Here is a 72,089-nt window from a genome sequence, read left to right on the forward strand (position 1 = left end):
AGTGTTGCATCCTCATGGTCACTGGCCAACGGCACCTCCCTAGCAGACATATGCAGAGCAGCGGGCTGCGCAACACCCAATAACTTTATGAGATTTTACAATCTCAGGGTTGAGTCGGTCTCGTAGCGTGTTTTCTCAGGTCCGAGCCGGTAGAACTCGGTAACGCGGAACAACTGCTCACACCGCTTACACCTAGGGCCTTTCCTCTACACTGAGGGGATCACATGCGCTCTTATCCCAGGAGATCCCACTAACTTGGCTCCCTGGATGACTCCTTCCTAGCCCTCTGGTCCACGAATTCAGCAGAGGAATTCCTCAACCAGACCCACTACGGGTACTAAAACTACTCAGTACTGGAATAGGTGCTCCACAGGACAGGCTCTTGTGTGGATTAATCTCCCTGTGTGCATTTTCCATGGTACAGTCCCCCTACGGGCGGACCCGCGTCTCCCTTGGGCAGTCCCCGCTGCCCTCCAGTCACCATGTTTGTAGCAACTCCTCCCTTGCAGCAGGTAGGATCTTCCACCACGCCATCCCACATGGCTTGAAAGGTATGGCACTCTTTTCCCTCGCCCCAGCCTGGGCAGGTGGTGGTCTCCGCAGGGTCTTTTCCCCCTGAAAGTATAGGAGTTGGAAAAGAATGCCTTCCCCGATGCATGTGATAGCATTAAGATGGCACCAGCCATTATCGACTGCAAAGGTACAGTCCTTTTAAGACTCAAACTTGACAACCAACAAGCAACATAAAGAAGAATTTTGGGGAAGTGGTCAGTTACTGCATGTTTTTTTCTTTTCTAGAATGTAATGGGATAACTTTAATAATTAGTATGCCTACATAGAAACTGTGTGGGTGGAACTCTGCAGAAAGCTTAGCATATTTCTGCAGAATTGCAACGTATGTCATTCGCAACCCATTGCATGTTTGTTTATGAAATATTTTGGCTAATTTGGGGATGTTTTCATCTTAAAGCATCCCCAAATTAGCCTAAGTATTTAGTAAAAAAATATTACTATTATCTCTAATGCTGCGTTCACACCGGACGCGAATAGCGCGTCAGGCGCGAGTGATTTCAATGTTAAGTCAATACAAAGGCGCTACGCGTCAAGAATTCCGCGGCGAATGAAGTGGCGCGTAAGCTGAGTCGCCTCATTCGCGTCAAGTTGCGAATGTCGAGTGTCTGCGCGTTACGCGTCGCGAATGGTGCATTTTGTGCATTCACGCCGTTTGACGCGAATTCGCGTCTGCCGCCCGAGTTGAAAAATCTGAACTTTGGCGTCAATTCGCGCCGCGTTAACCAATCAGGAGCCTAGCTGCCTGCTGTCACTCAGGAGGTAAAGTGACGTAAACTCCCACTCGGAATCTTTCATTATTATTGTAATGTAAAGACAACCAACATGAGTGTCTGGACAGTGTTGAATAAGGAAAAAAACACAGGACAGGTTAATTACTTTTGGAGGCTGGCTCCATTTATCATCAAAACAAAAATAAATAAATAATTTAACCTGATATACTACCATGGAAAACCTGACATTTTTAAAAAGTCTCAACTCAATAAATGTGCATGTTGTGGACCTGACATCCTGGAACTGGGGCTGACAACCTGGGAAAAAAAATACAAAATATAATAATAATGGACTATTTTTAGATAGTTTAGCTCTTTATAGGTTTGTGGGTGGCTCTTAAAAGAGCCGTTGTGGGGAAGTCATGAGGAGGACTTCAAACGCTACTCCGTCGGCTGCCATGGTACTGCTCCCTCCGCCGAGAAGTGTGCCATGAAGACATCCCTCACCCGGAGTGCCTCTCTGGAGGAGTTGTTGGCCGCAACCCGACCCAGACCTGGCAGTGGCTCCTCTCCAGCATGTCCCGCGCCCCTCGCTGGTGGACACAAGTATGGCGACGACGACCCATACGCCGGTGTTCTGCTCTCCAAAGCAAATACAGAGCGGTGACTCTCTCCACGAATGCTCGATCAACATCAGCCATCTTGTAAAAAATGGCCGTCAACGGGTTTCCGCCTCCGGAGTTTCATCGGATTTCGCCTCCGACGCGCGGTCACGCCGCGTCAATTTCGCTCTTGACGCGAATGGATTCAAAGTGGTCAAGCGTATAACTAGACGCGGTAGGCGCGAATTTGATGTGCTATTCGCGTCCGGTGTGAACGCAGCATAAGACATTTTACTATGTTTAAATCAATTCTGTAGAATTCTGCAGATTTCCCTCAAAATTCCATCTGGGCCTGCTAATTAGACAGTAATCACATTCCTTATAACTTTATGTTCTCTATGATCAAATACACTGTTAATTAGTTGGACATTAAATTTAGGCTAATTTAAATACTATATACAAGTAAGAACATTTTTATGTTATTTTAGAACAGTAACTATAATAAGTCTTGTTTTTACAGTATACTTAGAGTGTTCTTATGACCGGAGGGCCACAGAGGTTACAAAGTGTCCAGTTGGAAGCCCCTGTTTCTGTGACCAGGAGACTGGCCAGTGTCCATGTCACACAAGTGTCGAGGGAGCTCTTTGTAATGAGTGTGAGGATGGATACTGGAACCTGGATGGCGATTCTGGGTGCCAGCCCTGCAATTGTGACCCAGAGCATGCACTCAGCTATATCTGCGACAAGGTTAATTAATTATTCACATTTATGGAAGACTTGTTACAATAAGGTCAGTAGTGAGTAAAGGGGCATTTACACTTATAGCGATTCATAACAATAACGTGACCAGAAGTGATTTAATGATATCAATTGGTGATTTGAGGCAACATGAGCAACAAGTTGTATCTGTTGGTCATGCAACAAAGTTGAGCAGTGTTTAACTATGTCTTTGTCCTAGCTCACAGGGTCCACCTAATGATAAAGTTGGATATTGCATTAAACAACAATTTAACCACTATCAGTGTAAACAGTTTATCAGAATCAGAAAAAGCTTTATTGCCAAGTACGTATTTTAGGCATACAAGGAATTTGTTTTGGTGTTGTAGGCGCGTGTCACACAATCTCTAAATATATGAAAAAGAATTAAAACTGGGGACCCAGTGCTAATGGTCTGTGAGTCGGAGACGTGTTTCCCCAGCCTCACATGCTGCTTCCTGTCAGACAGAAAGTCAGTGATCCACCTGCAGGTGGAGTCAGACACACTTAGCTGGGAGAGCTTCTCCTGGAGCAGAGCCGGGATGATGGTGTTAAAGGCAGAGCTGAAATCCACAAACAGGATACTGGCGTAGGTTCCTGTGGAGTCCAGGTGCTTTAGGATGTAGTGGAGGGCCAAGTTGACCGCATCGTCAACAGACCTGTTGGCTCTGTATGCAAACTGCAGGGGATCCAGGAGGGGGTTGGTGATGTCTTTGAGGTGAGAAAGCACAAGGTCAGGGCGACGGGTCTGAAGTCGTTAAGTCCTGTGGTCCTTGACTTCTTGGGAACAGGGATTATAGTTGAAGACTTGAAGCAGACTGGCACGTGACATGTCTCCAGTGAGGTGTTGAAAATGTCTGTGAACACTGGAGACAGCTGATCAGCGCAGTGCTTCAAGCTGGATGGGGAGACAGCATCCGGTCCAGCAGCTTTCTGGGGGTTCTGTCTCCTGAAGAGTTTGTTGACGTCCCTCTCATGGATGGAAAGAGTCATCACTGAGGTGGGTGAGGGGGTGGAGGGGGTACCTTTAAGGTGGGGGTGCCCAGGCCCCTGCTGAGGTGGGGGAGGTGGAAGTGATGCACTGTGGCTGGAGCTGTTGGGAGGTGTTGTGGGGGATGGTTTCAGGACTCTCCCTTTGTCTTTCAAAGTGGCAGTAGAACTCGTTCAGGTCATTGGCTAGGCGTCGGTCGTTGATGGCCTGGGGGGCTTTAGGCTTGTAGTTGGTGATCTGCCTAAGCCTTTTCCAGACAGAGGCAGAGTCGTTGGCTGAGAGCTGGTGTTGGAGCTTCTCAGAGTACCGTCGTTTAGCCTCTTTCACCGCCTTGCTAAACTTGTACTTCGCCTCTTTAAATCTGTCTTTGTCCCTACTCCCTACTAAGGCCTCTTCCTTATCAAAGTTTTGGTTGTAAACCAGGGTTTGTCATTGTTGTAACTCACCCTGGTGCATGATGGAATACAGCAGTCCTTGCAGAAGCTGATATATGATGTCACAGCCTCTGTGTACTCATCCAGACTGTTTGTAGTAGTCCTGAACACATCCCAGTCAGTAGTGTCAAAACATGTCTGGAGATCCTCCACAGCCTCACTGGTCCACTTCCTTGATGTCCTCACTACAGGTTTGCAGATCTTTAGTTTCTGCCTGTACACAGGAATCAGGTGGACCATGACGTGGTCAGAGTTTCCCAGTGCAGCACGGGGGACGGCACGATAAGCATTACTGACTGTGGTGTAACAGTGATCCAGAATGTTCTCCTCTCTGTTCGGGCATTTAATAAACTGTCTGAATTTAGGGAGTTCATGAGTGAGGTTTCATTTGTTAAAGTCACCAAGGACAATAACTAAAGAGTCCGGGTTGGTCCGCTCCACACACAGTATTTGGTCGGCGAGCATGCGCTGTGCAACCTGCACATTGGCCAGCGGCGGAATGAGGCTTTGCTTTCAGTTGCAAATGGGTCTTCCAAATGGACAATGACACCAAGCATACCTCCAAAGTTGTGGCAAAATGGCTTAAGGACAATGTGGAGGGGAGGGGGGCGGTGCCGGGTTGGAATATCGTGCCCGGTCCCCAATTGGCCTGATGAGGCACGCAAGGGATAAAGGCGGCTAGTGACGATGGTTCGAGAGAGAGAGAGAATTACGGGCATGTCCATCGTGTGTGTGTTTGTTTATGTTTGTGCTTTTGGTTTAAGTTTGCATTAAATTATGATTTATGTTGACAAGCCATATCTCGCCTCCTCCTTGCCCATCCATAACAGTGTTACATTGGTGCAGAAAGCCCGGGAAGGAGGAGGGATGCCTGTTGCAGAGTCCTCGACACTGCCGTCCACCCAGGGGAGCGGCACTGCCATCTGCCGGGGTACTGAGTAGCCCGACCACCCGGATGCGGGGAACGGCCGCCGTCCGCGGGGGCAAGTGGGGACTGGATACCCCGACCGCCTGGAGCGAGGGAGCCACTGACGGGGGCGGAGGAGTGCCCTGCCGTCCCCAGAGACGCTGAGGGGTCGAGGGAGACCGCTGTCCGCGAGGGGAGGAGGGAAGAAACTCCCTGACCACCCAGAGTGGTAGGGCCACTGCCAGGGGTGGAGGAGTGTCCCCATTTGCTGCCAGAAAAGCAGAGGGGCGTTCTGCCCGCTGGGGGTCGAAGGTTTGACTCCGGTTCACCCGGGGTTGGAGCGGCTGTCATCCGTCTGAGTGTGGAGGAGTGTTCGAGGACCATGCGACGGTACATCAGAGAACCAGTGAGTTCTGATTCTCTCTCTCCTCTCTCTCTCTCTTTCGCACCGTATTGGCCTTTTCCCTTGCCTATTTAGTTTTTGTTGTTGTTGTTGTCTTCCCCTCCTGTCTCCTCCCAGGGCGAGGAAGGCGGGGATGACCACACGGGACGCAAGATACACATCAAGTGGTAATATATGTGCAAGGTAGGTGTATCTACAGTTATTGGATGAAATATGATGAAAGAGTGAATTTATATATGTACATGAGATGTTTATTTATATTATTGCACTATGGGGAGTCCTGGAGGCAGTTTAATTGTTCATGTAGACTTTCTCCTGAAGTCAACTATCATCCCCACAGTTTTGAGCATGTTCAGCTCAAGGTCAATGTGACCACACCAGACAGCCAGCTATTCAACCTCCCTTCTGTAAGCAGACTCATCACTGTCTTGGATGTGGCCAATGATCGTGGTGTCATCTGCAAACTTCAGGAACTTGACAGAGGGGTCCTATGCAGTGCAGTCATTTGTGTACAGGGAGAAGAGCAGTGGAGAGAAAACGCATCCCTGAGAAGCACCAGTGCTAATAGCTAATAGTCTCACTAGCAGCTGCCTGAAAGCTGATGATTCACTGACAGATTGGGGTGGGCATGGAGAGCTGGGTTAGTTTGGTTGAGAGAATATCAGGCATGATGGTACTGAAGGCTGAACTGAAGTCCACAAATAGGATCCTTGCATAAGTCCCAGGTCTGTCGAAGTGTTGCAGAATATAATGCAGTCCCATGTTGACAGCATCATCCACAGACCTGTTTGCTCAGTAAGCAAACTGAAAGGGGTCTAGCATGGGTCCAGTGATGTCCTTCAGGTAGGCCAAAACCAGTCTCTCGAAAGACTTCATGACCACAGACGTGAGAGTCTTCCCTACCTCAAAATTAGAGGAAGCACAAGTTTTTGCCATAGGAGAATGCTAAAGGCAATGCTGGACAAAACTGCCTCTGACTGGGAATATGGGATCAACTCATCTTTTTATCCTGATTCCTTTACTAGTTTATTTTCTGAATTGTGTTTACTATCTAGTGCTACAAACTGGTTATCATCACGCAACAGAGATCCCTTGTGGTAAAATTCTGGTTCTGTCCAGATTTTAAAATGAATAGAGACATGTTTAATATTCAACATTAATATTTAATATGCATATATCATCTCACAATAATGGTGTAATCAGATGCTTTTCATTATTAATTTAATTATATTATGCTTTATGCCAATAATCCCAAACTATACAGCAGACCTGCTGCAGCAACATCTCCTCATCACTGAAGTCCTGCAGGGCTGTGTTCACAGCCCACTCCTGTATTCCCTGTACACACATGACTGTGTGGCAACACATAGCTCCAATGCCATCATTAAGTTTGCTGACGACACGACGGTGGTAGGTCTGATCACTGACAATGATGAAACAGCCTACAGAGAGGAGGTGCACACTCTGACACGCTGGTGTCACTAGCACAACCTCTCCCTCAACGTAAGTAAAACCAAGGAGCTTGTAGTGGACTTCAGGAAGAAAGACAGAGAACACAGCCCCATCACCATTAATGGAGCACCGGTGGAGAGAGTCAGCAGCTTCAAGTTCCTCTGTGTCCACATTACTGAGGAACTCACATGGTCCGTCCACACTGAGGCCATCGTGAAGAAGGCTCACCAGCCCCTCTTCTTCCTGAGATGGCTGAGGAAGTTTGGAATGAACCACCACATCCTCACGCGGTTCTACACCAGTACTGTAGAAAGCATCCTGACTGGTTGGATCACCGCCTGGTACGTCAATAGCACCACCCACAACCGCAAAGACCTGCAAAGGGTGGTGCGAACTGCCAGAAACATCATCAGAGGTGAGCTTCCCTCCCTCCAGGACATCTATAAAAGGTGGTGTGTGAAAAAATCTTGGAGGATCATCAGAGACTCCAGCCACCCGAGTCATGGGCTGCTCTCACTGCTACCATCAGGCAGGCAGTATCGCAGCATCAGGACCCACACCAGCCGACTTCATGACAGTTTCTTCCCCAAACAATCAGACTTTTGAACACTTGATCTCTCACGATCAATAATCAGCACTGCACTTTATTAATCTTATATCTCACACTGGACTGTCAAATATATTCTCCACAATATAACTACTGCATATATATTTTTAGATACTCATATTTTTTATTTTTATTGTATGTGTATTCTATATTGTGTGTATTGTTTACTGTACATTGTATATTAGTATTTTGTTGTGTAAGTATATGTACATTTGATATGTAAATTGTGTTGTGTAAATATGTTGTTTATTGTAAATTGGTATATGTCTCATCACTGTCATGACTGCTATGTTGCTCGGAACTGCACACAAGACTTTCACCTACTGTTGTACTTGTGTACATAGTAGTGTGACAATAAAGTGATTTGATTTGAGTCCTACATTGAAAACTTACAAAGTGAATGTGTAACCTAGACTGTCCACGAGGGGTCTCAAAAGTACAAACTAAAAAGCCTAACACATAAGCCATGCATACTGATTTTTTGGGGAAACTGGGTGTATTACAAACCATAATACAGCCAATGTTTTGGCTGTTTTAGAAGGTATCTGCTCCTTGGTGGAGAATTCAAGCAGAACAGAGGGTGCAGAGCAGATGCGTTTTAAGTCTTGATTAAAGCAAATCTGTTTTAAATAATTCAAAAACAAGGTTATATCTGAAGTAATATATTCCTATAAGCTCCCTTAATTAAAAAGTAAAGCAGTTACTTTTTTTTGCTACATGGATATGTTATTAAAACCTTCATCTACTTTAGCATTACTTTCCAGCATACAACCTTACAGCTGCACCATGTGCAGGAAGATAAGTCAGTCAAGTTTAGATAGAAAGCCTACTGATTTTGGTATGTGTTAATTTGTCTCTTGCAGGAGGTGGATGGTCAGTCTCTTTTGTGTTGTGGTGTTAACAGCCACTCCATTTACTATTGACTTGCAAAACCAACAGATCGTTATTTCATTGATCTATCTGTGGATTTTCTCCCCTACCACACCCTTTTTTTTAAGCAACTTCAGTTCTTGAGACACGTTTTATCTGATTTCATCTTCATTTTATGCCACTGAGGTGTTGGAAAGAGAATTTTTCTAACACAGTACTTCTTTATATAACTCCTTTGTGATGATAGTTTAGGCTATATTAAGTCAGTCTTGCTGAAAGATTTAATTGTATCTCTTGGGTTTAAGGAGGGACCTACGATTAAATTAAACCCAATATCTCCAAGCAAATAGAGCTGTTCAGCGTGATATGGTTCCCACTGGATTTTCCTATTGGTTTTTATAATGGCAGTTTTGGATTAATGAGTAAAATAAGGTCTGTGGTCAACATTATTTGAAGGTACAAGGATGTATTATTGTACAACAAACAGTAGAATAAGTATTTTTGTAAAAGGCATGTTGCTTTAATTCTGCTTCAAAATTCACATTTGGAGTATGATCGTGTGTAATTTATTTTGCAAAACAAAGCATTTTATCTTCCAAGTGTTTTTTTTTACCACAGACCTTATGTTACTAAAAAACCTCTGCAATTAATCCAGAATGCAGCAGCGAGAGGGGTCTTTAACGAGCCAAAGACAGAGCACATCACACTAGGGCTGGGATAAACGATTATTTTTTAAACGATTAATCTAGCGATTTATTTTTTCGATGCATCGATTAATCTAACGATTCATTTTTTCAGTCCGATTCGATTTCGATTAATCGACTTGTGACAACACCGGTAATACCGGTTTCATCGGGGGTGGGGGTGTATAAAATGTAAAAAAAAAAACATTTGCCGGGAGTTTGATTGACTGGCGATCTGATCAATCAATCATAATATGTCATTTTTGTCCGACAAAGTAGTCAGGAGAGAGAAGATTAACGTTGGTGGATTTGAATTTGAATAATGGATTGTAGGCTACTGTACTCACATCTTTCCGCGGTTAAAACAACAGTCCTTCTGATGTAGGCTACATGCATGTTTAGCCTATTTGATGCTATAAATTAACCAAGGAAAAGATGATCGGTTCACGAGCAGCTTTAACTGAGGCAATCTAACACGACACATTAAAGAGCCACAAAATAGTAGGCCTATTTATGGTTTAATTTTCTTTGAATGACCAAATTTTAAAGTTGAGACTTTATTAAATGTTACCTGCTTGGTCCTGTCTGTCAGCGCGTTGTCAGTGTCCTCTATGTATTTTTCACGACATTCATAGCTATAAGCGCATTATTAATAGCTATAAGTGATAAACTTTAGGTGTCGACAATGCATTATAGCCTACTCCAACATCGAGTGCAAAGTGGGGAGTTGAAAAAAAACTTACGGTGCTCTGTCATCTGCAGCTGCTGGTGCATTGCCGTGGTGCTAGAATGGAAGGCCACCTCCATTTTGCAAAGAGGACATATCACGGAATTGTTTCCTTTTAAATTAAAGAATTCCCATACTTTAGAGGAACGAGTGCATGCCGCCTTGCACTTCTGATAGTCTGAGGAGCCACTCGTGTTACTACTACTCGACGTCGCCGCGTTGTCCCAGCCCTACATCACACCTCTCTTCATCAAATTGCACAGGCTGCCAATGGTTGCTCACGCTAAGTTCAAAGCAGTGATGCTTGCTTATTGAACAACCACTAGCTCCGCAACCCAAAATCTAAACTCACTACTTCAGTCTTATGCGTCCTTCAGAAGCCTACGTTCTGCGGGTGAACGGCGCCTCGTGGTGCCATCTCATAGAGGCACAAAATTACTGTCCCAGATATTTATCTTGACTGCTCCCCATTGGTGGAATGACTTGCATAATTCCACCCGAGTGACTGTCTTTAGCCTCTTCAAAAAACAGCTAAAGACACATCTTTTTAGTGAACACATAACCCATTCATACTAACGGACTACCTTCAAGTTCTTAAAAAACCCAAAAAATGTTCCTATATGTGTACTGCTCTAAGCTATGTGAGACTTGTATTACAGCACTTATTAAATGTAAATGTATTAGAGATCATTGGAGCTTGGTGAAAAACAATATATTTGAGCATGGTTAAAGGCAAAGATGTAGAATAAATTATGTTTTATTTTGTAGCATCAAAATAGATTCACTTATTATTACTTGCTTGTTGTTGACTTATCATAAAAAGGCTGACCACTGCAACTGTGAACCATTATTTTCCCATTTTGGATCAAATCAAAAGCTACAGAAAATTATATAAGTACTGTAAGTCTGCATACCTACTTCTAAACTATTAAATTTGTATGGTATTGTCTTTTCTCTGTCCAACCCTGCAGCACATTTAGTCATTACAGTTTGTCTTTTACTAAGGACACATTTTGGTTATGTTGTTTATTAAGTTGTTTACTTATTTCAATGTTATTTATATCTTAGGTTTGCACTCTCAATACCTCAATGAAAGTCAGCTCAAGCCATGGGGGATCCTCAGTTCCAGTGGCCAAGTGGAGTGTGCACACAGCACATGCATGGCTGGCATAGCAGAATCTTGCACATACTGTATGTTGTGGCTCTCCTGTTTAAAATTGAAGCAGCAGACCGGATACGGGTGACCAAGACAGTCACTGACGTTCCAGCCTACTGATGATGCCCACTAGTGTGGACAAGGTCCAAACAGAGGTTGGCAACAAGATTGACAGCTAAGAAGACGGAGCTCGACAAGTGCATCAGTGGAGAGAGATGAATGTCAGGGATACAGACTTGTGTTGGCTGAATGAGTCCCAAAGCCCACACTTTCGTACATGTCACCCCTACGTCAGATTTTGCACACTAACAGCAAGGCTGTTTGTCTTTCTGGAATGAGGACTACTCACCATGATTATGCAGACCCTGTTAAGCCACGTGTAGTGCCAAAGTCCCTTGTGCACCTTTGTGACCCAGGAAAGGATGGATGCAAACTATCTGTCCTGCACCAGCACTGTGAGGGCCTCACAAACGTGGTAGCGGTAACACCTCAAGAGCAGGAAGAATAACAGCTTAGAATATCCATGCCATTGTGTCAACCAGTGTTGCCAGACCAGCTATGTCAACTGTGAGGAGGGTGTGCTACCTCAAAAAAACAGCAACCTCAGCTGCCATTACATGGGGGATAGACAAGGCAGACCTATTTCAAACTGACAGCATCCCAGCACGGGAACCTGAAATTGGAGCAATGTGGGTTTATAATAAATCCATCATTTCCTGAGGTTGGTGCATCAGTTGATGGGCTCAATCACTGGACATGTTGTGGGAAAGTCTGTCTGGAAATCGAATGCACATTTAAGTGCTGCAACAACTCCATCCTGTAGGCCTGTGCAGATGACAGCAACTTTTGTCTCCAGCTAACTGATGGGATGTAAAACTTGAATGGGGCACACAAGTTCTACAGCCAAGCACAAACACAGATCTTTGTGACTGGGTCAGAGTTTTGTGACTTTGTGGTGTGGATGCAGAAAGACTGTGTTGTGGTTTGGATTTTACCAGATGTGGACTTCTGGACGACATTTCTTTCAAAGGCACAGGAGTTTTTCCTCAAAGTTTCTCTACCCAAGCTAAACAAGCTTGTGGCTTGTTACTACACCAGATCAGCCTCCACAACACCACATGCTAAGCCTCTAACCGAGTTACAGCCATCTTGCACAAGAAAACCATGAAAACAGGCACTAGAGAACATAAACAAACTGTGGCGCCTTTGCAGAGGGCCTGAAGACCAGGATGACATGGTGACTTGTGACAACAAAAACTATGCAATCCAGTGGTTCCACCTCAGCTGTGTGGGATTCAGTCAGGCACTTTCAGCAAGTGATGCACTTACTGCCTTTTTTACCTCAATTGTCAGTACTTGAAAGTTACACTGCCACTTTACTTCTTTTACATGTTGTATATGCACTACAATGTTACTGTGAACTGTATTTACTTCAGCATATGTTACATAAATAAAAAGATTCAGAATGCAAATACTTTTCCATCATTTATTATGGTAACACGTGGTATGCAACATAAAAATAAGCTGTTGAATATTAAGTTCACATGGTTTGTTATGGTTTACAGTTTCATAACAACACTGGGGCACATATTAGTCAAGGCACAGCACACAGTCACAATCTTGTCAAAATATATTATGTCCTCACCTTCACATGGGAGAACCATGCACACTTTTAAGGTCTCACTTAGTATGGTGAACTTGGTGCGTACACATCCAATCACCCTCTCCATATGAACCCTGAGGTGAGCTATCTGCTGTGTCTCCTCCGCATCTTTTGGATCCAGTTGGCAGCATCCTCTTGTGAATGCAGGGATTTTCACTTCTGCATACATTAGTCTGACACTGTCCCTAATGCCAAATCCGCCAACACTAAGTCTCCAAGCAATAGTTTATGAAGAAGGCCACTGTTCTCAGTCACATCCTTGTCACTGACATGACCTCCCCACCCTTTGGAAATGAAAGAGTTAGCTCCCTGTAGTGTAATTCCAATGAGATACTTTAGAGTGTGCTTGTGTTTGTAGTGGGAAAATATTTGTGCACTAGCTTTCAGACTTGATGCTCTCACAATGTTATATCCCAAGCAGTCCACAATATCCGCAACACGATTGCCAAAAGCGTCCTCAAACTGATGTGGCATGCTGCCTTGAAAGCAATGTCTCTCTGGCCAGTGCACCAAAGGGCTGAGGTATGTAAACCAGCACATTGCACTTATAGTGTCTCTGAACATGGTGGACACAGTCTTTTGATCTATGCAGAAGAGGTGTGCAATGTGCTGGATTTGCAGATTCAGCCTCAGGCGCATCAGAGTTAAGAGGATCATCTGAAAAGGCAAAAGTTTTCGACCTGTCTGTGGTAGACAGGGAAGAAGCTGCGTCAGCACACCCATCACAACAGCAAATATGGAAGCCTAGTGTAGTTCTTGACCTTCACGTCATCATCTTTCAAGAAATGCTCATCCATCTTTTTTTTGGGAGAGCTCATTCTTCAGTATCCTGTTCTCCTCCAACCAGAGGTTAATTTTGGCACGACTGAAGCTACAAAAACTGCATTCCTACTGTTCTACTGCTATATAATAAATAATAATAAAATAAATAAAAAATTGTTTTATTATTCTTTACTGTGACTAGATGGCCCAGACACAAAGACTACAAGAAGCAAATTGAATTTAATCTATATCATATATGCACTCCCATATATATATATATATATATATATATATATATATATATACATACAGTATACTGTATATATGTGTGATGTGAGAACCAGCTTTTGATACTTTGATACTGAGGGACTTGTACTATTACACAAGGTGCAAACATTCACTGATGCTCAAGAAGGCAACACAAAGATGCATATTATACAGTACATTACGTAAATTACTGTTATGTAGATTTTGAAGGGCAGTACTAAATAAAAAAATAATAAAATATTAAAAATATTTGTATAAATTCTTAAAGGGGTGGGAAAAATTACTAGACAAAAGGGGAATGCATTTTGTGCACTCAACTATACAGTATATTTATATTAAAAACCTGATAAATGAGCTATTAGCTGTCTTTCTTTGACTTTCTATCTTGTTTTTGGAAGAACAATATAAATAAAGCAATTCTGTGAACAGCAATTTGGCTCCAAAATGTTTCAGTTAGTATTTTTTGGAACCCTGTCAACCAAGACAACCGATCCACTTCAGTTCCACGCGAACCTCCTGCCCCCTGACTCACCTTTAAACAGTCTAATTACTGAGGAATTCCTCCATTATTTAAGGCTGTTTCACTGACCATATAGGTAAGTTCATTTCAGGTTATAATCTTTGGAAGTAAGAATAACTGTTAACAAAATTGTTACAATTGTGAAATGTAATTTTTATCTTTGAAAAAAAAAAAGGGGAAACATTTCTTTAACAATCGTATGGGTCATTATCAAAATATGGTGACAAAAATGTTCCTTAACTTAAGTAATGAAAAATATTTCAAATAATAAAGAAACCCAATTTAAAAGGCATCATTCTGAAACCAAACCTTTTATTAAATAATATTAAATGGTTTGACTCTATATTGTTTTACACATTTTGTTTAAAAAGTGCATTTAGTGATTTTCTCACCATGTTGAAAAAGTTTGAGAATGGCCAACAGATACTTTATAGGTCATTTTCTGTTTTGTTTTTTTAACATAAACAAAAAGTACCACAGTACTACCTTTTTTTTTTTTTTTTGTGGACATAAACCATGGTAATTTTGTATTTTTTTTTTAAAACATCATGCAAATAACACAGCACGTGAATAAACAGTATGGTAATCATTCAAACCACGGCATTGCCATCGGATACATCACTTTACCATGGTAAAATGTTTTATATTTTTTATAAGGGAAACTGGAGAAAACAAAACACCTACCTGACATTGTATTTGTCTTGCCTGTAACATACAGGTCAAAAGACGAATAAGTTACCACTTTACAGCCAACATTATTTCACATTTCAGGCTTTTTCAAAGATTTTTCGGTTACAAACACAATCCCGCCCATTTGAAGGAGGGAAGATAAAACTACCTTTCATGAGGGATCGTTTCATATCCCATCAAACGGCATAACTTCCTCACTGTGTGCAAATCTTTGCTGTCATTGTTATTCATTTGTCGTGTGGGTACAGTCGAGTTTGTTTGTACTTGCATTTAATCGCTCTTTTAATCTTTTCGTTCTTACCGACCTGTGGTGCTAAAGTTTCTTACCTCACGACCACCTTGGTGGGGGACGTTAGAGGCGTGGTGCACATGCGCAGAGTAGTAGTGCTGGGAGAAAAGGGTTCGCGCTGCTCTATTACATAGGCGCAGTCTAAAGGGAGCAGACAGTTTCCACACAGAATCAAGACTACTGCAAGAAAAAAAGATTCGGAAAACATGCTGTTACATCTTGCAGCAGCCCTTATAAGTAAGTTTTAACGGCATAATAGCAGATTTGGTTTTGTGCAGAGTTGTGCATTTTCTTTCGTTTTGACTTAACTTTAAAATTCTTGTTTATTAATTACTTTTTCATGCTTAAAAAATGAAAAAGCCTATATTAGACTATAAAGTTTATATAATCAGTTTTGACCTATTTTGACCTTTGCCTGCTTGGGGTGGGGGGGGGGGGGGCATCTTATATTAGCCTAAAATATTTTTAGCTGGTTTAATCTGGTCTCCTATGCATGGACAAGCTTGTGCTCAGTTGGTTTAGCTGGTAAGTAAGCTGGTTTCTCAGTCTGACCATCTGAAAAGTTCCCCAAACCCCTCTAAAACAGCCAATAGACCATGGAGGTAGACCAGCAGAAACCATCATGAGCTCCTTTAAATCTCTCTCCCCCAGCAAGGATAAAGCAGGGGTCCCAACCACTTTGTCAGATGAACCCATGAATTATTAATTATTTACTTCAAGTAGCATATCCACTGATGTTTTAAATAATGATAATCTTTCCAAATACAATACATTTGACAGCATCTTTGCATGTCAAATCTCTCTCGCTCTCTCTCTCTCTGTTTTTATTGTTTTTTGTATATCAATTCATTATTATTTTTTTTTAAATTATTATACATTTTAGTTAAATATTTTTCAGCACTGGTATTTCTATCACAATCTCACAAACCCTGTTTGGAAAACCTAATTACAGAACATTGCATCTTATTTAGATAACTTACTCATGTGACACATTGAGGCATATCAGACATAACATACTGTATGCATTTATTGAGTTATGCATATTGTTTTGCATTGTTTATTATATAAAATTGGGTACTGGTATAAAGGCACTTTTTCCACTCATCATGGCCTACATTTTTAGCTTTTCTAAAACCCAAGATTCAAGGACCATGAAAACACAAGAATAAACAAAGGTGAACACCAAGTGTTATGAATTCACATGTATATTAATCTTCCACAAAGGTCTAGGGGCATGGGTTCTTGCACAGGTGCCCGAGCTAAGAGATGTTTGCACAGAGGGGAGCTGTTACCCTGCGACAGGAGATCTGCTCATTGGCAGAGCTCACCAAATTTCGGCCACCTCAACATGTGGACTTCAAAGACCTGAGCCCTTTTGTATCGTCAGTCATTTGCAGGTAAAATATGGGATACATCTCAAAAACCTAGCCTTCACTGTCAAATAAATGCTGATGGTTCACCATTATAAGACTTGCTAAGAAATAGTTACTTACCTGCAATGTGATATCAAATAATTAGAGAGGAATAAGTATTTATTTTTTGTATTTTAAAAAGTTGCACGTGTAAACATTAATAATATGATAATGTCATGACATTGCTTGATAAATGTCCCTCTGAAATGAAAACTGCACCCCTGAGGGCTCTATATTTGGCCTGATAATTACATTGTAATACCACACTTGAGGATTTATGTGTTAAAGTTTTTTTGTTTTTTTCCCAATTGTGGGATAACTTTAAACATCCCCAGGGCTTTTATCTGCCTTTATTGTGGTCTTGTTATTTCATGTGGGTTTTTTCTGAAATATGCGAACTATGTTTGCCTTTAGAGATTTGATTCTGGTCCTACGACCTTCAGATGTCTAGACTATGTCCTTGTAAATGGTCCAATCTGTTTTATGTGTGGCTATTGGAAATGGGTTATGAGGGTCTTCTGAATCTTCAGAAATGCAACCAGGAGGTTTATAGGGGCACTTTGATTCTAATTGATTATCACTCATCAGATAGACTTGACTTGAGAAAGCAAGACATTTGCTTTACAATCTTGTATCAGTTCTTTGATCACTCACACATCTTCATGTCTTTGTCTTTTTCAACCTTTAATCATCTGAAAAAGTCAACCCTTTGCAGTGAAACATTTTGACTTAGAGCTTATGGTATGCAGACAGTCATTAAACATTGTGGCAATGTCATCATCCTTCTTGGTTAGGTCAAATGGTGGTTATAAGGTTGAGAAACATGCTATTTTTAAGATAAGAGCTTAATTTATGAAGCTAGATACATTTTAAAACTACCAACACCATACAAGTCCTAATGTTTAGTCAGATCACTTTCAAAACAGCTACTGCTCCAATAGGTTTTTAATTAAAAGAAAAATGTCACAGAGGAACACACACCAGACACTATACATCTGGAGAGCAAATTAAATCAATGCTCTCTGTAGTCCAGCAAACTTTGAAACCACTGCTTTATGTAAATCAGACCTAGTGGGTGTAATTGCTTCGGTATCTCAGACACCTTTAGTGATTCATTGCATTTGGAGAAATATATAGCATCACAAGAATGCAATTGACATTTTCTGTTTTTCTCACCCCTTCTCTTCTCAGGAAGAGAAGAAATGCTTTATGTGCGATTCCAAGGAGTCCTACAATGAGCAGACGCACCAAATATCCAGCCACGGAATTGAAAATGTTATCACCACTTTTGCCCCAAATCGCCTGAAGACTTGGTGGCAGTCAGAAAATGGTACATTTAGTTTCAATACCAAAATAAAACCAGTAGTACTCATCTTCCTTCATTTCCAGTGCTATTCTCCACTGTACTGTTTTTGGTATTTGTCTATTGTTTAGTCTTGGTCGTAAAAGTTAGTAGTTACTTTACAGTTCTTTTGGAAAATAGGAAGGCTGTGAAACAAGGTCTTATTAGAGGGAACTCTCTCTCCTTAGTTTGTCCGTTAGTTCCCCTATAATCAGACCAATGGTAGGACTTACAACTTTACAAGTTCAAAGCAGTTTCCTTATTGCTGGCCAGTTAAGATGATGACCTGTCTTTAAAATGTGGCATGACAACTTTTTTCCCTTGGGAAAGAGGTTTCCACCTGCCTGCTAGTATAGTATTATGATGGGGTCAAACTTTAGAGTCAGGTACACAAAAAATCATCAATCTACAACAAAAATTATATTGTTTAACTCTAAAAGAGCATATTTTATTTTAGAAACTTGGTCATGTTGGGAATATGACCAACTTAAGCCACTCAAATTTGTGGTGAAACATCTTCAATAGTAGTTGAGCAATATAATTTTTTCAACGGCTGATATCGGTATCTAGACAGCACAGCGCCTGATGTCCTTAATAATACCAATATACATATATGCAATTTAATACAATTTATTTAATGAATGATATGTTCACAAAATTGCTGAAATTAATTGAAAAGACACTTATTTTACTTAACAATTATTAGAAATTAAATAAAATATTCAACAATATGTTTTCATTGGCAAACCTGCTTTTAGACATTAAAACTCCCACAAGGTTGAAGTCTCAACTCTGGTAACTGTATGGCTGTCAGCCAATGCAGATCCTCTCAAAATGACCTAATATAAGACAATTAATTGGCCTGGTCGCTATATTTGTATTTCAAGTAATTTTGTAGTCGAGTACAATAGCCCACCAAAAATTAGTAATTGACTACTCGTAAATTAAAATATAAGAAAAAGTAACTAGTAGGCCTATGACAAGTATGTGAAATTTGGATTTTGCTTTATTTGTTACCAAGAATGGTTTCAAAATAAGATAACTTTAACAACCTATGCTATTATTTTGGGAAAAAATTTAATGAACAATATATATTCATAAAAATGAAATAATAATAATAATTTGCACTCACCCAGAGCTTACACTAAAACCAATACTGATGGCATTAAGGCTGTCACATTTTATATAATTTCACATGTTATTTAGAAAAACAAGTGTTGAAATTTGGCTTTTTATAAAATGCATTCTGCTGGTGTTCAGATTTTGAATGTACATACTGGACTGAAAAGCTTCAAAAAGTTTCTCGTACCACTTCGTATTTTCTTTTCACCATAAAAGCAGATCCTCGTTCGTTGGTTTGCATGACTCCAACAAGAACCGAATACCAACAGTGTAGAATTCATTAATAATCAGAATGTTACAAGTAATGCCATATTTGGATTTGCTTGAAAGTACAGATGCCATGATATCTTCTCTCATCAAAAACCTCAACGATACACATCAACAGTGCCCCCAGTGGACTCAATTGTAGTTACATGATTTGGTAAGAGATTCCAAGGGAAAGTACAGAATAATTCAGCGTTGCCCACAGCAGGTAAATGCGCAAAGGAAAATCAATTTGCAATATTCAAGTGGTGTTTTAAATAGTTGACAAGCTGGTGGAGAATGAGAACATGATTTTTCCATTACTCGTGCACATCCCTACATTAAACCAGTCCAGCTGTAACAACTGAATTCTCCATGACATACTGTATGTTCTTCAATAAGAAGAACTTAGGAAAGGCAAATCCAGAGATTTAATATTTATTGCAGCAGGAGAGTGTGAAATCTAGAGGGACAGGAAACGGCCATGAATGCAACCAGAGAATCCTGTGAATGTATAGTTTGTAGAGCGAGAGTGGGGTGGGAGGACAGGGGAGCAGATACAGCAGCAGCCAACTGGACAGAAAGCCTGTGAATACAGGGGTGGTGACCATACCTAATGAAAGAAATGATAACTATTTATTCTTATAGTTTTATTATTTATGGCCACTGAAAGCACTTTTAAAATCTTATGTGTCTCCTGTCATTATGTTTACATGCAATTTAAAAGTTGAATGATAAAATTTACTCTTAATATCATGCAAAAACTCATCATAGCTCGATTATAATTGCGCATGTAAACGCACTGAACTTTTTTCTGAACTGTAAACGCAATCAAGTCAGAGTTTTCAGTATGAACCTAAACATCAAATTCTTCCAAGACCAAGTTGTCTACATGAATTGAATAGCTATATACTCTTACTCTATTGTACTGTACTGTCAACAATTGTCTCATTTTTGTCTATTGGTATTTCTAACAAGACATTTTTGGAGAAACATATGAGACACTGTTGATACTTATGTAAATTAAAAATATCCGATTGTTCAATTAAGTCTCCTGAGCTATGAAAGAGCAACCTCTATGCAATGCTGTTGTCCTCTGGGTTTCAGTGCATGGGTCAAAATAATGACAATCAAGTTTTTACAATTAAGTCCTGCGAAATGCAGTACTGTGCAAAAGTTTTAGGCACTTGTGAAAAATGTTGCATAGTGAAGATATCTTCAAAAATAATGCCACATTTTTTTTCATTTATCAATTTAACATCATACAAAGTCCAGTAAACATAAAAAAAACCTAGATCAATATATGGTGTGACCACCTTTGCCTTTAAAACAGCACCAATTCTCCTAGATACACCTGGACACAGTTTTCCTTAGTTGTTGGCAGATAGGATGTTCCAAGCTTCTTGGAGAATTTACCTCAGTTCTTCTATCTAATTTGGCTGTCTCAATTCTTTCTGTCTCTTATTGTTAGCCCAGACTGACTCTAGGTTCAGTTGGGGCTCTCTGTGGGGGCAATGCCATCTTTTGCAGGGCTCCCTGTTCTTATATTCTATTTGCAAAATAAATGTATGGGAGCCCCTTCCACCAGGCACCTTTACGCCCTAAAGTGGCGCCTGTTCGCAAATTGGTGTTCTTCCCGGGCTGAAGACCCATAGAGGTGCGCAATTAGGTCAGTGCTTTTATTTTTACAGGAGAGGTTGGAGGGAGGCTGTCCCCTTCCACCCTTCACAAAGGGTTAAAATTTCCTATTGACATACTAAAGCTGAAAATATTAAGACAAATATTTTTGTGAAGGATCTTATATGCCTTTTAAGACTTTTGCACTGTACTGTATAACATTTGCAAAATAAAATATACTTTATTAGATGTCAAAAGACTTTCACTTTGGAATTTGGTCTTGGACAAGAGGTCTGGATGTTTCAAGAAGAGAAATAAATAAAACATTGAAAAGAATTCCTGAACAGGTGAAGAAATACAATTTAAACTTTAATCTCTCTTTATCTCACTCACAGGCTTGGAGAATGTCACAATCCAGCTAAACCTCGAGGCAGAGTTCCACTTCACCCACCTCATCATGACTTTTAAGGTTAGTGGGTGAGGGACACTGTCAGTTTGTGATGTGTGTGGTTGTGTGGAAGGTGTCGCCACAGCCTGAGGTGAGATTTGAGGTCGTTTAGGGAGAATGTGGGAAGGGAAGAGGGGTTGATGTGTATGCCTGGGAGGGGAGGGGAAGTTTTGCTGAGTGTGTGGGAGCCATGGGAGGTCTGGGATAAACCCAGCTGTGTAGTCGACTGAGACGGCTGGAATGCTTCGGATAAGGCATGAATTTCAGCAGGATCTCACAGTAACACATGATCAGCAAGCGAATATTAAACAAAAAAATAGTGGTCATGTGACGCTTGCTACCTTGATTACTGAGAAATAGGAACAAGACTTTCGTCTTTCATCATCTATCTATTCATTGTTTCTTTTTATTCAACCATTAGCGTGTGATTATTAACTTTATAGCAATGTTCAGACCTTCTACATGGCCAAGTTTGGGGTTCTTCTCATACTCCATATTCACAATAGGAAGGAATAAAGGAATATTCTGGTTTCAATACAAGTTAAGCTCAATTGACAGCATTTGTGGCATAATGTTGATTACCACAATAATAATTTTGACCCGTAATTAAACAAAAAGTGCTGTTAAATTTCGACACTTACAATGTAAGTGAATGGGGCCAGTACACAAACTTTAAAATACGAACTATTTCAAAACAATATGTACAAGACATTAATACGTGATTTTAGAGTGATAAAATTACGGGCATTACAGTTTGTACCAGATTATAGGAATTAGCCGTCGGCATTACGTTGTCATGATGATGGAGTTATAATAAGGTTAAACAAATAAGGTTAGTCACCGATTTTATCACACTAGAATAATGGTAACTGGAATAATGTTTACATTGTGTGTCTACACATTTGAAACAGTGTGGAGTTTAATTTTTGTGGATTGGCCCCATTCATTTCCATTGTAAGTGCTTTAATGTAACCATGTAATGAGTAACTGTAATACAAATTTTATTAATTAATTAATTTATTTAAATAAACAAGGGATGAGTGGTAATTGTGTTTTGTGGTATGCAACATTATGATAAAAATGCAGTCCATAAAGCTCAACTTGTATTGAACCTGGAACATTCCTTTAAATGGATATTGTTGTGACTATGAAATGTATTTCTTGCATAAAATGGTTAATTATAACCATTTAACATTATATATAAAAGCCATTATCATTAGCAATACATAATAACAAATTATGACTCCTCAATTTCAACAAAAGCCAAAGTCAACTTTCCTTAGTTTAGTGAAAAATCTCATGATGATGTTAAAATGAGCTGAGGGATGAATCCTATTTGCTAGTACTCTTCCACTTTAAATCATCTGACACACTTATGTTTTCATACAAAAAAAAATGTAATACCAAGGATCAATCCTTGCGATACAGCATCAGTATTGTAAGTATGATTGTTTTAATATAGATCCACCCATCCCTATTCTTGTCTACTCTCTATCCAGACATTCCGTCCTGCTGCCATGGTTATCGAGCGTTCATCAGATTTTGGGAAGACGTGGCAGGTGTACCGTTACTTTGCCTATGACTGTGAGGCATCCTTCCCCTTTGTCTCTCAAGGACCCATGATGAAAGTGGACGATGTTATCTGTGATTCTCGCTACTCCGACATTGAACCCTCTACTGAAGGCGAGGTAAGCATCTGGAAATCTGATGCACTATATTTTAAAATGTATTGTACTGGACTTTCAATTGACTCTTGTTCCTCTTGTTCTGAAGGCCATATTTAGGGTTTTGGATCCAGCCTTCAGGATTGACGATCCGTACAGTGCCCGAATCCAGAGTAAGGACAAGTTGCGCAAAAAAGAAACAACAACTTTGATATTTTTGTCTAAAACGTTTTATAATACATATATGCTTATTTAAGATGTCAAATGGCCCCAATGGCCTAATACTCCAATAAAAAATGTGTGTTCCTAAATTGTAGCATCTTTTTCTATGCGTTCCCCTGCTATAGACATGATGAAGATTACCAATCTGAGGGTGAAGTTCACCAAGCTGCACACTCTGGGAGACAACCTTCTGGACTCCCGTATAGAGATCAAGGAGAAGTATTACTACGCAATCTATGACATGGTGGTGAGAGGAAACTGTTTCTGCTATGGTCACGCATCTGAGTGCGCCCCCATCGATGGAGCTGGAGAGGTGATGGAGGGCATGGTGAGTTTAAGAGCCTGAAATACATGACTAGCAAAACTAGCTTGTTAATAATGTGTTAGATACTGTATGTGCCATTGCTAAGGCTGCACAGTTTCTGCACTTGCAGAATTCCTCACAATTAAGGCCCCCATCACTTACAGCGAAGTGCTTCTTCTTTGTTAGAAGTTTGAAACAGCTGAGCAACGACATACTGTTAGCGAGCATTCAGACACTGGCCAGTGACAGTTTTATATGGAAACTATTATTCAAAGTTTACTTTATATATTGTTTGATATCTGACAGATCCCTTCCCTTAATTTGATATTTATGAATTTGTTGCGTTTTTAAATAATTTGTTTGGCAGTTTAACATTGTGACCTCTTGCTGAGGACAGGTTAAGTTACACGTGCTTCCAAGTATAGAGCATGCATTATTTTAAATTATAATGAAATTATGTAAAAATATAAGTAATAAATGAGTGTACACATTTAGATTTTTATTATTATTAATTTCTTGATTTTTAACATAATGAGGACTTTTTAATGTAGGACGTGTTTTGTCCCTTATCTCAAGAACCATTGAGGAATATTAATATATGAGAGACACTCAAGACTTCATATAGAACATCAACTAATATGACATTAAAATATGTTATCAATGACTTCATACCTTATTCAATGAGGAGAATTCATACAAAATCCGTAAATAAAAGCTGTTTTAACTACTCTAGCGATTTAAAGTAAAATATATGCATTAGTTAATGTGTAATTTGTAATGTTTACCTTTTGCATTTATGGTGCTGATGCACTAACCCACTATACGCTGCCATAATATGCTCCGATAACACTCTGTTATTGTCATTTATCATGCAACAGAAAATTCTGCAATGATGGGTGTATAAAAGAGTGTTAATGGGTAGAATACAGACAAAAGAGTTAATACAGATGATGATAAGAGAGACATTTCTTACTTTGGGTGTGAATGGCTTTCGGCTGCAGACAACACATGAGTGAAGCAACATATCAAACAACAGAGTGAATGGGCACTTTAGAGTAATTGAAAAGATTTGATTCATTTTGTAGACTAATACAAAATAAAAATAAAGACATGTTCTTGGAAAATGATGGTAAATTTGCACCAGCTCATTAATAACTCCGTTATCGTTAATAACACGATGATGTTCATGTTGACTGTTCTTAGCTGGCTGAACATTGTAACCGGAATTAGATGTCGACTTCAAAGTAGGTGGAGCTCAAGGTCACATCTACCGATGTCGTGGCCCAATGGCAATAAGGAGGTGTTTAGTTTTCAGTCAGCACAGAAAATGAGTAAAAACAAAAATACACTGATTTGTTTGGGCTTAGCAATCGCATATGACAAAACACATACTTTATTCAAGAAAGTTTCATGATTTATGTTGTCATTTTGTACTAAACAAAGGGAGAAGAGACAGTATATTTTTGTACAATTTGTTTAATTTATGCAGCTTTTGATGCAGCAGTTAAATGCAGCTGACTTTTTTGTGGCTTTTTAACCACTGATTTAAAGAAAACATTTCACACGCATTTGTCATGGAAAGAAATGGTTTGAACTCACATCACAGTCCACTGCAAACTCGGTCTGGATCTGTTTCACATTAGTATGAAAGAATGCAGACAGCTTCATGGTTTCATTATTTAATTATTTACAGTGTAAATGTTCATGGTGCACAGGAAATGCACGGGTCTTGTTCTCGCGCAACCATATTCAAATACTTTTTATGGTGTGTTTCTTTATGTTTATGAATGTTCTTTTTGTATGAGTGTGTTTTTAAAACAATGAATAAATACAGTAAAGCAACAAGGATCCTGTTTTGTCTGCCGTCTCCTCTGTTTACAATCCGTCTGAACCGAGATCAGTCTCAGTCCATTACAAGTGCACTTACAAAGAAATTACACCTACTGTTGATCTTAATCTCAAGGGCGTAGATTTTTCTTGAACATTGGGGGGTTGCAGCGTGAAGCATTTACATGTTTCCATTAAACATTGATCCCTGGCCCCCAGGTTTGTGGATCGTTCTGAGCAACTGGGTTTTGTCTGGGTTTCCGCTGTGCGATGAGGCTATCTTGTCTGGGTTTTTTTGCAAAACCTTTTCATACTGTGTATAAGTTGAACTAATGTGTGGTGTTTTAGAAAATGCAGCTTTAAAAAAAAAACAAACATATTTATGTACATATGGGGGCTTTAAAAATGTCCTATGTCCAGTTGGTTTTTGGTGCTTTTACACACTCTGTTCTAAATACTACATATTAGATTACAATTATTTTAAGTTGTCTTAAACACTATTATGTCTGCTTTTGCTGTAGGTCCATGGCCATTGTATGTGTAATCATAACACCATAGGTCTAAACTGTGAGCACTGTCAGGACTTTTACCATGACCTGCCATGGAGGCCCGCGGAGGGACGCAACACCAACGCCTGCAAAAGTATGACAAATTCTAACGTTAAATTATTGTAACTCATCAAATAATTGCAAATGATAATTTTATATATTGTTATATATTCTTTATATATTTCTTGTAATAGGGTTGCCACGATGACAAATTTTTGTTTTTGAAACGTTGCCATCTTTGGCACCTCAGTATTGATACTACAGTACATTAGTTCCATTAGGTTTCCAAGTTTACCTTTTTAGTGTGCTTAGAAAACAACATCTTTCATGTTATCTTTAATTACTTTACCCAAATAAAAGTATATTTGCTAGCTGCCAAATATGTTAGTTAGCTGTAAACACACATTAACTTTAACGCTTCACATCACAGTGCCTGAACTGCTGAATTGTGCTAAATATCAGCACATTGTTGGCAGGTATTATGCTAATACAGATAATGAAGCTGGTGAATAAGGCGATAACCGATTAATCGGCTGAAAGTTTTTAAAATCTATTTACTGAATGCTAAAAGAAGTAAAAGTTGTGATATAGTTTCTAAACAATTCTTTCAGAATGTTTTGTTGTATTATTGTTCCTGCACTATAGTTTCCAAACAAACTGGTCATAATTGCTTTTCCTGGTTTCTTTTACAGAATGTAACTGCAACCTTCACTCTGATTCCTGTCATTTCGACATGGCCATGTATCAGGCCTCAGGTAACGTGAGCGGCGGCGTTTGTGACAACTGTCAGCACAACACCATGGGCCACCAGTGCGAGCAGTGCAAGCCGTTCTTCTACCAGCATCCAGAAAGGGACATCCGCAACCCCAACATCTGCGATCGTATGTACCCCCTCTCATTTCCTCTGCCTTTCATTACCTCTACACATTTTCCCTTCCATTTCCTTCAGACGGCCGCTTCTCCTCTACCTGTTTAGTCCAGTTTGTGACGCAAGTCTGCTCCAGTTGTTCTTTTGTTCATCTCAGATTAGAGTGGTGGAAACACTTGGGCTTTGAAGTGGTCTGTCACCCCACAGCTAAGCCCACCCTCCCTCAAAACAAACGTGTATAAGGTTTCACACTTGCCTTTTGTTGTGGTGGCTGAGGTTTGTTCATTCCAGTCTTTTGACGCAGCAAAGCAGAAATGCAGTTTGTGAATTCCAATGCAAACTATGTAGTCAGTCCTAAACATTGTATTTACTTGTCTGTTTTGATACCTAAAGACAGCTTATGTACAAAGTATATTTAGACACTTAAAAACAACTTAAGCACTTAAAAATTAGTGATTTTCAGACATGCCCTTGATTTAATATTTTTTCTTTATGCAATGACATTCATACATTTTTAAATGTGACTCGAGTGTCAACATTTTTTGGGGCCTCTTTATCTTCTGATGTTTAGATCTTAATCTTCTGACATGCTTTTCTGTCAAGATCATATTATGTAATGCACAAGTTATTAGGTGGACAGTAAAATAGCGTAACAATTTGTACTGTTCTGTGTATTCGTTTTTCAGCTGTCTACTATTCCTCCTACTCGTTTTAAGTCTGCTGTGCCTGGATTTGTCTTTACAGCTTGTAACTGTGATCCATTGGGCTCTCTCAATGGAGGAATTTGTGATGCGCTGACAGATGTGTCTCTCGGGCTTATCGCGGGTCAGTGTCATTGTAAGCCCAATGTGGAGGGTGAGCGCTGCAACCAGTGCAAACAGGGTCACTATGGACTTAGCGACGATCCCCTGGGATGCCAGCGTAAGTCTAGATTCCTTTAACAACAAAGCAAGATTTTAAATGCTGTGGAGACTTAATCTGAATTTTTCAACAATTCATGTGAAAGTAGTTCTGAAGAATCTCTAATAAAATATTTTTATTTTTGTTTTATTCTTACTTAGCATGTACTTGCAACACTTTGGGGACTGTTCCGGGTGGCAGCCCATGTGATACAGATTCAGGAAACTGCTACTGTAAGCGTTTGGTCACTGGACGGAATTGTGACCAGTGCCTGGTGGGTGTTCTTCATTAATTAAATCATTTCTTCACACATTTATACTGTAAATTTGCAATTACTGCTTTTTACGGGATAACATTTTCATTTTATAGTGGTAACATGATGCTATAATGTCCTACAAAGGCTAAATGCAGTCACAACACGAACCCTAAAACTGACAACAATGGCTTAAAAAGGTTTTTGACTATCCTTCTAAATGTAGTGTACATATGTACATGGGTTGTAAATGACTTAGCATATCTGAGCCAAATCTGTCTGTCAAAGGACAGATCATAAGTCATGTTTCCATATGAGTTCATGATTTAATTTATCCATAAAATCTGAATATTGCAGAAACAGTTTGCAAATAAAGCACCGTTTCCATCCCATGTGATTAAGAGAACAAAATGTATATTCATTTATAGGGAAATTGCCACAAAATAGTGGCCGCAATGGCCACTGGCTCTTTTATTAAATGTAATGAATTACTTAGGGTTTAGAGCATGCAGACAAAACACGCTTATGAACTTCATGTTTGCTGGCGTTCAGGGGCAGATGCCTTATATCTGGGAGCAAAAGCATGTAGTAGTAAAGCTAATCACTTTGATGAAAAGATTTTTGTCCGGCATTGCAGAATAACCCGAGCAACATTTCAGATGCTATGCAATATATTCTCTGATTGAATTATATATTCACATGTCTTGATGAGGCAAAGTCACATGACTTTTCTGATGCACATCTATATTCCAATATAAATTCTATAGCAACATATTTGGAAAATGTATATTTGGTAAATTTCCATCATAGTTTATTTGCTTGCAAAATTATCCATCTCAAATGAGCTTCTATGTTTTTTATGCAACTTTTTGAGATTTTATTTGCATTTTAAGTATTTCCATCCAGCATTTCTTTAAGCAATATTCGAAAATTCACATAAAAATATGCTGATGGATACCAAATTATAGTTTAAGAGGCCGATTTCAGTCATAAATGAATTTAAATACAATGTAATTACTTAACTTAATAAACTGTTCTTTGAAGGACAGTATATATATTTAAAAATCATACAAATGTTTTTTATTCAATTGCTAAGTGTGATCTGGCACAAAAAATGTTGGGTTGATTTCTGGTCTTTTTTAGCTTTTTGCCAAAATATGATCTCATGACTTAAAGAACAGCTGTTTTTGCTTCTTGGGAGGTCTGTCATAAACATTGTGTTGTTCAAAGAGTGTTTTGACAAGTATCTCTCTCTCTCTCTCAGCCTCAGCACTGGGGTCTCAGTAATGACATGAATGGCTGCAGACCATGTGACTGTGATCATGGTGGTGCACTCAACAATAAGTGAGTAAAACGACTCATTTCTAAGTTCAGATTTCTGCCTGATTCACTCAATCAACTACAGTTTTCATCATCACTATTAACCTTACAATTACAAAAAACAAATTATTTGATCAAACCCTTAACCTATAGTACATTTTGGCAAGTAACTTGTTCTGTACATTTGTGAACATTTGTACTTTTCAATGCGATCTGACTTAAACTGGAATATTCTGGTTCAATACAAGTTAAGCTAAAATTTAAGCTACTTTACAACTCAAATAATAGTTTTAACAGAATAATTAATGTAAGTGCTTTAATAAAATTATAAGCTTCACATTTCTGCCTTTAAACCCTCTAAAAATTGGCCCCATTCAGTTACATTGTAAGTGCCTCACTGTAACCACTCATAACACTTTAGCAACCACCTTGCAATGCCCTAGCAACCCCATAGCGATGTAATAAAAAACCACTGAGCAGACTTAAGAAACCAAATAGCAATGCCCCTGCAACCACCCATAGCATCATGTTTGCAACTTTTTGCAGGGGCAAGCACCACCCACACTTTCTTCAGAAAATATCGAGATTTCCCTAATACTGCACTTTCCTCTAGGTGTCATTAATGTGGTAACAAGAAACATCTGTTTCATTATTTCAATGCTTCTTACCAGCATTATTTCAACAAGCTATGATACAACTTTTTCTCCACCTATTAAAAAACAGCTGGTAAGAAGCCTCAGAAAACAATGAAAGGATGTTTCTTAATCCTAGAATAAGTGTTTGCCTAGACAAGCTATATCGTCCAAAAAGAACCCTATTCACATGCTTTAAAAGGCAGCCTTTAACTACAGTCAAACAAACTTTTGGGTGCCATTTCTCACAAGATTTGGATGTGTCAGCTTTGAGTATTGCCTCATGAGCTATTTTCTCCCAGATCTTTCAGAAGAACACTCTAAATCTCATGATTGTTCTCCTCCCAGTTGTTCTCCTGAAACTGGCCAGTGTGAGTGTCGTGAGCACATGTTTGGCAGACGCTGCGACCAGGTAGAGTCTGGTTTTTACTTCATTGCTCTGGACCACTACACTTATGAAGCAGAAGATGCCAAGTTTGGGCCTGTAAGTCTCCTTAGAGTTTTTGTCAGTGTTTTCATTTGTTCTGAGTCCTCAAGCATTAGAATAGTTGATCCAAACACTTCTCTCTTTGTCTCTGTAGGGTGTGACGGTTGTCCCGAGAACCCACCCTCAGGACAGATCTCCTACTTGGACTGGTATTGGTTTTGTGAACGTTCCTGAAGGTGCTTACCTTGAATTCAGCATCGACAACATCCCCTACTCGATGGATTATGACATAATCATTCGCTACGAACCTCAGGTGACTTTTTCCACTTTTGTGTTATATTAACTCAATTTTATAGCCTTTATAAAGACTTTTGTAATGTCTACCTGAAACAGGAATGGGTCATGATGTTTTTTACGTTTTGTTATTTTTAGGGGTGGTGCAGAAATTAGTGTGCTGTGCTTTTACATGTTAAAACCCACTCTGAAAAGTCTCATCTTTAAATTCATCCCCTATAAAGCATTGCCGCTATAACCATACACGTTCCAGATGGAGGTCCTTGCCGTTGCGTCACATCGCTCAGTTTTTTTGATATTCTACCATGAGTGTTGCTCTTAAAAGACAGCTTGTCAAGTTCAATTTAGCCCAAGTCTTGAGACACTGTTTGTCTAGCTGTTTTTAAATGCAATAATGTGTATTTTGTAAATGTCCTCTTAAGAAACATGTCCAAATGGGGTCAAGTGAATCCAAAACCAGCCTAATTACACAGGGCTTTCTCTAGACTTTCAGACAACCCACCGAGTGGTTGATTTTGATCATATGTAGTTTTGCACTTCCCTAAACTAAAGGCAACTAACAAAAGCCAACTGTATTGAATTGTGCTAAGATTAACCATACCTTTACATGACATCATTATATTACATCATCTGTAGATCTTTTGTAATGTTTGTGTGTAGTTGCCAGAACAGTGGGAGGAAGTGTTGATGACTGTCATCAGACCTCATGTCATTACCGCTGACAGCCGCTGTGCCAACACAATGCCTGATGATGACAACCAGATGGTGTCTTTGCATCCTGGATCCAGGTACAGACTTTCATTCTCAAAACTGACATTATAGCTCTGTTCCAAAACCTGGTGCGCTGACTGCCTAGGCAGCACTTAAGGCATAATAGGCACATTCCAGATGCAAAGGCTATTTCAAAAGATTGTACTAAGAACTATCTTAAAAGGATAGTTCACCAAAAAAATGAAAATTCCCTCATCATTTTCTCACCCCATGCCATTCCAGAAGTGTATGACTTTCTTTCTTCTGCAGAACACTAATTAGGATTTTTAGAAGAATATTTAAGCATTTTAGGTCCATATAATGCAAGTAAATAGGTGCAAGTGAACGACTCCAGTGTTTTAATCCGTAGAAGTGATATGATAGGTGTTTGAGAAACAGATCAATATTTAAGCCCTTTTCTGCTAGAAATTCTTCTCACTGCCCAAGAAGAAAAGAATGTGAAAGTTAAAGTGAAGATTGACTGTGCAGGGAGGAGAATTTATAGTAAAGAAATGACATAAATATTCATCTGTTTCTTTCCCACACCTATCATATCACTTCTGAAGACATTGAGTCGTATGGATTACTTTTATGCTGATTTGTGTGATTTTTGGAGCTTCGACATTTTGGCACCCATTGACTTTCATTATATGGACCAAAAGAGCTGAGAAATTATTCATTTAAAAATCTTCATTTAAGGTCAGCAGATGAAAGAAAGTCATGCACATCTGGGATGACATGAGGGAGAGAAAATGATGAGAGAATTAACATTTTTGGGTTAAATATTCCTTTAAAATACCACATTTTAACCAATTTCTAAGGAATCTCAAGTATCCTCAGAAAAGAGAATCCCAAAAAGAGTCAATAGAAATATATTTTATTTGATTAAAAAACAGAAAACATTGCTAAAATAGTAATGTTTTTTTATTTAAATAAAAATGGCTTATTTAACCCATAATTATGTAAGCTATTTTTTTATTATGATTAGAGTATTATGTTGTTAGCTTTGCAACATGCTAATGTCAGACTTTATTGTAATCAATTGAGAGTCGAGTTTCTAGCATGCTTTAAGTGAGTAGCACAAACTTGCTGCAAATTCACCACTCAATATTTTCACATGCAATTGAGCTTTGCGGAAAACTCTTGTGATGGTAGTGGTTTGGTGCACCACTACCAGTGAAGAGCTGAAAACTTCCATCAAACATTTGCGGTGACTAGCAAATTTGCATGCGAAAATAATGAGTGGTGAATTTGCGGCAAGTTTGACCGAACTCTACATTTTTTGAAAGGTTTATGAGGTTCCATTTCGGTTGGGATTCTGCCTTAGAAGGCAGCTGGGCAACTTACAAAGTTTTGATGATTTCAAGCAGGTCTAAATCATGCTATAGTTTAATCTAACTGGATTCTCTTGGTTTTGGCCATCAGGTATGTGGTGCTGCCCAGGCCTGTGTGCTTTGAGGAGGGGTTGAACTATACTGTGCGTTTGAGTATGTCTCTGTACTCACCACTGAGTGATGTCCAGTCACCATACACACTCATCGACTCGGTATGCTCTCTCTTTCAACCTATCAAATTAATGCATTCAACTGCATTTGAATCCTCAAGTTCTAAATGGTCGATTTTGATCTTTGCCCAGATTGTGCTAATGCCACACTGCAAAAACCTGGATATTTTCACTGGCTCCGGATCAGAGGGTGGAGACTTGGTGTCTAACAGTGCCTGGGAAAACTTCCAGCGGTACCGCTGTTTGGAGAACAGCCAAGCGGTGGTGAAAACCCCCATGACTGATATCTGCAGAGACTACATTTTTAGTGTATCAACTCTTCTGCACCAGGGAGTAAAAGGTACATTTCTTTATGCAAAAACACAAAACATTCTGGGTGTCCAAAATAGGGGTGTCCATAAATTAGAATAATGAATCATAAAAACATATAGAAATGTGTGAATAGAAATGAAGGGAATCTTAAAGTTTGATTTTGTTGAAATTTGCCTTTAAATATTTTTTTCTTTCAAAATGCGTTGCATCTGTTGTAATGCATTCAATTCTTATTTTAAGAAAGCAAAATGTGTCTGCCTTTGCATTATTTGTGTATTGTGCACATACATGATATTTCAGATTTATTTAACTTCAATGATAATGAAATGTTACCATATAACACCGTAAATGACTGTACAAAGTCACATTTGGATTTCATTTATAAATACATTTGTAGTTAAGAAGGTCTATCACTATTTGTCACATATTTAATGAATTAAATCAATTTAATTTAACACAAATTAAATGTACAGTATAAATAAAACATATTTAACTTATTGAATTAATGCATTAACTTTGGCAGCCCTGGTTCTAAAATATAATAATAATAATTAGAAGAATATCAATAATTTATTTGATTAATTAAATTGTTATTATTATTATTATTAATAATAAACAATCTAATTAATTTATCACTTAATTGTAATTAATTGATCAAATAAAACATATTAAATTAATTTCATTAATGCATCCGATATAACCCTGGTGCCAATTTTTCCATCAATTGTCAAGTCTCCTTTCTGATCTTTTCACTGTTGTCAGCCCACTTTGATTATAGAGCACACACATATATTCACCATGTCATCACTGTGTGACATTGGCTCCATTTTCTAACCACATAAACATTCCCCTTCCCCTTTATGACAGGCGTGCCAATCTTCATTCTGTCATCATTCATTCAGCTTTCATTCACCTCTGTCTGCAGAAGTGCTTTCCTGTCTCATGTTAGAGCTTGAAACGGGGCCTCAGGTCTAATTACACTGCCTTACATGCTTCCTGGCACATTTCATCGGCTGTCAAGTCAGGAAAAGCAAAACACATAGCTGGAGGCATAAAACAAGGCGCAAACTTTAATATTACTGTGGAAATGTTCATGATAAAATCAATAACAAGAAGATACAAAACACTTCTACAAAAAGTCATCTTCATTTAACGTTGTCCTTTTTAAGCACTGTTGAGGAAGTTACTTTAAACTGTAGTTTGCCAGACTACTAATATTTTAAAGTAGTTAAACTACAAGTCCAGCTACATTTAGTTAGCTACACTACAAGCATATACTACTAGCTATTTATGAGGACAATGTCTTTATATCACTATCAGATCATATAGGCTCATTTAATCAGTGCAGTTTATTATATTTGGCACAAAATCAAAAAAGGTACTTAATAAATCTTAATTAATGTGAAAGTTTAAACTTGAACAGGTAAATTTACACTAAACACAATTGTGGCAGGGCCGAGGGCGGGGCCGGGTCGTGATCCTACACACCGGTCCTGTCCTCCGCCCTGCCACAACAATGAATTAAACTAGAAACACCTTATATTATAACTTTTATAATGATCACACAGAATAGCAATATACAGTATAACGCAATATAGCAATCAATAGTAGCATTTAATTAAATATGTCGTCATGAAAAGAATACCTAAAATGCAAGAGAATCAGTGAATCATGTTTCTGAATGTTACTTGAGAGAGAGAGAGAGAGTACACTCTAGATAAATGTGTTTGATTATTGACTCACTAGGCTGTACAAATATTTGTGCAATACGTAGTGATTGATTGATTTGTTGTGCTACATTGCTAATTTTTGGATTGTTACTGGAAACGATACTTGAAAATAGCTAAACTAATGTCATGCTACTGAAATTTTTTTGTTCAATATATAGTGAATTTTGTAGTGTTGCTGCTTTCAATTTGTTACTCCCCAAAACTTTTATAGGAAATTATTCTTTCAGGCCATGAACCAGTGACTTTTCAAAATTTCACTTGGATTTTTTAGGTCTTTCAAAGTGATATGACTTGCCAAGTCACTAGGCAAGACAAAGCAGTTGTGCGTGATTATGGCTTCAATGTCAAGCCACTGAGGTGTTGAATTAAATTTCAGTGATTTAGCTCAATATGAATAATGAGGTGTGCACAACCACAAGAAGGGCCAGGGCTGCTCTGGGTTTGAGCCCTTGTTAAACTGCACTAGCTATGTGGCCGGGTCTAAGCATTATTAAGCCTAGATGAAATGCATGAAATGAAAATCATTATTTAAAAAAAAGAAAAACCCAGATTAAAAAAAGTAAAAGCTGTAGAGAATTTGTACCATTCCCTGAAGCTAGACATTGAAAATATGGTTGTTTGCTTTGTAGGTTATGCTGTTCAAATACTCCACTACCAACTATATATAAAAGAGAAATCTTGGCTGATATTTTTGCTAGGGTTCTTTTTTTATTTTTCTTATTTCTTTGGACAATTACTGATGCAATGATCCAAATAATGTATGCATGTATGTATGTATGTATATATATATATATATATATATATATATATATATATATATATATATACACTGGTGGCCAAAAGTTTGGAATAATGTACAGATTTCGCTGTTTCGGTAGGAAATTGATACTTTAATTCACGTGGCATTTAACTTATCACAAAGTATAGCCAGGACATTATTGATGTAAAAAACAGCACCACCACTATTTGAAAAATGTAATTTCCAGCAGCCTTCATCCTTGGGTAATCATGCTAAATTGCTAATTTGGTACTACAAAATCACTTGCCATTATATCAAACACAGTTGAAAGCTGTTTGATTCATTACATTAAGCTTAACATTGTCTTTGTGTTTGTTTTTGAGTTGTCACAGTATATAATAGACTGGCATGTCTTAAGGTCAATATTAGGTAACTAGAATGTCAAGGATCTGCAAAGCTGTAATTGCTGCATGTGGAGGATTTAAGTAGTTTAAAAAGTTCTGAAATTTTCTTTCAAATTGTAACAGTAATTTTTCACGTTATTAATGACCTGACTTCATTGTGTTCAGTTGAATGCTACCTTGGTGAATAAAAGTAACAATTTCTTTCCATAAGAGCAAATTCTGTACTTTATTCCAAACTTTTGGCCACCAGTGTATATCTATATATATGCAGGCCATTTCTTTTTTATTTATAGTTCTCTTTGTTTATCACAATAGCGTGTCAGTGTGACCCTCAGGGGTCTCTCAGCACTGTTTGTGACCCGAGCGGTGGCCAGTGCCAGTGTCGTCCCAATGTGGTTGGCAGGAACTGTGACAAATGCGCCCCAGCTACCTTCCTCTTTGGACCGCAAGGCTGCAGACGTGAGTTCATCTGACCAATTTCTACCATATGCATCATATTTGTAACTTGCTTTTTTAGGAATTTCTTTCAAATGGAGTCCTGCAGTATTCCCAGTCTATATTGGTTGAGTTCAGTAGTTAAAATGTCCTTTCACTAGTGTACAACTTCAAATCTGAAAAAGTTGGGATAGTATGAAAAATGCTAATTAACACAAAAAGGAGTAATTTGTAAATGATATTCACACTTTGCTATATTGAAAGCACCACAACTACACATAATATGATGTTTTACCCTGTGAATTTCATTGTTTTTTCAAATCAGATGATTGCAACAAGTGTTTACCACTGTGAAACATCACCATTTCTTTAATAACACTTATTAAGCATTTGGGCACTGAAGACACAAGTGGAATTTTCCCCCAATAATCCATTATGTAGGTTTTTAGCTGCACAGTTGTACGAGGTCTTCATTTCCATATGTTGTGCTTCATAATGTGCCACACATTTTCATTTGGAGACAGGTCAGGACTGCAGGCAGGCCAGTCTAACACCCGTACCGCCGCTTCCTACACGCATACTATGCAGTCTGCGTAGGGCACCAACTCCCTAGGGGGGCACCATCTTACCCTAGGATGGCACCAGAAAGTCCACCGGCTGCCCTTACTTACACGTTATAAGTTATTCAAGGACCCGAAAGCAGTTGCGGAACACAGACGACCCCCGGAAATGTGTGTAGGGCATTTGGCCAGCGGCAGACCTGCTAGCACCCACACTCTCTGCACTTGTAATCCAGGCAGTATGAGGTTGGAAGTTGTCCTGCTGGAAAATGCAGGGATGTCCCTAGAAAAGACAGTGCCGGATGGCAGAATATGTTGCTCCAAAAGTTTTACGTATCTGTCTGCATTCAGACACTGAAATATTCTGTGGGCACTGACATCCCCAAGGCCCATACAGACACTGGCTTTTGGACCTGATGCTAATAACAGCTTGGATGGCCCTTTTCCTCTTTGGCCCGGATAACACTACAGCTTTGTTTTTCAAAAACTTTTCAGACCAAAAAAGTTCCACTGTTCTACTTTCCATCTAAGATGAGGCTGATACCAGAGAAGTCAACAGTGCTTCTAGACAATGTTGATGTATGGCTTCTGCTATGCACAGTAAAGTCTTAACTTGCATCTGTGGATGCAGCGGCAAATGGTGTTGACTAATAAAGGTTTACTAAAGTTATCCCAAGCCCATGTTCATGATATCCATTACAGATGAATGACTTTTTTTTAAGTGACGTCTGAGGGAACAGAGATCATCACACACATTCAGAAATGGTTTTTGTCTTGCCCTTTACGCACCAAGAATTGACCAGATTCCTTGAATCTTTTAAATATCCTATTTGTCTTTGGGGATCATTGTTCTCAAAGTGCTGGAGCATCTGTTGGCAAATTGACAAGTCTCGAATGATCCTTGGGCTTGAAGGCCTAGGCTCCTTACATAGTATACGGTACTATGACACAGTTGCCTCACCTGTTGAACGTCTCCTGTTTCACATCACCTTGTTATTTCAACTCGTCAACTTATTATTAGTGTTATATTGCCCCGTCTCAACTTTTTAGGAGCGTGATTTGAAATTACTGTACATTTTCAAAAAAACTATGAAATTCACAAAGTAAAACATCATATAATGTTTAGGTGTAGTGCTTTCAATGTAGCAACTCCTTTTTTGAAATTGGGGTTGTAATTCTAGTCTGTCTGTTGTTGGTTAGACTGTGACTGCAGTCCTGAGGGCTCTATCCAATCTTTCTGTCATGAGTCCACTGGTCAATGTGAGTGTATTCCTGGATCGTACGGACGGCAGTGCGATCGCTGTCTGCCAGGACACTGGGGATTCCCGAACTGTCACCCCTGCACTTGCAATGGCCACGCTGAGCAGTGTGACCTGCGCACGGGTCAGTGCCTGTCCTGTAGGGACCACACCACTGGACACAACTGCGAGAGGTCAGTGACTAATGTGTTTGTTTAGAGTGTTTTGTTTCTCATGAACTGCTTGACATTAAATCATAAAATCACTTCCACAGGTGTTTGAGTGGTTACTATGGTGACCCAGTCCTGGGCTCTGGAGACCACTGCCGCCCCTGCATGTGTCCTGACGGTCCTGGCAGTGGCCGACAGTTCTCCAGTGCTTGCTATAAGAGTTTCGACTCTAATCAGTTGTTCTGCGTCTGTAACCAAGGATATAAAGGTAACCAACCGGCACTTTGATTGATTTATAAGGGCATCTGTCAACATAAAAGATGCTGTAAAATTGCTTTAATCATAACAATTACTAAAACTTGCTTTGGTCATATAGATTATATAGAAGAATATGGCAATATTTTGCTCTACGATATACAATTACATGTGGCTAGGGCTGCAATTTTAAAAGATGATGTTAGCTGTTTTGTCAAGAAATGTTTAGACATGCATCAGAGGTCAATTGTATTTAATACATGGCCCTCTTTGTGTTGCCGTAGGTGCCAGGTGTCAAGAGTGTGCCCCCGGTTACTATGGAAACCCGCACGAGGTGGGCGGAGAATGCAGGCCCTGTCAGTGCAATAACAACATTGACATGATGGACCCGGTGTCCTGTGATGCCCGCACGGGTGCCTGTCTAAAATGCCTGTACCATACAGATGGAGAGGGTTGCAACCATTGCAAGCTTGGCTATTATGGCAATGCGCTGACCCAGAGTTGTAGAAGTAAGTGCTAGAGATTTTATGAATCGGCATCTGGGTTTAAAAGTAAAATTCCCCCTCCAAATATTATCCAAATACTGTATATTTCATATGTATTGTATTTATGACTTTTAAACACCATTTTCTTTTTATACAAACCATGCATGCACCAATGTAGAAATTGTGACAGACAGATAGACAGATAGATAGACAGACAGATAGATAGACAGATAGATAGACAGACAGATAGATAGATAGATAGATAGATAGATAGATAGATAGATAGATAGATAGATAGATAGATAGATCACATTCACATTTCTATTATAATGGATGCTTTTTACAGTGTGTTTCAAATGATTTGTCCTTATTCTCAGAGTGTGTGTGTAATCATATGGGCACTGCTGAGGAATCTTGCTCCTCTCTGGGTAACTGCAACTGTGACTTAAACAGTGGGCAGTGCCAGTGTTTGCCCAACGTGGTGGGCCAGCACTGCGACCTGTGCACTCCTGACACCTGGAATATGGCCAGCGGGAAAGGCTGTGAGGTCTGTGACTGTGACCCCAACCATTCCTCCAGCTCCTCCTGTAATGAGGTTAGACCAGATTCACAGCTGTCTTTATGTAAATTGTGTGTACGTGCATGATTGATTCATCAGTGTTTTTTTTCCTCTGTAGATTACTGGCCAGTGCTCTTGTAAAGCTGGATTTGGTGGCAGAACCTGCAGAGAGTGTAGAGAACTGTTCTGGGGCAACCCTGAGGTCAAATGCAATGGTGAGATGAGAAAAATATCACAGCAATGCTACCTGGCAAAATTCAGTAACTATGCCAACATTAAAACTATGAAAAATGGCTGCAGACTTACTTGGCTTTAGTGCGTATTTTGTTGTGTTTACAATTTTCAAACTCTGTTTGTGGCTTCTCTGTGGATTATATTCTAAGAGACTGGATTTCAATCATTTGACCAAAATATGACATTACTGCATTTTGCCTTAATAAATTACCCAGTTAATTATAGTAACCCTTGATGGAATGTTCTGGATTCAATACAAGTTAAGCTCAATCGACTGCATTTGTGGCATAATGTTGATTACCATAAATTATTTTGACCTGTCTCTTGTTTATTTAAATAAGCAAAAATCACAGTTACAGTACAGCACTTACAATAGAATGAGGCCTGTCCAAAAACATGTGGTTTCAAAAGTAAAGCCGCTAGACCTAAACATTATACATGTTAATATGATTTTAGTGTGATAAAATCGCATACTAACCATATCTATAAATACCAATATTACAACTTCATTGTCATGATGACATTAGGCTGGTATACCTATAATCTGATAAATGCTGTAACACTTGTAAATCCTTGATTTTATCGCAATAAAATCATGTTAACACATATAATGTTTACACCTAGTGGTAATACTTTTGAAGCAGCATCTTCTGTATATTCAAATTTCTGGACAGTCTTACTATAAACAATATTTTTGTTTTTAAATAAACAATGGATGAGTTGAAATTCATTTTTGTGAATTAACATAATGCCACAAATCCTGTCGATTGAGCTTAACTTGTATCGATTCCGGAAGATAACTTTGAAGATAACATGAAATGGCATTTGTAATGAGTTTAATTTCTGTAATGTGACGTATTTCCAAGTGAAAATTATTTGACTTGATTATTATCCATCAGGATTTGATCAGATTGTGAAAAGTTAGGCTATGATATTATTGGCAGATATGATTTTATCCCCGCCCACATGGTCTTGGTTACACCAGCAGCAAAGAAAAGTTGTTTCAGAGGCGATTTGGAAAACAACCCTTTTGTTTTCTTTAGAGTAACATGCACTGATTTAGCAGAGCAATACCAGGGACATTATTAGGAAAGTAAATAGGGTCAATTATGATTGCATTCTATCTTTAAGTGTTGCCACTTCTGGACATTAAAAAAAATATGAAGAGTGCAACTGAACACCCATTTTGCTGACATTTCAAACATGAAAATTGTGAGCTTTGCCAATACTTTAACCTCAAAGACTGTTGGCAAAACAGTTTTGTAGGAATGTGTAGGAGGTTGTAGCTTCTGCAGAATGGAAAAGCCTTTGGCTCACTCTTTGATTTGCCCCAGATATGTGTGACCATGACAGACTGCCACAATGTACCTTTGTTTTCATGAGCTTTCCCCTCATGAGTCCATTAGAGTCTGATACAGTATCCCTCCAGTTTTGTCCCCTCTCAGACTGTATATGCTGCTATGCAGACTATATCTTTGGAAATCTATTTGAACTGAAGTTCCATGAGCACTTGATAACACATTTTCTGGAGACTTGAGGATCAACATTTTATTTCAACTTCTCTACAATCTCAGCCAAATAATAGCTCATGATCAAGGGCGATACATTTGGAATAGTGGCCTACCATCAGCATTTCCAACACTTTAGAAGTTATAAGTTCTGTCCTATTCATATCAGAGGAAAAGTCCTGTGGCAGAGCAGGTTTTGGGCTCTCTGTGAGGTGAAAAAGCTGTATGCTGAGAGAAATGTCTTCCCTCCACCCTTTCATTTGTTTGAAGAGCCCTGACAGAGCAGGAAGCCCCCCGTGTTCCTCTAAGATCCAGTTACCCTCTATAACCCTCTCTGTTGACTCACCCTCAATATGCTTTTCCCTCTTCAAACACAGGGATGAACATTTGTTCTGCTTGAGGTGTTTAACTGCCCTTTGTGGTTTCCTGTTAAACAATACTTTGATTGATAAAGAGTAATCTTATGAAACCATAGGCTTTACTTTTAGTTGAACCACATCTCGTTAACTGGAAGAATTTGTAGTTTAGCTTGTAGATTTTGCTAAGAGGTATTCGTATTATGTTTGGCAAGTGATTTGCTCTTTGAGCCATTATTAGACTTTAATTTTAAAGTTTAAAAGTTTGACTAGTGGTTGACCAATGTAGGTTTTCTAATGGCTTATTCAGAGATCGATACCTAGAGAGCAGAGTTGGATGATATAATGGCAATAAATACATTTTAGCTGTAGTGAATAATCTACAGAGAATTGCTGAATTTAAATTAAGACTTATTATTCACTTTTTTATTTAATGTTTTCTCAAAAATATCTAAAAATATTTGAAAACAGAAAATGTGCACTAACCATTTCTGTCAATCAGGCATAGTTATTGATGTCAATAATTTCAAAATGGTCAAATGTCGGCTTTAGAAGCCTGGCCGATGTATCAGTCTATCACTAGTTTAGACATCATTATATTGTCTTGAAAAATAATCTTTTCCATTTTAAGATTTTTCAAAATCCCTAAACCATGACCAAAATCCTCCTACAGGTGCAAAAATACAGAACTTCAGACGTTATCTGATCGGTATTAAGGTTTTCACACAGCAAACAATAAAAAATCCCATAGACTACACAAATTAATTAATAATGGAGTTTGTAAATGGATTAGTGTGGACATGGCCTTATCCGTTTAAGTTTATACCTCTGTTTTCAGTTTCATAACATCATTGTTTTCCACAGTATGCAGTATTCAAAAGTGTCCGTTTTCGGTGGAGAAAAGTACTGTCTAGTGATGATGAGAGGTGTAAACGTGGCAAAATCAATGTGTTTTCAAATGCAAATGTATTAGTGTGGTCGAGATTCAGACTTGTAAAAACTCTTCATGTCTTTGTAGAACTCATAATTGCATTTTACAAACTCTGAATTCTATGAAATCTCTGAATTGACAGTTCTAACGTAATGTAAAAAGAATCAATGTGGCAGCGGCCTAAATGGTTAAAACTAGTTAAACATTTCTGTTCATATGCCATTTTCTTATAACCAGTGTTACCTTAAGTGCTTTCTTAATTCATGAACATTTTGCAGGAATATAAAGAGGTGAATTAATGATTTTATGAAGTAATTAAATCAACAACAAAGCCACATAAGGATCCGTTTTGGTGTTTTTAGTGTTGCCAGCAGTGCTGGGTGGATTAATTGTGAAATGTAATCAAGTACTTATTACGAATTACATGACAAATAATGCAATCAGTAACTTAATCTCGTAGATTACATTTTTGGGGTAATCTTATCCAATTACTTTTGGATTACGTTCAACCTAATTCTATTTTATTTTATGCCACTTGCGTTTGAGTTGGAAAATCATTTTAATGTAAAAGTACAAAGAGGAAGAAAATATATTCCATTCTTTATTACTAACAAAAAGAGCCTCACAAAAAGAGCACATGACATTTTTAAAAAGGGCATTAAACATTACATGAAGTAAATAAACATTAAATCTAACAGCAATGACAGTGCATGGCCAAAGTTTATAATTCAAAACACTGAGACATTGAGTTCATTCTAAGTGCATAAAACAATTACGTACATTAATAATCATAAAATCAATAGCAACTAGGTCAAAGCTTTAAAACACTGAAATACTTTTAACCCTTACTGCTTACTGATAGTCCATCACCAATTCCAAAGCTTAGGTGCAAGATATTATCTTTTGAACAGCTAGAATATTTGAAAACAGCAGAGTTCCAATTTGTAATCCAATTACAAATTATTGATATTTGTAATCTGATAAATAATCTGATTGGCTGCCAATCGCAGGGTTGGTGGTTCGATTCCTGGCCCACACGCCTCCACATGTCCTTGGGCAAGACACTGAACCCCAAGTTGCTCCCAATGGAAATCTAGCGCCTTGCATGGCAGCTAAATAAGCCATGCCACCATTTGTGTGTGTGTGTGTGTGTGTGTTTGTGTGTGTTATTTGGAAAAAAAAAAAGTGCTATATGAGTGCAGACATTTGACCATTACGTGTAATTCATTACAAATCATTTCACAATTGGAGAATTTGAACAGCTCTGCGTAGAATATTAATCTACCATTTGTCATCTCTTAATTACAGTCACTTCCAACAGGAAGTGAATGCATCAAAACATTGATGGAATGTTCAAATTTGCCAAGACTATTTAAACTCCAACTGGCAAAAAATTGGAATGTAAACAAACACACTCCAGTTAGAATATCTAAACATTATTAAAACAAGTTAAATGTACCCAAAAAGATTTTTCGAAGTGAAAATACTTTTTGAGAAGTAAGCTTTACCTGCATTTTATCATGTACCATTAGCTTAAACATCGAAAAATTTTAAGTTTGTTTTTCTGGCTTTTTGCTGCTACACAGTACTCTAAAGTTATATCTCAAACCCTGAAAGCCCATATGACTGGAATATTAACCAGATATAGTTGTGTTTTAACACAGGCCAAGAAGTTTCCTCCGCTGCATTTTTACAATCACCTCACTGCAGAACCATATCAAAGCATATTTGTGAATATAAGGCCACTTACAGTTAAATCAAAGTAACTGCTTTAATACGGAGACTTGGGGTAGGCTTTTTCGACTTGGACCAGTAAACACCCTTACAAACAAATCTAGAGCCACTTATTAATTTTCACCCCAAAACACCCTAGCAACCATATAGCAATGCTCTAAAAAGCACTTATACTTTAGAATACCTTTACCTCAGTAAATATCTAAATCTATTTTGTTTCAAGTTGTTTAAATGTCTAGAAACCCACTGGGCAACTGCCCTCATGACTTACTGTTTAAACAAATCTGGCAAATATATCACTAACCTGTTTTCAGCAGAATATGTATGCTTTTAAACAATAGTTTAGTGAGCTTGTTAACACTGTTATGAATGTTAAACACCAGTAAGATGGACTTTCACAAGACCCTTTATTTCTTTTTTTATTTTACAGTTTCAAATAGCTCTTGAGTGGTTTATGGATTTGGTTCCTTTTCTTTGCTAGTGTCTGTGTGTTAAACATTGACATCCCTACATCTTAAAAGAGCATTTTTGTTTTCTTTACAGCTTTTTTTAAAAGGCCATTTCATTTGTCCTACTTTTAAACACTAAAATGAATATGTGCTCCTTGGATAGTGAAAGTACATTTTGGAACAATTGTGTGTTTTTTTTTTTTTTTTTTTGTAGATATCTACCAATTCCTCATCTACATCACAAAAGCTTGTATGCCTGTTGCTGTCTCCAGGGGTCATATTCATGTCATTGTCCCAACAAGAAACACCCCCGGTGCCGTCCTAGGCCCCCCATATAATAGCAGGGATTAACTTCCGAGATAATTCCCTATCTCAGCCACCTTGTGTGCATTAGAGCACTTAGGTAAAGGAGCCTTTTTCCTGAGGAATGTGTGTGTGTGTATAAGCACTAAAGCTTGGAATGCGTTTCAAGTAAATCAACTGTCTCAGACAGGGGCCCCATTCGTGTAGTGTGTGTGTGTGTACCATTACATATATTGTCCTGAATTTCCTCTCAGGGATAAAAAAAAGTGTCTTTCTATATGGCTACCTACAGTATATACTCTACTGAGCAAAATCTAGTTAGCTGCCTACCTATATAGCATTTTAAGACATTATTATAATGCTCCCAATATGAAGACTGTTCCGAAAGGTATAGGGAGCATACATTTAATTCCATTTTTGGCCAAATTCTAAAGAGTGTATTCACTTTGACAAATTTAATCCAAGATAGTGGACATACAAGAGAAATGTTGATCCTAAATATACATAATCATTAAATACTGAAAAGTACTGTTAAAAAAACATTAACATGGACTATTTAACCCAATAGTTGTGTGTGCTGCATATTTTCATCGTTAGCTTAGCAACATGCTAAAACAACTCCACTGGAATCACTAAATAGTTGTCACTTGAAGAGTGCTTTTTGTGTGTGACACACTGAGTTGCTGTCTTGTAGAGTGTTTCAAATGAATCACTTTTAAGGACTGGTTAGGATGCTGCCTTATAAAGCAACTGCCTATGTGAAATCGAAAAGAGTAGGTTGACTTTAGGTAAAATCGGTCTGTGCTTAACGAAATTCGAAAAACTGGCCAAAGCGGTAAGTGCTGTTGAGTAGATGGGCATGTGTGAGCTCCATTTTTTGTGTGAAATTTCCACAGAGGCACTCCAAAAGCTATTTGTTTTCAGCTGCACAGGCTGTAATACAGTGAAGAGGAATGCATATTTTATAAACTGTACCCCCCAATCCAAACCCCAAACCTAACCATCAGTGGAGAAACATTTTTATGTTAGAGGGGAATATTCATAGTGCAGGAACTGACAAATAATCACAGTGATCTGTTGTCTTTCAGTTCAGTTCTTTCACCGTTTCAGATTGTAGTTCAATTGATAAGTCTTGTTTTAAAGGAATATTCCAGGTTCAATACAAGTTAAACTCAATCTACAGCATTTGTGGCATAATTAATTTATAAAAATTATTTTGTCCCATCTGTCCTTTTCTTTAAAAAAAGCAAAAATCTGGGTTACAGTGAGGCACTTACAATGGAGGTGAATGGGTGCCATTGTTCAGAGGGTTTAAAGGCAGAAATGTGAAGCTTGTAATTTTTATTAAAGCACTTGCATTAATTCTTCTGTTAAAACTTATGTGTTCTTTAGCTGTAAAGTTGTTTAAATTGTAATTTTTACAGTCATTTTAGGGTTTTAGGGTTTGTTGACATTATATCACAATGGCAAAGAAGTTATAAAATTGGTTTTAACTTTACACAGAAAAGGTTAGTAAGTGATTTTATCACACTGAAATTATGTTTACAAACATATTGTGTATGTCTTGTGGCTATATTTCTGAAAAAGTTAGTATTTTAACATTCAAAAATTGGCCCCCATTCACTTCCATTGTTAATGCCTCAGATTTTTGCTTTTTTTATATACAAAAGGAGGGGCAAGTCAAACAAATTTTCCATTAATAAATATAAGGTCACTAATGTTGTCGATTGAGCTTAAATATTTCTTTAAGCAAGGCTCAACAACAGAAATTTGACTAACCGTGCGTTCACACCAGAGGCGGCGAGAGCGTCAAATCGACCGGAAGTCATTCATTTTCTATGACAGCCAGCGTCTCTCGGCGGCGAGAAGCGGCGCGGCGAGTCTTTGGCGGTGGGCGTCAGAGGAAAGTTCAAGTGCAGCCAACATTATGGTAATGAGCTTTGACGCGGTTCGGCGGCAACCTATTGGAATATAGAAGTGCTCCGCTCTAGCGAAGTCAAGAGAACACAACAGTGTAAAATTTGGTTCCCACCAAACATTAGTTCCGAAGATAAAATGGAAGAGAAACTGATTATTGCCGTGGCGGGTTTTCCCGTATTATTTGATCTGTCCCTGTTTGCTTACAGGGATATAAATAAAATTAAAAACGATGCGTGGACAAAGGTGTCTGAAATTGTTGGTGTGCCTGGTGAGTTGATGAAGTGGATATTATGGTTTATATAATATTGTATAATAATATATTAAAATATTTCATGAGGATATACGCTACTTGTGATATATCGTCAAAAAGATACCGGTCGACATTTCTGGATGTTTTGTGGCCCCTTTAAATATAGTTCACAAGACCAAGCATTCTCAACGAATGTTGCCGCCTATTTCAAATAATCTTCGATAGCGTTGTTGGCAGGGCAGCCAGAGCGAATTTTGACGCTCTCGCCTCCTCTGGTGTGAACGCACGGTAAGCAATCAACCCAACACAGCAAAAATAATTTTCATGCGGAGTGTTTTTGTCTTTTATTTTTCAGTAAAAACATCAAAACATTCTAAAAATGTCTCAATGTGGTAGCCATTTTTCAAATGGAAAAATGTACATGGCTAATTTATTGTTTTTAAAAATCCCCTTCACATTCTGGCTGCATTATCAGCATAGATGTGCATAACATTTTCCATAAAATGATGATCAGTCATCAGAGATCTTTTATTCTGAGCTAACAACCTCCATGTTTTTAACATAGTAGAGAGAGTAACGGTCGACAAGCATGTCACAACAGTAAGTCACTGTTTGCAGATACTATACAAATGAATGGGGAAAGTCTTAAGCTGACACCTACCTGTTGCATCATTGTCTTCTGTCTTCTCTTGTAAAGCAGCAATTTTCTCACAGTAAACTCCACACATAGTTCATTCCAAAAGGATTGTTTAGCATAAAACATGTTGAAGATTAGTGGACAGGAAGTCAATTAATTAAGTGATGAGTTGTTTCCTCACAAATGCAGTTTATTCAGCACACTGAGGCATCTCCTCCATTGACATCCATTTAAAAAGAACAAACTTTTGTCTCCTCGCCAGTGTACCGCCATAGAATGTCTATGGACCGTTTGCGTTACGCTAATCTATGCTAACCTTGTAGGCTCCCCTTGGTAGAAGTGCCCTACTGTTATTAGTTATTTCTCACTTATTAGACAGTCACACTGGAGACATTTTTAGATGAATCATCTTGAAGTCACAATAGTGAAATTTCCAGGGTTCCCAAAAGTCATGGGACTTTCAGGGAACATATCACGGAACTTTTAAAATGAAAATTTTCATGCCTGACAAAATTAATGCAAATGTATAAAACCTTAAAATAAATCATGGAAATGTCAATAGTGAAAGCCCATTTTCTTGCCTTTCAGTTAGATAATGCTCTTGGATGGAGCAAAACTTGGTAAAAACATTTCTCAAATCAGGCTGAATGAATCAGTAGGGAATCTGTATGAATCAGATTGATTTTTAAAAATCTGTATTCATTAATTCCAAATGCATGGAAAAGTCATGGAATTTCATGGGTCAAAAATAGGTGGGAATTCCAAAGTTCATGATTTGCTCCTTGCAAGATTTGAACCTACAACCTTATGGTTACCAGCTCAGGGCTTTTACCACTAATCTGCACCACCCCTGGTAGATAATTGTGTGTTAACTTTAGTGTCCCTTTATGTTTTCAGCATGTGACTGTGACTACAGAGGCATCGCAGAGCGCCAGTGCAACAAGGCCACGGGTCATTGCGTTTGCCTGGAGGGTGTGTCTGGAGCCCAATGTGACAAGTGTGCTCGTGGCTACACTGGCGAGTTCCCACGGTGTGAGCGCTGCCACCAGTGCTTTGCCGAATGGGATGTAATCGTGGGCGACCTGACCAACCAGACCCACAGACTGGTCCAGAAGGTCAACACCATCAAAGCCAGTGGCATCACGGGACCCTACCAGACCACCATAAAAAATGTTGAGAGCAGCACTGATTTCATCCGAGACATCCTGGCACAGAATCCCGCCACTCAGCCACTCACTGAGATCCAGGGACTCCTCGAACAAGCTACGTATGTTACAAGCATGCTCAAGTTAAAGAAGCAGGTGTAGATACATACTTAGTGTATTTAAAGAGATTGTTTTCTACTCTTCTTATTAGATATTCTTCTTGCTTATTTGGGTTTGCTTTCAGATTATTTGATGTGTATTTATTTATCCTGTTTAAATTTATATTCCCTCTACAGTGTCTTAATGGCCGAGATGAACAAAAACCTTAACCTGACGGAAGGTGCATTGTCCGAAATCTCATCAGAGAACAATAGCACAGACACCAAACTGAACTCTCTTAAAAAGGAAGCTCTGAAACTCCAACAGACAGTGAAAGACCTGCAGGAACAGGTGGAGTTTGTGAAGAACTCGGACATTCGAGGTGAGTAAAATCACTCAAGATTTACACAATGCTCATTGAAGCTCTAATACATAGGAAATACCTCAGAAGTCATGTGTCTCCATTTCCTCAGGGGCAAGAGCCAGTGTGAGTCAGTACTCCCAGGAATCCGAGGAGGCAGAGATCCGTGCGAACGCCTCCACCAGTGACCCATTCAACCTGGTCAATCAGTCTGCCGCTCTGCGGAGTGAGACAGAAGACTTGATGAACCTGACCAAAGAAGGGTTCAGTCAAAGGCAGGATGAGTTTTCCAAGAAACTGGATAACCTGGCAGGACAGCTGGAAACACTGGATCTATCCGAGCTTAGTGAGAAGGTGGAGCAATCAACTGCTTGTTGTTCATTGTCTGCGGCAAGAGCCTGTTTAAAGACTTTTATTTTCTCTCCCCAATATGGAATTCCCAATGCGCTTTAAGTCATTGTAGTGGTGTAGTGACTTGTCTATATCTGGGTGGTGAAGGACAAATCTCAGTTGCCTCCGTGTCTCAGACCGTCAATCCGCACATCTTATAACGTGGCTTGTTGAGCGCGTTACCGTGGAGACGTAACATGTGTGGAGGCTTCATGCTATTCTCCACGGCATCCACACAACTCACCACACGCCCCACTGAGAGCGAACCACACATTATAGTGACCACGAGGAGGTTACCCCATGTTGAATCTTCCCTCCCTAGCAACCGGGCCAATTTGGTTGCTCAGGAGACCTGGCTGGAGTCACTCAGCACACCCTGGATTCAAACTCGCGACTCCAAGGGTGGTGGTCAGCGTTTTTACTCGCTGAGCTACCCAGGCCCCCTGTTTAAAGACTTGATATTCTTCACCTGACAGTTTTGCAAAAGTTTAATTTTCAGAAATAAATCAAGGGACAAATCGCACTGTTTTAAACTTCATTTTCATGTTACATTTTACAGCATAACTTGCCCTGCACTGTTTTGTGCTGTGGACTTGACTGATACCTATTAATGAGGCTTGTTCAGGTTTGCTATTACTTTTATTACTTTAAGTGATTGGACTCTCCAAAAAATCCCTGACTTACACTGAAGGAGGAACCTGACCCATAAACCCATCAAGAAAACGTCCTGGTCATATATAACCTCTCCCAAAAAAAGAAAATAGAAAATAAATTATAATAATATTACATTTTATTTTGCACAAAGAAAATGTCTACATGAAGAACCATTAAGATGTTTTGCATTATTTCAGGACACATTAAGAATATTTTACCCAATTCTCATTGCCGCAATGAAAAAAATTATATATTATTTACATTGACACATTTGGCAGACTATTTAAATTGTAAAGTGCATCATAGTTTTAAAATTGTACTTTTACTATTCAAATTGTTTTCAGTTATGATTGTCATTACCAGAAGATGTCTTTTTTGGTGCTAAAAATAGGCTTTATTTTTTATTTTCAAAATATTATTTCTTATTTGTTTCTTTCAATTTTGAAGTAAAAGGTTTCATGAGAATCACCCAAAAAGATGTATTTTATTTTTAACTATTCACTCTTTCCATGGATACAGACATGTGGTAGTCCAACTGGCTCCGAGAACTGTGCCGACTCTCCCTGTGGTGGCCTGAGCTGCATGGATCTGGAGGGAAATAGGAAGTGTGGAGGAGAGGGATGTGACGGCCTCACCAAGCTGGCCCACAACTCCTGGCAGAAAGCCAAAGACTTCGACCTGGAGATTATCAGTGCCATGGAGGAAGTGAACAAGCTCTCCAAAATGGTATGATATACAGTGCTGTATCTGTTACTGATTTGAGTAGAGGTTTTGCTATGCATTTACTAGCGATATTATTCAGATCTTATCATTATGATAAGCACTTGATAACTCCTGAATGATTTTGCAAAGAAGCTTTGTACATTGAAGAACTGATTTCATTGTATGATTACCAAGGATTTCTGTAAAAAATCTTTGTAATTTCTGTAAAGAGTCAATGAGTTAATTTGTGTGTTCAGGTGTCGGAAGCAAAGGTAAAAGCAGATGAAGCAAAGCTAAATGCTCAGGAGGTCCTGACAAAGACCAACGAGACCAAGAAACGAGTGGATGGAAGCAATGAGGAGCTTCGGCAACTCATAAAACAGATCAGAGACTTCCTCACTCGTAAGACACCATTACGTTTCTTTGCCACAAGAAACATTCAGTTGACATAAAATTTCAAACTGTTTCCGCTGTGTCCTGAGTGATATATTATAATTCAAAATTATATTAAACAAACGTTTCCAATTCTTCTATAATTATTAATGGGCCATCCATTTAATATGTTAATTTTATGCAATTAATTATATAAACATTACACAAATTCCACAATAAGCAATGTTTCTACTATCTGAACAATTCAAGCTTGATGTACGACGTTGATTCAGCAGGGGGCAGTCAACGCTCCAGCATTACAGGCAACACACCTCCTCAAACCAGCCAGCAGGCAGCATACAGCCTTCCACATACGCTTTCAAACTCTGTTTAATCTAGCACATCATCCTAAAAACACAGCACTCAGGACTAGAGGTGCTGAAAACTAGTGAGATGCAATGCAACCAAAGTGAGGCCCTCCAAAAGTGTTCGTCTGAAGCAGGAGTACATAGATAGACAATTAAAAAGTATGGTAGGTCAATAATTGGGTAATGTTAAAAGATAGGAAAATATGTAAAACAAACAATATTTTTAAAGACACTTTTTGTATAGTATAAATGCATCACTTGTCTGTTGCCACAAAATATATAATGTAATGTATCTAAATTGTCTGAATTATAATATTTATTCTGTAATAAATGTATAATTATTTTAATTATTATTCTAAATTGCCTTTATTTGGGGGCCTTTTATAGTAAATATTGATATGTGATTAATTGTAAATAATTTGATCACATTTTTTTATTGATTGACAGCCCTAATCATAAAGCATGCCATTTTATGAGCTCTTATTAAAGGGATAGTTCACCCAAAAATGAAAATTGTGTCATAATTTACTCTTGTCATTCCAAACCCATAAAACTTTCTTTCTCATGCAGGACACAAATGTTTTATTTATTTATTTTTTTGTGCAAAAAACAATGCATGTTCTTACATGAACACGCAAATGACTGTTAAAGAGCTTCTCTTGTGCACTCATGAATGTGTAATGACAAGATTTTCACTGGAAAATGACTTACATTTTGGAATGTTTCTCTATGAAACCAATCGCATGCCTTCAGAAGACTTGGGATATGACACACGAGTCATATATACTGCATTTATGAAACATTTGGGTCCTTTTTAAGCTTTAAAATGAGTCTTTAACAACTGCCATTGTATTAAAAGATCGGTCACGATATTCATTAAAACATTTCCTTTTGTGTTCCACATAAAAGATATAGTCATATGGGTTTGGAACAACATGAGGGTGAGTAATAGAGGACAGATCTTTCCTTTTAGGGTTAACTATTTTAATTTAGAAATATCTTTTACATAACTACCTCTTAAATATATTACCCCCCTCAAATCTAACTCTAACTCTTGCTTGTGTGTCTGCTTCCTGCAGAAGATGGAGCTGACCTGGAGAGCATTGAGGCTGTGGCTAATGAAGTTCTGCAGATGCAGATGCCCACCACACCAGCCCAGCTGCAGAACCTCACAGCGGAGATCAGGGAGCGTGTGGGCAGCTTGTCAGACGTGGAGGATATCCTTAACCAGAGTGCTGAAGACATCCTGAGAGCGGAGAGCCTGCTTGAAGAAGCCCGCGAGGCCAGGTCCAAGACACATCCTAGAGAACAATGTAATGTAGTAGTGCCATCTAGTGGCCAGTTCATTGAACAAAATATTTCTGGATGTTTGACAGGAAAGAAGCCACAGATGTTAAAAACACAACAGAAATGGTGACGGAGGCTTTGCAGGAAGCCGAGCGAGCACAGAGTACTGTAACTGAGGCTTTAAAACTGGCCAATGCGGACATCAAGGGAACACAAGACCTTCTGGTCACAGTGAGTCTGCAATGTTTTACATGATAAGTTTTAAGTTCAAAGGGAAAGATGTTAGACTTGATTCGATCATGAGAGATTTGTTGTTTATCCACATGGCTCAGTGGTTGAATCTATATCTTCTGAAGTGGCATGATAAGTGTGGGTGAGAAACAGAACAATATTTAAGTCCTTTTTTACTCTAAATCTCCACTTTCAGATGTGAAAGTGGAACTAAACAGGAACCAAATGTGACTTACAGATATAAAAGTGAAAGTGGAGATTTAGAGAAAAAAAAAGGAATTAAATATTGTTCTGTTTCTCACCCACACCTATTATATTGTTTCAGAAGATAAAGATTCAACCACTGAGTCGTTTGGATTACTTTAAGCTGCCTTTATGTGCTTTTGGAGCTTCAACGTTCTAGTCACCATTCACTTGCATTGTGAGGACCAACAGAGCAGAGATATTCTTCTAAAAATCTTTGCGTTCTGCAGAAGAAAGTCATACACATCTGGGATGGCATGAGTGTGAGTAAATGATGAGATAATTTTCGGATTAACTATCACTTTAACAGTGCCATTATTGAAATACCCTATTTGCGAGCTTATGTGTGCATACATTATTAAATAATTTAATTTTAAATATCTGATTATAGGGGATTACCAAGATGTGTGTAGTATTTAAAGGGACAGTTCACCCAAAAATTAAAATTCTCTCATTAAAATTGAACTATCCCTTTAAATTCTATTCAATTCATCATGGTAATTCCCTATAATCAGACAATTAAAATGATATAATTTTATCATGCTTGCACAAATAAAAACTATCTCTTTAATACATGGGGATGTGAATTGATTTTCAATAATTCAAGATCAGAGTTAGCTTAAAATGAATACGTGAAGCCAGGCTTTCATACACTCAAAACACCTCATCATGATTATCACGCACACTCTTGTGTATGTGAGATGACAGAGAGCAGAGCATTCTGAAGTGCGCAGCACATACAGACTATGTATTTATTATTTATTTATTAAATCACATTAATAACATTGGGCCATGTAGTGAACTTTATATCTGGAGGAGAGAAACTATCATCAAAAACACATGAAACGTCAACATAATAGCTTGATTTAAATGGACGCATGTGCTTTTGCTTAAATATTTCAATTGCTGGGCGCATAAAATGTCCTAGAAATGTCTTGGAAATGTTTGCCTTGAAAAGAGTGGGAGCCCTTTTTTATATCTGTTTTCATTTATCATTTGTTAACGACAATATCAGTACATTATCATTGTTACTGACTGAGAACTAAGTGACAGCTTGTGTCGTTCAGCATGTCTGTGCGTTACGATAAGTGGAAGAAGAACGAGTTCCTATCATATGTGACTTTGTGCTAATATAGTTCATAAAAGTTTATTATCATACACTTTAATTTTCATGGTAAATTAATACATAAAAAAATCACTTGGAAAAAACTTCAGCAGACATATTTTCTATCAGGATCAATCCACTCATCACCGCATCAGTATTGGAAAATTCAAGTCAAGCCAATTGCATAATAGGATAAAGTGCAATGTAAATTTGATACGCTGCTGCAATAGTAAGAGTAGTATGGTAGTATTCTATTCCATACAGCCAATGTCTCTAGTCGCCACCTACTGGTGTAATCATGTAGCATACAGAAAGAGCGATTCAATGAACAAATCAGAGCAAGTTGTGTTGTTGAGCGGAAACAACAGATCAATGGAATGTATCAATATATAACACTATGGGTAAAAAGTACAGACATTATGAGTCTATGCAACATGGTTCTTACTTCCTCTTTATTATGTGGCTTTTTTCGATGACAGGTGGAATCAGAAACGTCCGACTCAGAGCTCAAATTGAGTAACGCCACTCGCAGGCTCCTGAAGTTGGAAAGTGATGTAGCTCTGTTGAAAGAAAAGGCTTTCAACACTTCCACCAGCGTCAACAACACAGAGAAAGAGGCTGACAGCATCAACAAACTAGCTGAGCAGATCAAAAAGGTGCTGGTGTTACCTGGAGCCATTTACAACTTGTTAGATATTAATTGTATTTGCGTTGTTACATTTGAAGTCAGAAGTTTACAAACACTAAGTTTAAAGTCATTAAATCTCATTTTTTAACCACTCCACAGATTTAATATTAGCAAACTATAGTTTTTGCAAGTCGTTTAGGACTTGTTTGTGCATAACATGAGTAATTTTTAAAAAAATTGTTTACAGACAGATTGTTTAACTTTTAATTGACTATATCACAATTCCAGTGGGTCAGAAGTTTTACCTAGGTTGATTTAAGTTGACTGTGCCTTTAAGAGGCTTGGAAAATTCTATAAAATGATGTCAAGCCTTTTGGCAATTAGCATATTAGCTTCTGATAGGAGGTGTACTGAGTTGGAGGTGTAACTGTGGATGTATTATAAGGCCTACCTTCAAAAACAATTGTGCACCTCTACATGTCTGGGTCATCCTTGGGAGCAATTACCAAACACCTGAAGTTACCACATTCGTCTGTACAAACAATAGTATGTAAGTATAAACACCACTGGACCATGCAGCTGTCATACTGCTCAGGAAGGAGACGCATTCTGTCTCCTAGATATGAACATAGTTTGGTGCGAAAACTACAAATCAATCCCAGAACAACAGCAAAGGACCTTGTGAAGAGGTTGGATGAAACAGGTAGACAAGTATCTATATCCACAGTAAAACAAGTCCTATATCGACATAACCTGAAAGGATGCTCAGCAAGGAAGAAGCCAATGCTGCAAAACTGCCATAAAAATGCCAGACTACAAGTTTGCAAGTGCACATGGGGACAAAGATCGTACAATTTGGAGAAATTTCCTCTGGTCTGATGAAACAAAAAGTTTACTTTTTGGCCATAATGACCATCATTATGTTTGGAGGAAAAAGGGTGAGGCTTGCAAGCCGAAGAACACTATCTCAACCGTGAATCATGGGGGTGCTTTGCTGCAGGAGGTACTGGTGCACTTCACGAAATAGATGGCATCATGAGGAAGGAAAATGATGTGGATATATTGAAGCAACATCTCAAGACATCAGCCAGGAAGTGAAATCTCGGTAACAAATGGGTCTTCCAAATGGACAAATGACACCAAGCATACCTCTAAAGTTGTGGCAAAATGGCTTAAGGACAACAAAGTCAAGGTATTGGAGTGGCCATCACAAAGCCCTGACCTCAGTCCGATAGAAAATTTGTGGGCAGAACTGAAAAAGCATGTGCAAGTAAGGAGGCCTACAAACCTGACTCAGTTACACCAGTTCTGTCTGGAGGAATGGGACAAAATTCCAGCAACTTATTGTGAGAAGCTTGTAGAAGGCTACCCAATATGTTTGACCCAAGTTAAACATTTTAAAAGCAATGCTACTAAATACTAACAAAGTGTATGTAAAATTCAGACCCACTGGGAATGTGATGAAAGAAATAAAAGCTGAAATAAATAATTATCTCTAATTATATTATTCTAACCTTTCACATTCTTAAAATAAAGTAGTGATCCTAACTGACCTAAGACACTATTAAATGTCAGGTATTGTGAAAAACTGAGTTTAAATGTATTTGGCTAAGGTGAATGTAAACTTCTGACTTCAACTGTAACCTCACGTAACTCTGTGGCTGTATTTTCAGGATCTGGATTCAGAGCTTAAAAACAAGTACAGTACTGTTGAAGGGCTGATCACACAGAAGGCTGAAGGAGTGGCAGAGGCCAAGAAAAGAGCAGAGAAGCTCCGACAAGAAGCCAACGTGTTACTGCTACAGGCCAGACACAAACTTCATCTTCTGAATGGTACAGGATTAAATGGGATTTTGGAAATGTTGATGCTGTGAAGTACATTTTTACACCTTGTTGTAAGAGTGTAGTAAAACAAAGACATGTTTATGGATTTGTTTTATATATTCCCCATTGGAACCAGCCTAAGCATGTGATTAAGTACATTTCTGTGTGCTTCCAGATCTTGAGAAGAGCTATGATGAAAATCAGAGGCTGATGGAGGACAAGGTCAATGAACTGGTGGATTTGGAGAAGGCTGTAAAAGACCTGCTTCACGAAATCAGCCACAAAGTTACCATCTACAGCACATGCCTGTTTTAACACAAACACCAACAGACTGTATTAGGACAATGAAAAATATTACCACTTATTTCAGATTATTTAAAAGGCTCAGTTAATTTTTATTACAAACTGTTATGACTTCTCACACACATCTATCTTTTGTCACTGTAAAACACTTTTGAGACCACAAGAGAATTTAATTTGTATTTTAAAATAGAACAGAACAAAGACTGAATGTAAGATATTCCCAACCTAATTATGAGACTGCAAGTACCATGAGATCATTGTGTCAAGTTAAAATAAATGTTAAACAAAGTAAAATAATGTAAATGTGCCTAAATGTTATACTTTTTTACTTTTATAGATATCTGGACCAATTTGTAATTGTCGTGAAAATGCAAACAGAATAAATTTATGTCAGCAATACTACAGAATGATGTTGTGTCATGTTTGTTCTACTCTCTCAACACACTTCGAAATAAAAATAAAATCTGAACACATCTCTGTAATAAACATGCACTCAGCAGTTTGTGGATGTTTTCAAATTAAAAGATACAATTCTGTATTATTTTAATTAATTGCAACTTTTCCTGAACCAACTTCCTGAGACTTCATCACAAACAATTTCACTTGCATTGTAAGGACCTACAGTGTGGAGATATTTTTCTAAAGATCTTCATTTGTGCTCTGCTGAAGAAAGAATGTCATACACATCTGGGATGGCATGAGGGTGAGTGAGTAAATGAGAGAATTTATGTTTTTGTATGAACTATCACTTTAACAATGCAATTATTGAAATACCCTATTTGCAGGCTTATTTATGCATACTGTGAGCGCAACAAGCTGACTCACTAGCTTAGGACTTCAAAGTTCTTTTGTACTCAACACAAAACGTCAGTAAATAAAAGTCTTGAATCCAAAGTGCTTCGTTTGACTGTTTAATTATGAATTTCAAAACAGAAAATATAAAAACTTAGGATATTTACTTTTCTTACTAATTAACTGTAGTTCCGTGTAGGTCAAAAGACTGTGTTGCTCCAAAGTCCAGTGGCTTCTGACTGTTTCGCAGGATTCTATTTCTTTCATACTAAATCTAACAACCAATCAAATTACATTATACTAGATCACTGGTAAACTGTTTACATTTAAATTTCTACGTTCCATATGCAACACAGGTTTTCTCAGGTTTTACAAAATAAACTCAAAATATTATTACTTCCATAGAAATGGCTTCAACATAACCCGGTCCCTAATTGACTAGGCTTTAACATGTCAATTATCAACTTAAACTTAAACTGAAGCCATTTACACTCCTACCTCTAACACTTTCTCAATTCCTTTTAGCAAGAATCTTCTTCTCTTAACAGGGAAGTATTTAAAGTAAACATTAACTAGAAAGCATTAACAACTAAATACTTTCACAGACTATTCAAACTGGTAATTTCTATTTTATTCAAGTCTTTCTCTTCTATCTTCAGTCTTCTCCCTGCAATAAACAAAGTTTAGTTATGGGTCTTTGAATGATGCTGGTCTTCGTCCGAACTTCAGCACTTCGAACAACGCCTTTGGAGTCGGGCATCACCTTCATGATTCTGCCTAACATCCAGGAGTTTCTTGGAAGGAACGAATCTGCGACGAGGACAACATCTCCAACCTTGAAACTTCTCTTCAATCCAAGCCATTTTTGCCGTTCTTGCAGAAGCGGTAGGTATTCGTGAGTCCACCTTCGCCAGAATTTGTCTCCAGCGCCGGCGGGCATAAACATCATCCTTAGCGAACACACCAGGTGGAAAACTAGGCTGTGTTTTCAGCGTGAGCAGATGATTTGGTGTCAGCGGTTCAAGGTCATTGGTGTGATGCTTCACAACAGAGCTCAGTACTTTCCTCACTGTGCGGATTTGACACTCCCAAATACCGCCGTGGTGGGACGCAGCAGGCGGGTTGAAAATCCATTGCACACCCTTTCTCATCATGACTTCATTGATACGAAACTGATCCAGCTCTGACAATGCCTCACGCAACTCTCGTTCAGCGCCGACAAAGTTTGTGCCATTGTCGGAACGAATGATTGACACTTGGCCTCTTCTTGCTTGAAAACGCCGTATGGCATTAATACATGAATCGGTGTCAAGAGAATGGGCTACTTCTATATGCACTGCCCTGACAGTTAAACATGTGAAGAGCACTCCATAACGCTTAACTTTTGCACGTCCTCTTCTGACCTCAAAAGGTCCAAAATAATCCACACCCGTGTTGGTGAAGGGTGGTTTGTCAGGGAGCAAACGGTCTTGTGGCAGATCTGCCATTTTCTGCTCTCCTGCCTTTGCATGCAGTCTTCTGCAGAGGTTGCACTCTGAAATCACTTTTCTTGCTGCTGCATTGGCTCTTGGTATCTGGCCACCAGAGAAAGCGTAGCATATCTGTGTCCGTGTCTGGAATCCACACCTGGTAAAACATGGACTCGATATCTGCCATCATGGCGACAGGCTCCTGTCTGAATCTCAGCAACACTCCGATGAGGGTGTTAGTTAAGTCAGGCCCTTGCAACAACTGGTCATTTAGGGACACACCTTGGTAAGTTGCCCCACAGTCAAAAACGACTCTGAGTTTCCTCTTTTTTGGATGGTACACCCCATGGTGTGGAATGAACCATAATCTTCCATCACTGCGAGTCAACTGTTCTTCTGGAACCCTTACTGCATAGCCTTTTTCCAGTATGTTGTCCATAAAAGCCTTGTACTCATGAAAGAAGTCTGTATTCCTACTGAACTTCCTCTTCAAAGAGTTAAGCCTCTGTTCTGCAATACCACGGTTGCATGGCATCTTCACCTTGTCATCCTTCAAAGGCAACTTGATGCGGAAGTGACCATCCACGAGCTGGGCTGATGCTGTCACCGTATGCATGAACTGCTTGTCATGTTGAGACTGTTCTCGTCTGTCGTCACATCTTCTTTCTGGAAAATCTGCATTGTAGTGCTTCATCAGCATGTCATCAAGGCTTATCACAGAAATACGGTTGACAAGGAAACTTTGTCTTTTGCCATCATCTGATTCTTTCTCTTGGCATCTGCTAATTGGCCCATTGACGACCCAACCAAGAGCTGTCTTCACAGCGTATGGTCCGTCGTTCTGGCTGTTAATGATCTCCCATGGCTTTATACGCGTTGACACCGATGAGCAGACCAACTTCTGCTTCAAGTTTTGGGAGATGGACTCGACTCAGGTAAGACCACCTCTCCAAATCTTTCTTCTGTGGGATGTTGACCTTTTTTGCAGGTATATCTGGCTGAGTATACACATTGGGCAGCTGAATGTAATTTTGCTCTTCTATGCCACACACCTCCAGATCGTTAAGTTCATAGCTAACCACTTTCTGTTCTTGCGCTATAGTGCGAAGCAGGAATTCTGTCTTTCTGCCTCGCATATTCAACTTCTTCGCCAAGTCTTCAGTGCAGAAAGTCGCTGTACTTCCTTGATCCAGGAAAGCATAGGTATTAATTATGTTTGTGTCTTTCTTGTGTTTTATCTGCACAGGTATGATGGGAAGAATACACTCACTGTTCCCGGCCCCAGTATGGTCACCTCTTCTGCACCCTGCAGACACGAGGGCACTTGTGACTTCACTTGTGCTTTGTGAGCTGTCATTCGCACTGTTGTTCTTTGATGAAGCATCTTCCTTAACAACGTGCAAGATAGCTGGGTGCTTGAATGAACAATCTGGACAAGAGGCCCTTTTTTTACAGTCCTTGGACATATGACCTGCCGTCAGACACCCAAAACAAAGGCCGTTCATTTTCAAGAACTGAATTCTTTCTTTCAGAGGCTGTTCTCGAATCTTGTTGCATGCATTCAGTGCATGGTTCTTCTGGCAGTAAAGACAGGGACTTTGAAAGACACTTGCTGACTTGACTGCAAAAGGTTTCTTCTCAGGTTGACTTTTATTAACATTATTTTCGATAGCAGACATATTCACAGCAAAGCTGCTTCTTTTAGACTCACTTTTTCTAATGCTTGTTTGCTTTTTTGAGTTGTTCTGATTACTTGAAGTAGAGTCCAAGATATCTCCAAACAGCGGATCATTGGCAACCTTTGCTTGTTTGTACACAAATTCCACTAAATCAGGAAACCTGGCTCTTTTCCTTGTTTTTTCTTGAATGTCATAAGCATAACTTCACCATCTTTCTTTCAGTTTGAATGGAAGTTTGGATAAAATGGACTTCATGTTGGTAGGATTGTTCATTTCATCCATGTAGTCGACATCATTTACTGTGTTACAACATCCAACTAAAAACAAAGCAAAAGCATTCAATCCTTTTCTGTCTTCTGGCCTTATCTGAGGCCATTCCATAGCCTTCTTGATATAAGCTGTAGCGATGGTCATTTCATCTCTGTAGTGACGATCAAGTAGTTTTCTGGCTTCTTTGTAAGCTCTGTCGGGTCTCATGTGCTCACAGCTCCTTATGAGATCAAGTGGCTCCCCACTCGTGAACTGTTCGAGGTAGTACAGCCGGTCTTGATGACTGTCTGTTTTACTGTCGATAGCATGCTCGAATGCCCTTATAAAAGATCTGTAAGTCAGAGGATCTCCTGTAAACGTGGATATGTCTCTTTGAGGCAGTTGAGACAAACTCTGTTGTTTAATGAGCATCTCGGTGACTTCGTTTTGACGCTGTAGCACTTCATGCAGGCTATCTGTAGAAGAATCAGTGTGATCATGATTAAGATGTGGCGTGCTGCTTACAGCATCAAACCTTGACGATGACTTTCTTCTAACTGAAACACCAACTTGAGTGGCTGGCTTTGGGTTGAATGTAAGGGATGGCTTACCAGCTCCACGACGCGCATAATCAACTACATTGTGTTTTTCTTGTCTATGCATCAGGGGTTCAAATTTGGGTCCTGAAGGCGGCTCTAATAAATCAGTTAGATTCATGAGCATCTTCAAATTCTTCATACACCTTTAATTTGGCATCTGAAGCAGCAAGCTCAGTTTCAAGCTCCAATTGCTCTTTTCTAATTCTCAAGTGAATTTCTTCTTTTTCTATTGCTTCTCTCTTTTTGCTGCAGCTCTTGCCAACAATGCTTCACGTTCAGCTTTAATTCTCAGCATTGCAGAATTAGTACTGGAAGTATGGCTTACCATGGAGTTAGCTTTGGATACACTGTCATGTGGCCTAATATCATCTTCCTCATCTTTTAAAACATCTGCAATCCATTTGTTTGTGTCTTCTATAAACTGCTTAAATTCCGAATATTTGTTCTCATAAGCATCTTGAACCGCTTTCTTATCATCTTCATCTATTAACTCACACAACTCTTCATTAATCCGTTCATACTGTCTTAAGCATCTTTCAAACTGTAGCAATGCTTCATATTTAATGAAATTAACATTGTTTTCATTTTCCTTCAATTTGGCTAAATCATTCTTCTGTTTGGTTATTTGCGCCAACTTCCCTTGCGTTATCCTCTCAGCCTTTGTAGTTTCTCCTCTACAGCCTTTTCTGTGGGCTTTGGCGCCCTCTTTTGGTCAACACACGCAAGTGCGCTTTCATCTGCCATGTCGTGTCACTTTAAAATATTCACACAAAACTGTCACAATTCCTGGTATTGTCCACAGCTTCTACTCTTCTTAAGTATTCACAAACACTCATAAATAAAAGAGTCACTGTAGTGTAGGATTTCTTTAAGTAAAGCTCTATGACTTTTAGAACGAAATATCCAGTGAACACGTACTGTCACTTTTAGACGATGGTTAATGTTAACATCGTCAGGAGGCTAATAGAGTCAAGAAGAAAATATCAGGCTTGTTTCAGGGAAAACTTCATTCGGCCGACGACTCACTCCTTTTCAGCCGTATTGGTCTATTGTCTTTGTTAGCAGCCGCTAGCAGATTTCCAAAGCTCGGCCCACTCGATTCCCTCGCCTTCCTTAGCTCGCCGTACTCACGAGTGGCTGGCTTCTTCTTTAAAGAACATGGTGCAGGTTAAACACCACTGTCGATTAATGGGTAGATAAAGCAGTCAAGATATGTATATAAAGTTAGAAATGTCTCCAAAATGGTGTTAAAGTCCAGTTTTTGTAGTTTTTGGTTAGAAACGGTTATTTTTTACGCGATTCGGCGATGACGTCACATGAGGTAGACGCGGTGGAATGTAGCCTCAGCCGTTCTCAGCTACTTGAACTAATTCTAGCAGACTAGCACTGACTACTATGGCGTCTAACTGGGATGAGGAAGAGGTGGCAAGACCCACACTTAACATTTATGATGGCCCACAGCCATACAATTTCGAACCGTTTAGACGTGAGAGGGCGAATGAGGAAATACCGAGAGCAGATGGCCGTCAAAGACAAATAAATGCATGGTCAGAGGAGAATGAATGGAGAGTTGGTGTAGTGTCCTGGTGAGTTGCTATCATTTAGAAATGCAGCAATGACCGCTGGAGCTAGTAGTCTATGAACAGCAGTGCATACAATAACTTTTATGCTTTATTTCTAAGCTTTTACCTCTTTCTCCGGTGAAAATGTTGTTTCGCCGTAGCCGACGCCGAGTAGGCGTCGTCACTGTGATTATTGTTGATAGTGCTAACTAGTTTTCCTCGTGATTGATTGTCATTGACACCGTCAGGCTTACCGGGAGAGGGAGTGAGTGAGTAGTAAGCGTCTGTGTCGCTGTGTTTGGCAGGTGTCTGTGTGGGCGGTGTCGTCCCATGGAAACTGTGGTGGAGAGCTTGTGTTGTAGGGAGGTGAGCGCGTTTTGGTCGCTGGTCGAGGATCTCACCCCGCGGCCAGCAGATGTAACGTGCCTAACGCAGCATCCTGGATTTGAGGCATGCTGCCTGAATCCGTTTGTGCTACAAATAGCATATTCACACTTCAGACAGGATCATGGTCCCCTTCAAGCCAGCACGCACGAGTATGTTCATGGTTTATGTTTACTTTACCAATGTTTTTACACTGAGTCCTTTGAACAACAGCAATAGGTGACAGGAGATGTGTTGCATGCACAAACATGCATAAGAGACAGGCTTCAAATGACGTTTCCAACCTACTTACAGAGTTTAAAACTTAAGAATCTTTCCTACTTATTCCTAGGCAATACCGGTACACTGCGTACAGGCAGGCTATACGCTGGGCTTATGGAGTTTTAGGGAGGAGTATAAGGAAGCCTCTACCCTCTTGTGTGGTTTCAACCATCAGACAAAACTTCCAAAGTGGTGACCAAACCTATCAGGGCTTTCAATGGCCTCGTTTGGATGAGAATGAATAAAAATAATTGTTTATTCTGTTGTGATCGCCCAATTGCCCTTAAAATGTTATAAAGTACACAGAACACATGAATTTTAATAAGAAAAAACAGTTTATTGGCATTGCTTGTAAGGGTTACTAAACATTTACTGAACAAGGACAAGGATTACTGAACAAAGACACAGGTTGCAAGTAAACAAATCTATATAAAAAAAGCCCACTGATGAAGGGCTAGACCTGAAACCTTTGCACATTGTTTCTTTTGCCTGCAAAAGTGTGGTCTTACCTGAGGGTCAACTGATGGTTCTCGCACTCACTCACACTCACTTACTCACACACAGTCACACACAGTCACTCACACACACTCACACTCTTTCATGAATGCATATGCAGTGATACATGCAAAAGCATATCAAGCTGACACACAGTGAACCCAGACAACACCGCACACAGAGGTTGACAAGGCACAGGTAAAATGATTGGTAAATTATTTTGAATTACATAAAACAAATTTCATGCAAATAACAGACAGAGGAGCAGACATGCAGCATGCAGGACCCCTTGAATGGGGTACAGCGACAATTAATGCCACTTACAAAGACGAAAAAAAGTAATGATTTAGTGCAAAGTAAAACCAAATCAACAACACACAAAACATGCAGAATACAGGAAACCACCACCAAATGAGATGACAGGGACAGAAGGAAAGAAGATAAATAACAACTAAAATAAATACTTACAACTAAATCATTGGACTTGTCTGTGGAAAAAAAAAATAATAATAATGTGAATTTAGGTCCTCTCCGGGAACCAGCACCTTATCGTGGTGGAGAGGTTTGTGTGCCCTTATGATCCTGAGGGTTGTGTTGTCTGGAGCCATGTGCTCCTGGTAGGGTCTCCCAAGGCAAAGTGGTCTCAGGTGAGGGGCCAGACTAAGAATGGTTCACAAATGACTCATGGATAAAACGGCAAGAGGAGGAGTTACCCTGCCCGGAGGAAGCCCGGGCCCCCGCCTGGAGCCAGGCCCAGATGGAGGGCTTGTCGGCGAGCGCCTGGTGGCCGGGCTTGTCACGGAGCCCGGCCGGGCACAGCCCGAAGAAGTGACGTGGAACCCCCCTCTACATCCCTTGGGCCCACCACCCATTGGAGGAACCGCAGGAGTCGGGTGCTCTGTCATATGGGCGGCAGTGAAGGCCGTGGGCCACGACGGACCAGACCCGGGCAGCAAAGGCTTGCTCTGGTGACGTGGAATGTCACCTCACTGGGGGAAGGAGCCGGAACTAGTGAGGGAGGTGGAGCGCTACCAGTTGGATCTGGTGGGGCTTACATCGACGCACAGTTTTGGCTCTGGATCCGTACTCCTGGATAGGGATGGACTCTATTCTTCTCTGGAGTTTCCCAGGGTGTGAGGCGACGGGCGGGTGTGGGGATACTCACGAGTCCCCGGCTGAGCCCACTACGCTGGAGTTTACCCGGTGGACGAGAGGGTCAGCCTCCCTACGCCTACGGGTTGTGGGGGAAAACTCTGACCGTTGTCTGTGCATATGCACCGAACAGCAGTTCAGAGTATTCGGCCTTCTTGGAGACCCTGAATGGAGTCCTGAATAGGGCCCCAGTAGGGGACTCCATAGTGATGCTGGGTGACTTCAACGCACACGTGGGAAATGACAGGGACACCTGGAAAGGCGTGATTGGGAGGAACGGCCTCCCTGATCTGAACTCAAGTGGATGTTTGTTATTAGACTTCTGTGCTAGTCATGGATTATCTATAACAAACACCATGTTCGAACATAAGGATGCTCATAAGTGTACGTGGTACCAGAGCACCCTAGGCCGAAGGTCGATGATCGATTTTGTAATCGTGTCGCCGGATCTGAGGCCATATGTTTTGGACACTCGGGTAAAGAGAGGGGCAGAGCTGTCAACCGATCACCATCTGGTGGTGAGTTGGGTCAGGGGTGGGGAAAGACTCTGGACAGACCTGGGAAGCCCAAGCGAGTAGTGCGGGTGAACTGGGAACGTTTGGAGGAGGTCCCTGTCCGCGAGATCTTCAACTCACACCTCCGGCGGAGCTTTTCAGGCATCCCTGCGGAGGTTGGGGACATTGAACCGAGTGGGCAATGTTCAAAGCTTCCATTGCCGGCCGCGGTGGAGAGCTGCGGCCTCAAGGTTTTAGGTGCCGCAAGGGGTGGTAACCCTCGAACACCGTGGTGGACACTGGTGGTCAGGGAAGCCGTCCGACTGAAGAAAGAGGCCTTCCGGGATTTGTTGTCCCGGAGGTCTCCGGAGGCAGTTGCAAGGTACCGACAGGCCCGAAGGGCTGCGGCCTCGGCCGTGAGGGAGGCAAAGCAGTGGGTGTGGGAAAAGTTCGAGAAGCCATGGAGAAGGACTTTCGGTCCGCACCAAAGTGCTTCTGGAAAACCGTCCGCCACCTTAGGAGGGGGAAACGGGAACCATTCAAGCTGTATACAGCAAAGATGGGACGCTGTTGACCTCAACTGAGGAGGTTATTGGGCGGTGGAAGGAACACTTTGAAGAACTCCTAAATCCCAACACGCCCTCTATGGTAGAGGCAGAGCCGGAGGATGATGGGGATCAGATTCTATTTCCCTGGGGAGGTCACTGAGGTAGTCAAACAACTCCGCAGTGGCAAAGCCCCGGGATTGATGAGATCCGACCAGAAATGCTGAAAGCTTTGGATGTGGAGGGTGTCATGGATGACACGCCTCTTCAACATTGCGTGGAAATCTGGGACAGTGCCTAAGGAGTGGCAGAACGGGGTGGTGGTTCCCTCTTCAAAAAGGGGATCAGAGAGTGTGTGCCAACTACAGGGGTATCACACTTCTCAGCCTCCCTGGTAAAGTTTACTCCAAGGTGCTGGAGAGGAGGGTTCGGCCGATTGTCGAACCTCGGATTGAAGAGGAACAATGCGGTTTTCGCCCTGGCCGTGGAACGACGGACCAGATCTTTACTCTGCAAGGATCCTGGAGGGGCCTGGGAGTATGCCCATCCGGTCTACATGTGTTTTGTGGATCTGGAGAAGGCGTATGACCGGGTCCCCCGGAGATACTGTGGGAGGTGCTGCGGAGTACGGGGTGGGGGATCCTTCTTAGGGCGATCCAATCCCTGTACGCCCAAAGCGAGAGCTGTGTCCGGTCCTCGGCACGAAGTCGAGTTCATTCCATGTGGGGTTGGTCTCCGCCAAGGCTGCACTTTGTCACCAATCCTGTTTGTGATATTCATGGACAGGATATCGAGGCGTAGTCGGGTGGGGAAGGTGTGCGGTTCGGTGGGCTGGGGATCTCATCGCTGCTTTTTGCAGATGATGTTGTCTTCATGTCATCATCGGTCCGTGACCTTCAGCTCTCACTGGATCGCTTGGCAGTCGAGTGTGAAGCAGCTGGGATGAGGATTAGCACCTCTAAATCTGAGGCCATGGTTCTCAGCAGGAAACCGATGGAGTGCGTACTCCAGGTAGGGAATGAGGTTTTGCCCCAAGTGAAGGAGTTCAAGTACCTCGGGTCTTGTCTGAGCGACGGAGAATCGGGGCAGCGGGGGCGGTATTGCACTCGCTCTATCGCACCGTTGTCACGTAAAAGAGAGCTGAGCCGAAAGGCAAAGCTCTCGATCTACCGGTCAATTTTTGTTCCTACCCTCACCTATGGTCATGAAGGTTGGGTCATGACCGAAAGAACTAGGTCGCGAGTACAAGCGGCCGAAATGGGCTTCCTCAGAAGGGTGGCGGGCTTCTCCCTTAGAGATAGGGTGAGGAGCTCAGTCATCCGTGAGGAGCTCGAGTAGAGCCGCTGCTCCTTTGCGTTGAAAGGAGTCAGTTGAGGTGGTTTGGGCATCTGGTAAGGATGCCCCCTGGCCGACTCCCTAGGGAGGTGTTTCAGGCACGTCCAGCTGGGAGGAGGCCTCGGGGAAGACCCAGGACTAGGTGGAGAGATTACATCTCCACACTGGCCTGGGAACGCCTCGGGGTCCCCCAATCAGTGTTGGTTAATGTGGCTCGGGATAGGGAAGTTTGGGGCCCCCTGCTGGAGCAGCTGCCCCCGCGACCCGACTTCGGATAAGCGGTTGAAGATGGATGGATGGATGGATGAATTTAGGTTCTCTTGTAGCGTGACTGCCGGGCTAGGAAGAGGCTGACGGCCTCCTCCTTAGGAACCTGTTCGAAGGATTTAGCGATGGGGGCGGGTGCATCGGAGGACAAATTAGCGCTAACCTCTCGAAGAGCTGCAGGTGAATGGGTGTAGCTTTCCTGAAGGGCCTTCATCAATGATGTTGCATAACCTGCAGATATAATAATAATAATACTGAATAAAGATCATTGCCACTGATCACAGATGTCTCGTGAGCCATCTCAAAATATGATAGAACTGCATGACACTGCTTACCGTATGAGGCTGCCTCTTTGATGGGACGCACCACATGGGCACCTTTTCTGAAGCTGGATACCGCACACAGTACTTCTCCGTCCCATCACTTTTCCGTGCTGTCTCAGGTTGGCATTGTGATTGTAATGCAGCCGCTAAGAGAAGCCTACAAAATAACACATTTGAGATTTTTTTTACTACAATAGGCATGATAATAGGTACTATTATTACTATAAAAGGCATAATAATTGGCTGTATTATTCCTTGGATAGCACTGACCTGCTGTACATCCCAACGTATGAAAACCCTGTGTGCTTGGGTGCGAAGTGCAAGATGAGGGAGTGGTAAGCCTCAAGGGAGAATGTCTGATGCTGTGGAGACAGCTGTCGAACATCTTTCAGTAAGGCAGTCCTCGTGATTATGTTCTCCAACTTTACTGCTGCCAATGAGCCTGCAAAGACCAAGACAGGGAGGCAGACAGACACACAGATGGAAAACGTATAAATAGACAAGATAGATTCAGACAAAAATTATTTTTTAATGGAAACACATGAAATGGTCCTGCATATGAATTATAGCAAACATAAACAGTAAACAGAATGTTATGAGATTGCCAGGGAATGAAAAAATAATTTAATCATCATAGGTCACATGTCAAAGCACTCAGACAGCAAATACAACAAAACTGTAGAGCGTACATAATACCACATGCTGTGTGTACTGTACCTGGGTCCAGCCACTCTTTGTTGCGCTGATCCCCGTCTAGAGGGCCATGGGCACAACTGGAGAAAGCAGGGGTGTCATGGTCATGGATGTCCTGGATGTGGTTGACTAAACTTTTCCATTTAGCCTCCATGACTGCTGGGTTGCCGTCTGGGGTTGAGGCTGCAGTCCAATAGAGGTGATTCACTATAGCAGGCCTCCACAGCTGTAGTTGGTCACACTCTTTTGAAGCTGCATCCAATGCCTTCCCCAGACCTGTTTTAGAACAAATGGTATTAATTGATATGCACTAACAAAAACTGCTTCAAGGTTCCAACAATGGATACATACTTTTGGCAATGTGCCACACATCAAAATAATGCCGTGTCCCTTCAGGGCTCAGCTCCTCTCTTACCCATTTGGCAACCTAAGGAGAAATAAACAAACTTTTGTGGATGATTGACCTGTGTTGCCCTCCGTGTATCAGCAAACCACAAACATCCAGCTTCAGTGCAATTCAGATGTTTACATTCTATACTGCATTTTTATTGTAAATACCTGGCGATGACGGTCCGTGATCAGCGTTGCTAAATGCAGGTCCTTTCCCTCAGCAGGCCAACACTGCGCTTGAGCCCTTCAAGCTCACACCATGAGCTGTTGGGGACCTCTGAGCTCTGCAACATGACATAACAGTGTAAGTGTAAAATGCTGGTGTTGTTGAAGGAGGCGTGAATGAACCGACGCGCTGCTGGTCCAAGCATTACGATACACTGTACTCTAGTTAGGCAATACACAAAGCTCTAAGCATCGTTGTACTAGTGGAAAGATGTTATATTAATATACAATCAGTTTACTAAATTGCAGAGTTCATTTCTTTGTCTAATAACATCAGGTTTACCTGAACAAGCTGAACATCCACCACCTTGTTCACTCTGTCCTCGATCAGAGAGTAGGATCCATACTTCGCGCAGTGCCCAGGAGAATCTGACCTGGAATTAATTACAAATTTGAATTAGGTTTCAAGTTTTTAATAACCAAGGTCTGTAAAGACAATCCACCATGTCATCTGCAAATGCCAACTAAAGCCACCCTACATGATAACAAATAAAAAAATCAAAATGTGCAACTGGTCTATGAGCTCTCACACTGGTTTACCTGCAGTCACCAGCAAGAACTAGCCCGCCATCCATTGCCCGTGAGGTCACTAAAATTCTTCGCTTGATCGTTTTGCCAGGCCTGAACGATTACAGGGATGGTGTAGCGGCGCTGATGGCGAAAGTAACTGCTCGCACTGATGCACTGCAGGCCAAACAGAGTCAACATTCTTAATGTCTGGGTGGCCAAACATCCAGTGAAATGAATGGCCCCGCTTAACAGGAGGTTGCAGGTCGGCATGTTCCTGTGGAGCATTGGCTGGTTTTGCCAGAAACGGTGGTAGCCACATGATGCACAGACCTAGATATGTAAAAAAAAAAAAAAAAGAAGAAGAAAAAAAAAAAAAAGTGTAATCAACAGTATATCAGGATTCAATATAGATTAGGTACTGTACATTACTGGTCAAAGGTTTCATGTTTTCAATGAAACACACATGACCAATACAGTATAACACTCAAATATGATGCCATCACAAACCAATAGACTAAAGCCAGCCTGGTACATACATTGTAAATTAAATTAACTGGCAAGACAGTCAGAGCTATCAGATTGTAATTAGATATTCTGATTTTCTAATCAGATGGCCTGCTGCGTAAACAAAACCGTACCTGCTTGATCTTAAGAAAAGTTCCTTCCTGCTGCACGATGCTACTATCTGACCTCTCACAACAGGCCGGACAGATGACAAAAAGGCCCATCAGCTCCTCTTGGCAAACAATGAATTTGTCAATGCCACTACAAGAACAAAAAAATTGTTGTTGGGGGGCATTCAAACTACCAAAGCTACAGTACACAAAAATGAGCATTCAAAATGGTCTATGTTGGTTTTAAACTATCTCACTTGTGATGGGGGTCACACGTGTAAGGTGGCTCCTCATCAAACAAGTCTTCCTCATGCATCGGCTCTTCGGGCACCCACGATAAGTCACTGATGACAGAGGCATTATCATCATCT

The 72,089-nt window shown here is 39.9% G+C and overlaps 2 protein-coding genes across 4 annotated transcripts in view; one reads left to right on the top strand and one right to left on the bottom strand.

Annotated features, from left to right (window-relative positions):
• Positions 1 to 15,207: 15,207 nt before the first annotated feature.
• Positions 15,208 to 58,070, top strand: lamb1a (laminin, beta 1a). The gene is made up of 33 exons (XM_052123024.1): positions 15,208 to 15,299; positions 16,287 to 16,459; positions 17,666 to 17,804; positions 21,194 to 21,267; positions 22,746 to 22,934; positions 23,020 to 23,083; positions 23,258 to 23,460; positions 25,785 to 25,905; positions 26,504 to 26,692; positions 27,424 to 27,600; positions 27,741 to 27,853; positions 29,097 to 29,176; positions 30,133 to 30,268; positions 30,366 to 30,524; positions 31,166 to 31,293; positions 32,681 to 32,801; positions 32,892 to 33,099; positions 36,260 to 36,403; positions 38,140 to 38,371; positions 38,452 to 38,615; positions 38,887 to 39,111; positions 39,465 to 39,682; positions 39,765 to 39,861; positions 48,866 to 49,235; positions 49,410 to 49,594; positions 49,686 to 49,927; positions 51,137 to 51,343; positions 51,577 to 51,721; positions 53,139 to 53,346; positions 53,436 to 53,577; positions 55,405 to 55,581; positions 57,227 to 57,386; positions 57,553 to 58,070. The coding sequence occupies exons 1-33, from the start codon at positions 15,269 to 15,271 to the stop codon at positions 57,690 to 57,692; spliced, it is 5,361 nt and encodes a 1,786-aa protein (XP_051978984.1). The 5' UTR covers positions 15,208 to 15,268; the 3' UTR covers positions 57,693 to 58,070.
• Positions 58,071 to 64,385: 6,315 nt separating this feature from the next.
• LOC127640571 (uncharacterized) overlaps positions 64,386 to 72,089 on the bottom strand; it is an 8,884-nt gene continuing 1,180 nt past the window's right edge. Inside the window, exons 3-13 of one of the 3 annotated variants that reach the window (XR_007970096.1) lie at positions 71,976 to 72,089; positions 71,743 to 71,869; positions 71,135 to 71,434; positions 70,878 to 70,968; positions 70,538 to 70,653; positions 70,331 to 70,406; positions 70,004 to 70,255; positions 69,557 to 69,728; positions 69,299 to 69,396; positions 69,127 to 69,194; positions 64,386 to 65,658 (exon numbers count right to left, since the gene is read on the bottom strand). The exon at positions 71,976 to 72,089 is cut by the window's right edge and continues 103 nt beyond it. Coding sequence is in view for 1 of the 3 variants with exons in the window: in XM_052123201.1 (XP_051979161.1) it covers positions 71,141 to 71,434; positions 71,743 to 71,869; positions 71,976 to 72,089 (535 nt within the window). In the remaining 2 variants the exon portion in view is untranslated. Of the gene's footprint in view, positions 65,659 to 69,126; positions 69,195 to 69,298; positions 69,397 to 69,556; positions 69,729 to 70,003; positions 70,256 to 70,330; positions 70,407 to 70,537; positions 70,654 to 70,700; positions 70,969 to 71,134; positions 71,435 to 71,742; positions 71,870 to 71,975 lie in introns of those variants that run through there. The other 2 variants (XR_007970095.1, XM_052123201.1) reach the window with 2 other exon arrangements.

Source organism: Xyrauchen texanus, chromosome 49 (assembly GCF_025860055.1).
Source record: "Xyrauchen texanus isolate HMW12.3.18 chromosome 49, RBS_HiC_50CHRs, whole genome shotgun sequence".
Classification (NCBI taxonomy): Eukaryota; Metazoa; Chordata; class Actinopteri; order Cypriniformes; family Catostomidae; genus Xyrauchen; species Xyrauchen texanus.

Coding starts and splice junctions, on each gene's coding strand:
- lamb1a (XM_052123024.1), top strand. CDS start 15,269: ATGCTGTTACATCTTGCAGCAGCCCTTATAA. Junction 23,461..25,784: donor GAGAGGTGATGGAGGGCATG/GTGAGTTTAAGA, acceptor CTTTTGCTGTAG/GTCCATGGCCATTGTATGTG. Junction 53,347..53,435: donor GAAGAAGCCCGCGAGGCCAG/GTCCAAGACACA, acceptor GATGTTTGACAG/GAAAGAAGCCACAGATGTTA.